The sequence below is a fragment of the Lycium barbarum genome, chromosome 9 (assembly GCF_019175385.1).
Source record: "Lycium barbarum isolate Lr01 chromosome 9, ASM1917538v2, whole genome shotgun sequence".
NCBI lineage: Eukaryota > Viridiplantae > Streptophyta > Magnoliopsida > Solanales > Solanaceae > Lycium > Lycium barbarum.
The window spans coordinates 114,698,462-114,761,578 of record NC_083345.1 but is presented as its reverse complement, the minus strand read 5'-3'; the positions used below and the strand labels follow the sequence as shown (position 1 = coordinate 114,761,578).

Genomic DNA, 63,117 nt, shown 5'->3' with positions numbered 1-63,117 from the left:
TTTATACACCCCGAATCTGACGTTATAGACTTGGTTGAGACTTGAGACTCCCTTAATGAGCGACCCAAATTGGAATAAGTCTGAATCAGTCAATTCTGAATTTTCGATGGTCAAACAGAAAAATAGATATATGATTTTTATGGGTTTTTTTTTTTTAAATTGTTTGATTAACAAATTATTGACTAATTGAAATAAGACGTTCAGTTTTTTTTTTTTTTTTTCAAATCATGATAACTGAGATGTCTTGCAAGGTGTTTTTGCCTTATTTTTGTGCCGACATAGGAATTCAATTACAATATTAACAAATATGACGTATAGATATGGTTCTTAGTTTTTTTTTTTTTTTTTTTTTTTTTTCAAAATGCGTTGAAAGTTTTTCTTTTGAGTAAAGGGTGAAAATCATTCTCACCCTCCAATTTTGCTATAAAAATCAAACTCTCCCCTTAACAATAAACAATAGTCACTCCCCCCCACCCCCACAACCTTACCCTATGCAATGTCTGTTATTAAACTGTATTGCAAAAACGTTAAAACAGTAACAAATAATTTCTGAAAACAGAAAACAGAAAGTGAACAGATTCTGAAAAAACCAGTAGAAAACGAAAACAGAAACTGGAAAAATAAAAACAGTGTCTGAAAAATGTTTAAGAATAAAAATCGAGCCCACTGAATGCACAGTGTGTTCTTAAGGAAATTATTCCCCTCAAGTACCCGAGGTTAATGGAATATATCCTCCCAGGATAGAACGATCTTACTCACCGGTGTATCGATACCTAAAACAACGGTGTCAGCGAGCCACTCAACGATCTTATTAGGGGGTTTTATTTAAATTAAGATGTTTGATGAACAAACTATAGAGAAATAAGATATTCAGTCTGTTTTTTTCTTCAAATCATAATAATTGAGATATCTTGCAAGTTGCAAGGTTTTTCGCCTTTTTTGTTTGTTTGTTTGTTTGTGCTAAGTGCTGAGCAGGGAGTTCAATTACAATATTAATGAATATCCAGATGTATAGATATTGTTTTTAGGACTTTTCTCTTTTATTCAAAACGCATGATTAGTGTATATTCTTGCTAATAACTCTTGAAAGTTTTTCTTTTGAGTAAATTGCGCTAAAAACCATTAGCCTTTTTGTTTTGGAAAATAATAATTTCCCTCAAGCTTAAATCAACGAACAAAAAAGGGGAAAATTTTAGGAATATACAAGTTGGTCACTTACATTGTAAAAAAATTGTCCAAAACTTACATTACAAAAAATAGCCCAAAATATACAAACATATACTGGCATATACAAATATATACAGACACTTATACCAACATATAAAAAGGCAAAGAGACACAGTGTTACACCCCACACTTTCAGAGCATGAGCATGCCACGTACTTCACCGTACTAATAGATTATCGGAGACGTCCCATGATATTTTGGAAGGTACAAGCCATGGGAAGTATGTAACAATGAAGTAAAGGATGAATTACGATCTCGTAAGTCGTAATCGGGAAATACTATTTTGAAACACAAGAACATGGTCATTATCAAGTATAATAAATGATAAATATCATGTATGGAGAATTCCGGAAGATTTCGAGATCAAGCAAATTGAAGAAAATAAGTTTGACGAAAATTTGAGAAATGTTGGGTAGATTTTTAGTCAACTTTGGAGGGGCATATCTCCTAGTATATTAGGAGTTTTAAGGTGTTTCAAAAGCTTAAGATGAATTTCGTCGAGTCTAGTTTATAATGCAACAAACCTCTCGTTAATAGGACGTCGGAGTAGAGAATTATGAACGTTACAAACTGAGCTGTCAACGCAGAAACATGGCTGCTACAGTACCGCTACAGTACTGTTACAGTGCAGCCGACCCAACTCACTATAAAAGGGATTAAAATCCCATTTTCTTCATCAAAAACCTCTCAAAATTTCCAGAAAATTCAGCAGCAAAAAGGGCTCTTAAATCTCACATAAAAGTGAGAATTTTGAGTAAAATTCAAGTTACGGAATACTAATCGAAGTCCGGACAACGTGTAGACGCGATTATGATTTCATTTTGTGTTGGAGTAGCTTGGGAACAAGTAAATATTGAAGATCTTGCCACTTTAGTAAATATAAGGTATGAATCATTGAATCTTTCTCTTTATCAACCTTGATTAAGGAATATTTGCAAGAAATAAAAGTTGTAGTTGTTGTGTTGTTGTTGTTGGCTTATGAATTGAGGGTTGAATAGAATTTTGGATGGAAATACATATATTTATCTTGTATGATGTTGGTATTATTGTTGTTGATTGGTTGTTGATACTATGATTTCGGGCTAGGCATATAAACAAGGGAGATGCTGCCCGAATTTCGACAGAATCTAAAAGGATTTTAATTAAGGGCTTAAGACGAGCATATGACGATGATCCTAACAATAGTATGAATGGTTGTATATGTAGATTACGAGGCTACGAATAATCTTAAGTGAATCGCAAGACAGGAAGTAAGTTGGAAGTCGAGAAATTATCTTCCAGATATGTTAAGGCTCGTCCCTTTCTTTCAAAGGCATGATTCCGAGGTTATGGCTTAATAAATGTTTCCATATCTTCCTTGTTTTCAAAAGTTAGATGTTTATGACTCCAAGGCATAATCCCTTTCCTAATAATTCATAAATGTTTTCCAAAATGTTCGTATTTTCTAAATAAGAGATTTATGGCTCCGTGAGCTCTTGTAATAACAACGATGAACCTGTTTTCATAATGATAATGATGATGTCAAAGATGAGAATGTTTTTCCTACGATGATTATGATGATGATGATTCCGTGTTTAGAGGTTCCAAGTTATGATTTCAATGACGATATAAGAATGTTGAGCTATTTCTTGAGAAGATTTCTCAATTTTATTCATGGATGATGACTACTTTTTTAAGATTCCAAAAGTACATGAATTAACGCCTTATGAGATTTATGATCTTATTCTATGTTTTCTCTTAATGTTATTCTTCATTGATATGCGAAAGTGGACAAATAAAAGTGAAAATCTATTTATAAAATAGTGGACAAGTAAAAGTGAACGGAGGGATTACTATGAAAATTTGCTCCTTTTATGGTTGTGGTTGACAATTCTGCGTGTAAATAATTAAAATCAACTGGACTAAGTATGATTGCAAAAAGCAATATGGCATTTACATGTTCTACAAAAGTCAAACAAAATTTAATGTAAATGCTTTGCATCAAACCACAAAAAATTCTGAATAATCGAGAAAACCTAAAAGTCAGATTCTTATTAGCTTAGTTTGATTTAGGTTATAAATATAAAAGATGAATACAATTAATTTGATTAATAGTAAATGAAAGATCCCAAACCAACGAGATATTTATACACCCCGAATCTGACGTTATAGACTTGGTTGAGACTTGAGACTCCCTTAATGAGCGACCCAAATTGGAATAAGTCTGAATCAGTCAATTCTGAATTTTCGATGGTCAAACAGAAAAATAGATATATGATTTTTATGGGTTTTTTTTTTTTAAATTGTTTGATTAACAAATTATTGACTAATTGAAATAAGACGTTCAGTTTTTTTTTTTTTCAAATCATGATAACTGAGATGTCTTGCAAGGTGTTTTTGCCTTATTTTTGTGCCGACATAGGAATTCAATTACAAATTAACAAATATGACGTATAGATATGGTTCTTAGTTTTTTTTTTTTTTTTTTTCAAAATGCGTTGAAAGTTTTTCTTTTGAGTAAAGGGTGAAAATCATTCTCACCCCCCAATTTTGCTATAAAAATCAAACTCTCCCCTTAACTATAAACAATAGTCACTCCCCCCACCCCCACAACCTTACCCTATGCAATGTCTATTTTACCCTTGTCATTTTCAATCCTTCATCTATGTAATACATTTTTATATTATATAAAATTTATTTTTTAACCTAGATATTTATAATTTTCCATAATTAGTTGGGTTTTGTATTAATTGAAAAAAGGTCAAATCGATATCAAACCAACTAGTAGATGTTTACATACAGAGTTTCGAAATTAGTTTGCGCGTAAAAATAATAATTCTTTAATATTTTCATAATATTTTGTTTAACATTTTAACATTATGTTTGGCCTGTAATTGTAAATATCTCACTATTCATATAAGTAACTTAAATAAAGTCGGAACCAAAATCAAATGTTTTTTCCTCTGTTCATATATATTAACTTAAATACAATTGTTACACTTTTAATGTTTTTCTTGTTTCCTACAACAATTCATCCATTTTAATGAAAAAAAATTCGAGTTGCTAAAGCTAGAAAGAGTTTAACTTTTAAGTGTTGAAGTTGTCGATGTATACTGTATGAAAATTTTCTCCTTTTATGGTTGACAGTTTTATGTGTAAGATAATTAGAATCAAATGGACTAGGTATGACGGTAAAAGCAGTGGCATTTACAATACATCATGTTGTACAAAATTCAAACAAAATTAGTGTAAAATGCTTCACATTGATCAAACCACAAAAAGAATTCTGAAAAAGTTGAGAAAGCCTAAAAATTATTCTTTTATTGATTTAAGTTGATTTAGTTTATAAATATAAAAAATCAACGAAAAGTCCAAACCAACAAGATCTTTACACACCTTGAATTTTGACGTTATAGCATTGGGTGAGACTCTCTTAATGTGTCATAAATGAGTCACCCAAATTGGAATAAGTCTGAATCAGTCAATTCTGAATTTTCAATGGTCTTTACTCTTTAGGGTATTTTATTTTAAATTAAAATGTTTGATTAACAAACTATTGACTGAGAAATAAGATACTCAGGAGCCGTTTGGACATGATTTCATCTCATGAGATGAAATCATGTGATGAAATCATGAGATGAAATCATGTTTGGACATACAATTTGAATTTCTTAAGTTACAGTTTTTTTTATAAACATAAAAACCCACAAGTTGTGAAAACCATAAAAAAAAAAAATCTTATACAATCTTACCAAATGAGTAAATCATAGTTCATAATAAAATTAATACGCTGCTAGAAGGCCTTTCTAAAAAATACAACATCAATTGATCAAACTTTAGTTCAATAAAAAGGAAAATTTAACATGAATAATAATGTAATTACTCTTTAATATAATCCTCCCACATGGTAAACATAATTGGTAAATATATTTTACCAATTTGCAGATTAATATTTAATACAAATTGTTGGTAAACATGATTGGTAAATATATCTACCAACTTATGGGTCTTTTTTTATAAAATATAAACATATGAGTCAAATTTTACATTTATATTTTTTGAAATCATGATTTCAATCCCAAATCATGCCTTTTTGGATGATTTGGAGTTCCATTTCATGAGATAAAATCAGAAATGAAATCGCATGTCCAAACGCCTGCTTAGTGTGTTTTTGCTTCAAATCATAATAATTGAGATATCTTGTAAGGCTTTTTGCCCTTCTTTCTTCTTCTTCTTTTTTTTTTTTTTTTTTTTTTTTTTTTTTTTGTGCTGACCAAGGAGTTACAATTACCATATTAATGAATATGCAGACGTAGAGGTGTTCATGGTCCGGTTTGACTCGGTTTTTGGCTAAAACCAAACCAAACCAATCAAGGCGGTTTTTTTTAATATTCAGACCAAACCAAACCATTATAGTATAAATTCTATCGGTTTCGATTTTATCGGTTTTGTCGGTTTTATCGGTTTGGTTTGGTTTTTCCGGGTTGTAATAATATATTTTATAATGCAAAAAAATTGACAAACTTATTTACAAACTTGCACTTTTGAGTAGTTGTAGTTTCCATCTGAAAAAAAGTATCCAAAAATCTAAATAAATAGAGAAATTCAAAATCATTAGATAAAAACTAAATCAACAGAAAAAATCTAAATCAGTGGAGAAAATCTAAAATAACAGAGAAATAAAATAAAAAACACATACAAGATGAAAGACTAGAAAAGCAATTCATTCAAGTAAAACTTCAAAGACACAAAAATAATTACACAAACAAAGAGTAGGGAACATACAAAAAGTAACCAAAAAATAAAAGGGAAGAAAAAGTTACAGACTTACAGGGATTAAAGCTTCTTGTACTATCGCGGTGCACACAGAATAATTGTGGTTTATGATGTAACCGATCAAGAGAGCTTCAATAATGTCAAGCAATGGTTGAGTGAAATAGACCGATATGCAAGTGATAATGTGAACAAACTTCTTGTTGGAAATAAGTGTGATCTCACAGCACAGAAGGTAGTTTCCACAGAGACAGCTCAGGCTTTTGCTGATGAAATTGGCATACCTTTCATGGAAACAAGTGCAAAAAGTGCCACTAATGTAGAACAGGCTTTCATGGCTATGGCTGCTTCAATCAAGAACAGAATGGCAAGCCAACCGGCAAGAGCGGTTGCTGTTCATCTTGAAAGGACGAAGCTCTGTTGCCTTGATGATGATTCTGATGTGGAGTTGTGGTGAAGCTGGCACGCAACAACACAAAGTACCACTTAACAAGCCTAGCCACAACAGACAAGAATGGACATCATGAAAAAGAGAAAAAAGGAACAAAAGATAGTGCATGGTGCACTCACAAAACACAACTTCTTTTTAGAATATTTAGCATGTGTTTGTATTAAAAAAAAAAAAGATTACCAAAAAGTAGAATAAGAAAATTCAGCAGAGAAACCTCTTAACAGGCAAATGTAATCATGGAGAGTTTATTTATGTTAACTATTCAGTAAGAGATTTTTATTTTACTTTAACTGTAAATGGGCTTGGGGAACATGGGCTAGACTTTTCTCTTGGAATGGTCCTAAATTATGAAGAAGTTAAAAAATAGATAAAGTTTAATTAACATATATAAATATTAACATATATAAATATATATAATATTTTAAATATGTACATATTTATCGGTTCGGTTCGGTTTAGTTCGGTTTTTTTTATGAGTAACACCAAACCAAACCAAATGTTATCGGTTTTTAAAAATCTAAAACCAAACCAAACCAAACCGAGCCGGTTTTCGGTTTATTAAATCGGTTTGACTTGGTTTATCGGTTCGGATCGGTTTTTCGGTCTCGTTTGAACACCCCTATGCAGACGTATAGATATTGTTATTAGGATTTTTTTTCTTTTATTCAAAATGCACGATTAGTGTATATTCTTGCTAAAAACTCTTGAAAGTTTTTCTGTTGAGTAAATTGCGCTTAAAACCCTTAGCATTTTTGTTTTGGAAAATAGTACTTTCCCTTAATCTTAAGTCAACAATAAAAAAATAAAAAATAATAAAAAAGAATCGATCAGTGTCTAAAATGGCCAAACATGACCTTTAATGAATAAGAATTAAAATAGCTATTTTTTCAACAATTAAAACTTAAGCAACAGTATTGTATACAAATTAAAATTTGTCATTTCTCTTTTTTATTCTTTTTTTTTTTTTTTTTTGAGGTCAAAGATTACTACTAAGTCATAACTCATAATTGAGGAACGTAAGTTTACTATTGTTAAAATATTTTTGAGAACATGATCTAAAATTTAAATTACCCGAGCTACAGAGCTAGTTTTATTAATAGAGTTTCAATAAAAGTTCTCTTAAAATTAGGGTGTATGATAATAGGGCGGTTTTTATAAATTTCAGCAAGGAAGAAGATTGTAAAATATATACATATTCAAAAGATTAATCGAAATTGAAGGTGTTCAAACGTGATTTCAAATATAGTCTCCTAATTTTGGACTTGGCCACGATTTTCCAATTGCTCCAATGTGAAAATTCCAAATTGTTAGTACTTAATGGAGAGACACCGATGTGAAAGTCTTACATGAATGCAATGTAGTTCTGATTTATTTATTTTTTGGTTAGTTTTGAGAATTGCTGTTGTGGATTTCGCTATTTTGTTCTAGAGCTGCATTGCATGAGAATGATGTGGATCTTATAAAATTTATCGAGTTCAAAAATCAGGTTTTCATAAAATGACATTCAGCATTATAATTCAAGGATTATAATCAGAATTATTTATCCCTCCTTTTATCATATGGATAGATAATTTTAGGAAAAATTATGTGACGTGATAAATAGTTAGAATGTATTTATAAAACATAGCTATATTTTGAATTTTGTAGCAAATACATGACACACATGCGTAACCAGATATAAAATAAATTTACTTTAACCACAATTGTTTTGACTTTTGAGAGTGACTTCAGAATATTTATTACTTGGGAAATACGGGAAAATTTCAATAATGTACAATCCAGCACAAAAAATTACATTCACGTAGCCATATGTTTAATTTACATTCGCATAGCCACTTTTTACGGTATACGACATTATACAGCAATATACAATTTTATACACCTATTGTGGACAATGAATTAATCTTGTTTAAAAGGGTATAATACTCCCTCCATTCCATAATAAGTGATTTTTTAGGCTTTTTATTTTGTTTCAAAATAAGCCGTGTTTTAGGATTTCAAGAAGAAATTGATTTTCTTCTCCAAAATTACCCTTATTTATATAATCAAGAATTATTAAAAAAAATTTACTAGGCATTTAATTAGGGGTAAGTTAGTAAATACATTCTTAATTTTCTAAGAGTGAACACTTTCTTAGGGGATGTGCATAAGCCTAAAAAGACACTTATTATGGAATGAATGGAATAATGTATAAGACTAGTATACAAACTTACAAAAAGTTTTTTCACGGCCAAACGCCTACTTAATAAACAAGAAGTCCAAACCAACGATATATCTTTACTCTTTAGGGGATTTTATTTAAATTAAGATGTTTGATGAACAAACTATAGAGAAATAAGATATTCAGTCTGTTTTTTTCTTCAAATCATAATAATTGAGATATCTTGCAAGTTGCAAGGTTTTTCGCCCTTTTTTTTTTGTTTGTTTGTTTGTTTGTGCTGAGTGCTGACCAGGGAGTTCAATTACAATATTAATGAATATCCAGATGTATAGATATTGTTTTTCGGATTTTTCTCTTTTATTCAAAAGACATGATTAGTGTATATTCTTGCTAATAACTCTTGAAAGTTTTTCTTTTGAGTAAATTGCGCTAAAAACCATTAGCCTTTTTGTTTTGGAAAATAATAATTTCCCTCAAGCTTAAATCAACGAACAAAAAAGGGGAAAATTTTAGAAATATACAAGTTGGTCACTTACATTGCAAAAAAATAGCCCAAAACTTACATTATAAAAAATAGCCCAAAACATACAAACATATACTGGCATATACAAATATATACAGACACTTATACCAACATATAAAAAGGCAAAGAGACGGAGAGAGAGAGAGAGAGGAAAAAGTTTGGGTCATTTTTTGTAAAAATTAAAAAAAAAAATGGGTCAATTTTGATAGCATTGTTTGCCTCAATTAACATACAGTGTAATTTTGTCAAAAAAAAAAATCGATCAGGGTCTAAAATGGCCAAACATGACTTTAATGAATAAGAATTAAAATAGCTATTTTTTCAATAATTAAACAGTATTGTATACAAATTAAAAATTCTCATTTCTGTTTTGCTTCTTCTTCTTCTTCTTCTTTTTTTTTTTTTTTTTTTTTTTTTTTTGGTCAAAGATTACTACTAAGTCATAATTGAGGAATGTAAGTTTACTATTGTTAAAATATTTTTGAGAACATGATCTAAAATTTAAATTACCCGAGCTACGGAGCTAGCTTTATTAAAAGAGTTTCAATAAAAGTTCTGTTAAAATTAGGTGTATGATAACAGGACGGTTTTTATAAATTTCAGCAATGAAGAAGATTGAAAATATACCTATTTAAAAGATTAATTGAAATTGAAGGTGTTCAAATATGGTCTCCTAATTTTGGATTTGAGCACGATTTTGCAGTTGCTCCAATGTGGAAATTCCAAATTCTTTGTACTTAATGGAGAGACACCGAGGTGGACGTTTTACATGATTGCAATATAGTTTTGATTTCCATTTTTTTTTTTTTTAAGGTTTTGAGATTTGCTGTTATGGATTTCGCTATTTTGTTCTAGAGTTGCATTGCATGAGAGTGATGTGGATCTTATTACATTTCTCAAGTTCAAAAATCAGGTTATCATAGAATTACTATCAGGATTATAATTCAAGGATCAGAATTCTTTATCCCTCCTTTTATTATATGGATAGATAATTTTAGGAAAAATTACGCGATGTGATAAATATCTATATTGTATTTATGAAACATAGTTATATTTTGAATTTTGTAGCAAATACATGACACACGTGCGTAAGCAGATATAAAATAAATTTACTTTTTTTTTCTTTACGTGGATTGTCCTTCATTTGGGGTGGTCTTTAATTTCTGCCCTTCAAATTGGTGGTCTTTAAGTTTTGCCCTTCGCCTAATATCCCGAGGTTATAGGTTCGAACCTTAGCTTAGTAAAAATAAAAAATAAAAAAAATTGCAAGGCAGAAGTTGCAAAAATCTGCCTAAAATTCTGCCTTAAGACAAATTTTGCAAATTCTGCCTATTCTGCTTGAATGACAAAAGTTAAAGACTACCATTTTGAGGGCCAAAAATTAAAGACCACCTCCAACGAAGGACAATCCTGCAAATTGCCCAATTTACTTTAACCACAATTGTTTTGACTTTTGAGAGTGACTTCGGAATATTTATTACTTGGGAAATACGGAAAAATTTCAATAATGTACAATCAACACAAGAAATAAAATTCGCATAGCCATATTTTTAATTTACATTCACATAGCCACTTTTTTACGGTATACAACATTGTACAGCAATATACAGTTTTATACATCTATTGTGGACAATGTATCAACCTTGTTTAAAAGTGTATAATAATGTATAAGACTAGTAACAAACTTATACAAGAGGTGTTTATACATACGAGGGGGTTTATACAAAATGTATAAGAGGTGTTATACACGCTTCTCGTAGAAGTGTATAATAATGTATAAGAGGTATTTAAAAATTATTTACCAAAACCCTAGATTTGTTCCGCCGGCGCAGCCACCGGCAACGGTGACAGCAAGGTTCCTCAGAAGCGATGATGACGACAACAGACTTCAAACAAACCCTAGATCCGGTAGCCGGCGCAGCCATCGACGATGGTGGCGACAAGGTTCCTCAGAAGCGACGGTGCAATAGAATTGAAAGAAACCCTAGATTTTGTAGCCAGCACAGCCGACGGCAATTGCTACGACAACAATTCCCTATCCAACGACGGCGATGGGGAATATATCGACGACGACGCTTCTCTTTTGATAGGTAAAAGCAGCGGCTAGAGCGAGTTAAAAAAAACATTAGCTAATTCGGGTAAATATTTTCTTCAAATTATCATACAGTTTTATTTCCCAAATACTTTTACTCTCTTCAATTTTGTAAGGAACAAACTAAAAACCAGCTCATTTGAAGGGCAAAGTGTGTGATTTCTTCTTTTGAACTCCCTGATATAGTTTGGGGGCCAATTCGCAGGAATGTCCTTATTTTGGGTTGATTTTTATTTTTTAGCCATTAAATTGGTGGTCTTTATTTTTGTCCTTCGCTAAAACCCCTTGGTTTCGGATTCTAACCCCTCTCAGTCAAAAATAAAATAAAAAATTCGCAAGGTAGAGTTTGGATTTGCAACGATTTTCCTACAAAACTCTGCCTCAGGCAGAGTTTGTATAGGTAGAATTTCGAGACAAACTCTACCTTAAGACAAAATTTTATCTTCGGGCATGCCAAAACTCTGCCTTAAGGCTCAATTTTGGCCCGAACAGGCCTAACTTTGCTATAAAACTCTGTCTTATTATTATTTTTTTTAACTGAATCAGGATTCGAACCCAAACCTTGTGGTATTAGGCGAAAGGGCCAAAAATTAAAGACCACCGAATTGAGGGCCAAAAATTAAAGACCAGTGCATTTGAAGAGACACTCTGCACAAAAAAATGTAGTTTCGGCACGAAGCTTCTGGGCTTCGAATTAGCCCAATATCAATTACATTGGCCCAAAACCTTTTAGCGGCAAGATTCAGCCCTTCTATTTTGGCGCCAAGACGGCAACTCCAATGGCCGCAATTGTATCTGCGAGATTACATAAAATGACAAGGGTTGAGTCACAAAATTCAGTAAGAGACCGTTTGAATTGGCTTATAAGTTGCTTATAAGCTTTTTTAAGTGTTTGACTGGGTAGTTTAAAGTCATTTTGTGCTTAAAATAAGTTCAAAAAATTAATTAGGCCCGTTTGGCTTAGCTTATCTAAAGCAGCTTATAAGCTGTTTAAAAAAAATTAAAATTACTCAAACTTTTTTTTTAGCTTATAAGCTATTTTTTTTAAGTTCATCGAAACAGGCTCTAAGTCTCATACATCGATTCCTAAAACAACTCATGTCCAAAACCTTTTTTTTTTGGTAGAATAGATGATAATAATATGAGATCAATTGCCAGATTGAAGTGCACCATTAATGCTTTTATTCAGTACTTCCTTCATTCACTTTTAATTAACTTTTTTTTTACTTTTATTTATTCACTTTAGCATATTAAAAAAAAATAATTTTTTTATTTTATTTTACCTTAACATTAATTATTCATTTTCAAATCATTCTTCAAATCTAATGAAACTATATACCAATTAATATAGATATTATAGTAAAATACATACTTCATTTATTAATTATTTAAGGGTACTCTTTGTAAAGTTACCTTATATTAATTTATCTTCTTTTTTGATAATATAATAATTAACCCATTTATAGTAATAAAATTTCTACCTTATGGATAATAGGTCTGAAGATTTTGGATACATTACTATTTATCACAAAGAATATTATATAAATATAAATTTCCATATTTCCCTCATTCGTACAAATTGTAATTTTATGCATTTTTTTGCCATAGAGCAGCCAAAGAAATTAAATGTCAAATTCATTCCTAATCTTTTTTAATTCTTTCATTTCAATCTAACGAAAAACAAATTCATGATTTTCCATGGAAATCCGACCAAAGAAACCTCACTTCTTTAAACCCATTCTGCCAGGTTTCAAGAACAGCCTTGTAAGTAATGCTTAAATTATTTCATTCTTCTTTATATATATATCTGCTATATGAACTGATATATAAAAGATGCTAATGACCATAAGCATAATTTAAATGAACATTCTCTTGTTGATTAATTGGATAGACAATGTAGTACATTACTAAAAAATATTTAGTGGCTATTCCTACTGAATCTCGGCGTGAAAAACTTAAATAGTAGCATTTTTACGTGTATGTAAAAATTAGAGAGCTTGCTAGCCTTTCAATAAGAACCTGTTTTCTAATGAGATGGAAAAATCATATTTTATAGCACAAATTTCCTGCTAAATGTAGGTGGGAAAAATCTCTATTTTCAGTAGTGGTACTCCCCCGGTCTCAATTTTTGTGGCACCTTTCGGATCTTGAAATTCAAATGAGTTTTTCTTTGATAGTGATTTTTTGGTATGTCTGTTAAGTATTTTAAATTGTCAATTATTGTTAGTTTTCACTACTAGAAATAGAGGCTTTTCCCACCGAAGAATCAGTGGGAAATTCTTGTGAAAAACGTGATATTCCTACCTCATTCCTACCGAACCAGCTCACTGGGAAAATTCATAGTAGGAAGCAGGTTTCCATTGAAACGCTAGGTAAATTCTTGATTTTTTCGTGTGAAAAGACTACTATTTTTTCTTTTCTCACTGATTCAATCAAACTATCTGTGCGAATAGCCATGAATATTTTTCAGTGGGAAATTTCAGCGGAAAAACGATGATTTTCTAGTAGCGCTAATAGTATTTTTTACGTAGTTTTCAAATATGTAAATTTTATCTCAAAAAACTTAAAGATTCTTTGTCCGAATACACGGTCAAAATTAACAGTTTTGACTCTCGAAATCCCCGTGTCACATAAATTGGGACTGAGGGAGTAGTATTTTAAATTATACACATTGTTGTATTGCAGAAGATTCCTGTAGGTTTCTTGAAGTATTTGAAGGGACATGATCAGCATGAACATGCAATACTGAAGAGGGCTGGTAAAAAATGGCTGGTGAAACTGAATGACCATCGATTCGAAGAGGGTTGGGGAAAATTTGCAGAGGAGTTTGATTTGCAATTGCGAGATATATTGGTGTTCAGACATGAAGGAGATATGGAATTTGAAGTTTCCATCTTTGATTCAAGTCATTGTGACAGAGAATATGCAGAGTATATGCAAGAAGAAAAAAACAATAATGTTGACAGAAAATGTGCAGAGTATTTGCAAATAGAAGAGGAGGACTGGGATGAGGACGAGGAGGAAGATGAAGAGAAAGGTGAAGAAGCAGCTGCTCATGACAAGCCTTTTGGTCAATCTCATTTTGAATGCACTATTAGACCATATTGCCTTTCGAAAGGTTTCTTGGTAAATCTCTAAACTTATTTTGCGCAAACTCTTCACCAACAAGTAGTGCACCATTTTTCTTATTTTTATCTTTTTTAAGTGAATATATGAAGAAATATGATCTGTTTAATGATGTGTGTAAATGGTTATACACCATGTCAGTGCCTTCCTAGAAATTTTGTGTTTGCAAACGGTCTCACCAACAAGAAATGCTGTTTGATTGTAAGAGATGAAAGGCAAAGATCGTGGAATTTAAGGATAACTTCTAATAAAACTCAAGTTTGTATTGGAGATGGATGGCGTAAATTCATTGCTGATAATTGTTTAAAGGAGGGAGATCGTATTAAGTTTGAGGTTGTTACTGATGGAGAGACACCAATATGGAAATTTCAAGTTGTTAGTGAAGCAGAAGCTCCATTGCAGAAGTTTCAAGGCAAGTTTCTCATCTTATAGTTGTCATATGCAATATGCCATACTATGATTGTTTTCTTTACGATTGTAATGTTTCTTCTTTGTTCTTTCCTTGGTTAATTTAAAGCAGTAACAGATCTTAGGACCTCGAGCGTGACTACTCCGAATTCACAAGTAGCTGCTTCAACTTCTGCACATGGCAATCCTCGTTTGAGTCATTGTAACACGGAACATGCGGAGTATCTTCAAGAGGAAGATGAAGAAGAAGAGGAAGACGAGTTTGAGGAGGACGAGTACAAGGAGAAGGAAGAGGACGAGGAGGAAGAAGACGGAGAGAAAGGTGAAGAAGGTGCTATTCATGACAAACCTTTTGGTCAATCTCATTTTGAATGCACTGTTAGACCATATTGCCTTTCTAAAGGTTTCTTGGTAAGTCTCAAAACTTATTCCGCGCAAACTCTTCATCAACAAGAAGTGCACCATTTTTCTTATTTTTATCTTTGTTAAGTGAAACTATGAAGAAAATAAACTGTTTAATGATATGTGTAAATGGTTATACACCATGTCAGTGCCTCCCTAAACATTTTGTGTTTGCAAACGGTCTCACCGACAAGAAATGCGCTTTGATTATAAGAGATGAAAGGCAAAGATCGTGGAATTTAAGGATAATTTCTAGTAAAACTCAAGTCTGTATTGGAGACGGATGGCGTAAATTCGTTGCTGACAATTGCTTAAAGGAGGGAGATCGTATAAAGTTTGAGGTTGTTACTAATGGAGAGGCACCAATATGGAAATTTCATGTTGTTACTGATGCAGAAACTCCATTGCAGAAGTTTCATGGCAAGTTTCTCATCTTATAATTGTCATATGCAATACCATGCTTGTTTTATTTATGATTGTAATGTTTCTTCTTTCTTCTTTCCTTGGTTACTTTAAAGCAGTAACAGATCCTAGGCTTAAGACCTCGAATGTGACTACTCCGAATTCACAAGTAGCCGCTTCAACCTCTGCAGATGCCAATCCTCATTTGAGTCATTGTAACACAGAATATGCGGAGTATCTTCAAGAGGAAGAGGAAGATGAAGAAGTAGAGGAAGATGAGTTTGACATGGAGGACGAATACGAGGAGGAGGAAGACAAAGAGAAAGGTGAAGAAGTAGCTACTCATAACAAGCCTTTTGGTCAATCTCATTTTGAATGCACTATTAGACCATATTGCCTTTCGAAAAGTTTCTTGGTAAGTCTCAAAAATTATTTCGAGCAAACTCTTCACCAACAAGTAGTGCACCATTTTTCTTATTTATATCATTGTTAAGTGAATATATGAAGAGATACGAACTGTTTAATGATGTGTGAAATGGTTATACACCATGTCAGTGCCTTCCTAAACCTTTTGTGTTTGCAAACGGTCTCACCAACATTAAGTGCGGTTTGGTTATAAGAGATGAAAGGCAAAGATCCTGGAATTTAAGGATAATTTCTTCTAAATCTCAAGTCCTTATTGGAGACGGATGGCGTAAATTCATTGCTGATAATCACTTAAAGGAGGGAGATCGTATTAAGTTTGAGGTTGTTACTGATGGAGAGACACCAATATGGAAATTTCAAGTTGTTACTGATGCAAAAACTCCATTGCAGAAGTTTCTAGGCAAGTTTCTCATCTTATAATTGTCATATACAATACCATATTTGTTTTATTTATGATTGTAATGTTTCTTCTTTCTTCTTTCCTTGGTTATTTTAAAGAAGTAACATATCTTAGGCATAAGACCTCGAGCGTGACTACTCCTAATTCACAAGTAGCTGCTTCAAATTCTGCAGATGCCAATCCTCATTCGAGTCATTGTAACAGAGAATATGTAGACTATCTTCAAGAGGAAGAAGCAGCTACCCATGACAAGCCTTTTGGTCATGTTAGAATAGGAATAGGAATAGGATTTGTATATAGTATCCTACATGAAAAAGGATTAGGATATATAGTGTCTATAAATAGGGCTCAATGTAATAATGTAGATACACAATTCAATGATAATACTTTCTCCCATATTTTCTCACAGGTCAATCTCATTTTGAATGCACTATTGGACGATATTGCCTTTCGAGAGGTTATTTGGTATGTCTCAAAACTCATTTCACACAAACTCTTCAAGAATCTTAGGCTAAAGCAATACCATATGCATTATTTTGTGTAAGTAGTATTGAATTATTGTTAATTTTAGGTTAACATACTAGTTAATTAGCTTTAACTTGGGGCAATGGGGGTTCTAATGCATCTGATTGGAAGTCAGGGGCAGAGGTAGAAGCCCAGATACGGGTTCGGCCGAACCCAATATTTTTGCTCAAACAGTGTATTTGTGTTAAACAATTATTAAATATAAAAATCTTAGCTCCGCCTCTGTCTCTGCCACTGGTCAAAGGAAGCATTGCGCAATTTTTATTTTTATTTTCTTTGTTAATTGGTGTTACAAATTTGGTGAAAATTTTGAAGAATATGAACCTTGTAATGATGTGTTCAAATGATTATACACCATGTCAGTTTCTGCCTCAACAATTTGCAATTGCAAATGGTCTCATCAACAAGAATTGGTTGATTGTAAGAGATAAAAGAAAAAGGTCGTGGAAATTAAAGCTAAGTCATTCCAACAATCCTCGACCTCGAGTCTACATTGGAGGTGGATGGAGTAAATTCATCGCTGAAAATTGTTTAAAGGAGGGAGGCCGTATTATGTTTGAGGTTGTCACTAATGGAGAGACACCAATATGGAAATTACATGTTGTTACTATTGGAGAAACTCCAATGAAGAAGTTTCAAGGCAAGTTTCTCATATTATAATCAGCCTCTTATTGTTCTGATGATTTTTTATGATTATCGGTATATTAGAATTTTTCCTTGTGTCAAGTAGATTCAACAGTTATATGATAAAAACATATTCATTTTTATCCCATCTGCATAATATAATATTTTCAGCGAAGGAATTTTATTGAATCCCCTTTCATGAACCTAGATCTGCCCCTCCTAGCTAGAAATGATTATTAATTAAATGAATTGCTCTGTAAAACATTTTTCATGAAATTAAATATTTTTCACACAAACATTTTAGATCAAACAAAGCATAGTTACAAATTAAGAAAATAAATTTACACTTTTTGTTTCCTCTAGAGATGGTGTAATCGAAGTGTTATATAGAAGCATCATTTTCTTGATTGAGTGCGCAACCTGTAATGAGAAACAATACATAAACCAAATGATGCTTACTTTATAAGAAAAACTAATGTTGAATTGGTCAAAATGTAAGGGTGGATATTTAAATTCTGCTCATCTTTTTAAGGATCATTTGTCATATTTAATTTCTAGAAAATGTAACAGAAAAACCGAGACCCAGCATCAAGTTGTCAGATGAGACTTCTTCCCATGCAGAAGCTGCTACTAACGAGCCTTATGTTCAATCTTATTTTGAATGCACTATTAGACAATATTGTCTTTCAAGAGGTCTCTTGGTAAGTCTCAAGACTCATTGAACTTAACTTATTGAGAGTTATTTATAGCATTAGTGTGTTGTACTTGTTAGCTGTAGCTGAGGTACCTTCATTAGTTAGCTAGTTAGAGTATTAGTCAGTTAGCACACGTGGGTCTGCCAGCTGTTACAAGCTGTTAGTTCGTTAGCAGTTAGTTAGATTAGCTAGATTATTTCTTTGCTTAATCGCTTGTATATAATCTGCTTGATTACAACTAATAGAGTTTGAACTTTCATTTTCATTTCACATATGTTACGTTCTTCCTTCCTTCTTTCACGAGCTTCATCTCTGTAGAAGTCGCCATAGGAGCTCTCATCTCGGACCTCAGTTATCCACCAAACTTCGACATGGTATCGGAGCCTTGCTCTATCTGGAAGACCCAAGTTCATTCTTTGCGGATTCGCAATTCGTTCTTTCGCAAATCAGCAATTGGCCGCGTTTGATACCGAGTTAGCACAAGCGATTACAGATGTGTGTGAGTTTCTGTGAACGAAGCTCGATTTCTTCCACTTCAATTTCTGAATTTTTCCTTGAAAATCATCGATTGATGATCTCCATGGTTGTTACTGACAAAGAGGATCAGTCTGCCATTGACTCGACTAGCCCTTTGTAGTTTGTACATGCATCCGTCTGACAATCCAGGTGCAATGCTTGTACCAGCTCCCTTTAGTGGAATATGATATAGATCTTGGAGAAGAGGCGTATTGCGATCTCCTTCAGTGAAGAATAAACTTGGATTCATCAATGAAGAATGCAAAAAGCCAGATTTGAAGTCTCCAAACTATCGTTTGTACAAGAGGTATGATGATATGGTTACATCGTTGATTTTGTACTCCTCAGGCAAGGAGATTGTGATATAGTAGAGTACATGAATGATGCAGTTGAGTTTTGGAATGAATTGGAGGACTGTCATGATTAGAAAAATGGTGCAAAACGCTATCAGATTCAGAAGGAAAAACGACCTATCACAAGGGACCTTAGATACCACCAGCTATTATACGAGAATGAAGAAACTACAGGAAGAATTAAACCAATTTGAGTGCTAAAACTCAGTGCAACTACCAATGTACATGCGGTGCCAAGGAAAAATATTCACAAAGCAGAACATGACACGAGGCTAATCCAGTTTTTGATGGGATTAAATGAATTGTACGCTGCAGTTAGGGAAAGTATTCTAATGTTGAATCCTTTACCATCCTTAGCACAAGTGATAAAAAACAAAGAGAAATCAGGCCTGGTAATCAATTACGAATTGGTTCAACATCTTTGAATGCCAATACATCTGGGGGGAGCAATGGAAATAGTTTCAGAACCAATTATTCTTCTCAAACTAATCACTCTGCAAGCAGCTACAGACTTAGAATTGTATGTGAATATCGCAGGAAACCAGTTCAGTATAAAGGACAAATGCTATACGTTGCATGGTTATCCCCATAACCCTCAGAATTTTCACTATTCTCAGAACCAAAATTTGAGGTTTAACAAAGGTAATCCTGATTGGAAGGGAAAGAGAAAAGTAGCAAATGTACACGGAACTCCTACAAATATGTTGTCTGTAAAGGGAGGAAAAGCAGGATGCGAGTCTTATCAAGGAGAAATATGGAAATTGATCAATTTACTGCAACATTTTCATGCTGGGAACATGGGAAATCTCAAAAAACATCACTAGTGGAGCTGTGAACTTCATAGGCATTTTGGTCTGCTCAGTTAATATTACTTCAATTGATTTTGGTAAAATTTTATGCAAATGTTTGAAAACAAAGGCTGACACCGGGATCATAGACTCAGGTGCATCAAATCACATGAGCTTTAACAAATCTCAATTGTTCAAAATTAAAAGTAAAGGTGGCTGAGATTGGTAATGCACCGACTCCTGAAATTATTCCGTGCAAAGTTCTCTTTGTTCCTTCTTTCAAACACAACCTTATTTCTGTAAATTGTTTGACCATAGACCTTTAAGGCATTACTTTCTTTATTGGAAATGATTGTCTTCTGCAGGCCCTTCAATGTTTGACCATAGACCTAGATCTTCTATGCTCTCACTGCTGGAGAAATTCAGCCAATGGGGCTCATAATGAATCCTTTCCATCATCTTCACCAACATTAATACCAATATCCTTTGATCCTTACATATCCCAACCTAATCAAGATTCAAGACACTACACCTGATCCCAGTCCAGAACTCAGACCTGTTTTCACACAGGAGGTGAGAAGATCACACAGGGAGCCCAGAGCTCCCACTCACCTCAAAGACTGTGTCCATTCCCTTCCTACACGGAACCAACTAGCTATCTCGATTCTCATTCCAAGCTTCTCTCAATTCTCTTTGTCAATGAACCACCACACTCCACCTGATCTGCTAGTCCATGAAAGTCGGAACCTTGTTGAAATTGTTTTCGCGATATTGATACAACTTCATATGAAGAGGCACAAGCAATCCTGCTTGGCAATTGATTATGACACAAGAGTTTGAGGCCATATATGCAAACCATACTTTGGACTTGGTTCCCTTACCAACAAATAATCAAGCCATAGAGTGTAAATGGCTGTATAAAGTAAAACATAAAGCCGATGGCAGCATTGAAAAGTTTGAAGCAAGACTTGTAGTGAAGGGTTATACTCAACAGTTGGGAATGATTATGCATAGACCTTTTCCCAGTTATAAAAATAACCATAGTGAGATCCTTGTTGGCTGCTCAGTGAAGAAAAGCTGGAACATCTATCAATTAAATGTCAACAATGGCTTCCTCCAGAAAGATTTACACAAGGAATTGTATATGGAGATCCAACAAGGACTGACTGTTGATAGTTCAAATCTTGTGTGCAAATTGAACAAATCATTGTATGGTTTGAACCAGGCAAGCAGGCAATGGTATGCCAAATTGACGCAGGCCCGTTGGTCAAAAGGTTACAGTCATTCTCTAAATGACTATTCACTGTTTCATAAAAGGACAAGCTCCTCAATTATATTTGTTGCAGTATATCTGGTTTATGTGCTTATCCCTGGAACTGATCTGGATGAGATTGAACGACTAAAGACTTTCTTATAGTAGCTTTAAGATCAAGGATCTGGGTGAACTGCATTTTTTTGGGGATTGGAAATACTTTATAAGGATGATGGTGTCATCATCTCACAGAGGAAGTTTGCTCTTGACCTTGTGAAGGAATATGACTGCTAGGCTACATCAGCTTCTCCTCTCCCCTTGACCCTAATGTGAAACTGAAGGCTAAAGAAGGCACTGCGCTAGAAGATCCAACCTATTTCAGGATATTGATTGGCAAACTAATTTTATGACTAACACCAGATTGGACATAGCTTATGGTGTTCAACACCTCAGTCAGTTCATGCAGGAACATAGAGAGCTTCATTTCAAAGCTGCATTTCACTTGTTGAGATATTTGAAGGGTGATCTCACCTTAGGGATTTTCATGTCCAGAGATCCAGATTGCACAATCAGAGCCTTTTCTGACTATGATTGGGCATCTTGTCCAGATTCAAGGAGATATGTAAATTGCTACTTAGTTCTTTTCGGTAACAGCCCCATTTGTTGGAAGTCAAGGAAACAAGAGACAGTCTCTTTGTCTTCAGCATAGGCAGAATACGGTTCTTTGAGAAAGATGCATTGGCAAACTACTATGGTTAAGCAGATTGCTTCAAGAACTGACTGTGCCATTTTCCACTGCTATTTCAGTATGTTGTGACAGCCAATCAGCTTTGCATATTGCAAGAAATCCTGTTTTCCACGAGAGAACTAAACACATTGAGGTGGATTACCATCTTGTGAGAGACGAGTTACAGGAAGGTTTCATTTCTCTGCATCATATTCATACCAATGATCAATTGGTAGATGTGTTAACCAAGGCCCTCACGGGAGTTAAACATGCAGCTGTTCTGCACAAGTTGACAATTCCACCCTCACTTCCAACTTGAGGGGGGTATTGAGCAGTATTTATAGCATTAGTGTGTTATACTTGTTAGTTGTAGCTGAGGTACTTTCATTATTTAGTTAGAGTATTAGTCAGTTAGTTGGCATACGTGGGGTTTGCCAGCTGTTACCGACGGTTAGTTTGTTAGCAGTTAGATAGATATTTTCTTTTCTTAATCTCTTGTATATAATCTGCTTGATTACAGCTAATAGATTTTGAGCTTTCATTTCACAAATGTTACATTCTTCCTTCCTTCTCTCGAGCTCCATCTCTGTAGAACTCTCTAGAAGTCGCCAAAGGAGCTCTTTATCTCAAAAAAAGGTCACCATAGGAGCTCATCTCAGAGCTCAGTTTTTCCGTTAAACATTGACAGAGCTGAAGGTAGCTGGTAGCATTAGCAAATACTAATCCGCACCGGTTTTTGTACTGAACCAATTCAAGTAATTGTCGTGGTTAAGTGATTTAATGAAGTTAAATTTTATGTTAATTAATTACCGTTAAGTAATAATTGTGTATATTCAAACACATTTCATGCATACATTAGTTTGGTGTAAACACTTGGTGCGAGTAAGTTTTTACCAGCAAGCATATATGCCATGTTTCTTTGATTTTTAGGCTTTATACTCCGATAGTGTAATTTTCAGATTACTTATTAGGTAATTGCAAGTAAATATTTATGGTAAGCATTAATTTAGGAACCCAAAAAAATTATAAACCTGCTACCACATAATGTAATAAAAAATTACATTGTCAGTATATATGACATAAATCCTTTTTATTATCTTTCTCTTTGCTAATTGTAGTTATTTTTAGTGCAAATGTGAATTAACAATATGAACAGCTTAATATTGATGTGCGCAAATGTTTATACACCATTTCAGTATCTTCCTCAACAGTTTGCATTTGCGAACGGTCTCATCGACAAGAACTGCGATTTGATTATAAGAGATGAAAGACAAAGGTCGTGGAATCTAAAGCTCCGTTATTGGGAACCGATAGTCTATATAACAGATGAATGGCGTAAGTTCATTGCTGATAATTGCTTAAAGGAGGGAGATCGTATTAAGTTTGAGGTTGTTACTAATGGAGAGACGCCAATATGGAAATTTCAAGTTGTTAGTGAAGCAGAAACTCCATTGCAGAAGTTTCAAGGCAAGTTTCTCATCTTGGAAAAAATCTTCTTCTTGTATTTTTTATTTTGTTTGGTTCGAAAATTAAATTGTATAGAACATATTTTTACATTTTTCACTTAATAGAAGCAAGAAATTGTAGCCTAATTCCATTGAGAAAGTGAGCCCCTGCTAAGTTTTAAACATATCCATAAGTGTTTTTTTTTTTTTTTTTTTTTTGAGAATGGTAACAATTCATATCCATAAGTTTTATCTTCCTCTTTTTCCTAATTGTTACACTTTCTTATTATGTTTTTTCTTTTTTTGCTATGTTTTTTTTTTTTTAATAAACAGACATTATGAAAATGCCCTCAAACGTGGGTCCTCTCGAAGCACAAGGATCTACTTCAGCTTCTGTTGATGATGATCATCCTTTTTTTATTTCTACCATTAAACCTTATTGCATCAGCAAGACAGAATTTGTAAGTTATCTGAACTGATTTTTGTTAGTGTTTAAGTTAATTATTCCCACTAACCCTGCAAAGATTTTTACACTACAAGTGTAATTTAACTTGTTATAGTAGGTTGCTGACTCGGTTTTCTTGGTTGCAACATTTATCTTTTATCGTAGCCAACTTAACTTGATAGCGTGAAAAGTTGTACACTGACACCTGGTGTTTACATCAAGCCATGCAATTTAACCTTAGAAATCTTGCATATCACCTAACCATGGTTAACTGATAAACGTGTGTGTAAAAGACACATGTCTTGCATCTATTGGCTTGTTATAAACACTGGGTGTGTGTGTAAGGTTTACCATCAGCATACAAAAGTATACAAAACTTGAACTGGATGTTTGTTTTATGGTAGTGTCTTCCAACGGATTTTGTAAAGTCAAATGGATTGATAAATAGAAAGTGTGAGATGATTCTTCAAGATGAAGCACAGAGATGCTGGTCAGTGTGGCTAGGGAGAATTGGAAACCGTTTTGGAATTACACGTGGATGGACAGTATTCAGAGCAGCAAATGGACTCCAAATAGGAGATGCTTACAAGTTTGAACTCATCAAGAATGGGGAAGTACCTATTGCACACTTCCACTGTAAGTGTTCTTTCACTTCTAATGTATTCTTGTCGAGTTTAAGTTTATGCTCTGACGGTACACAGAAGTATCACTACTAAAAAAACATGATTCTTTTATGGATGTTTCCTTCGGAATGTCTTCGGAAATATGGATTTCCGACGGACTTTCCTTTGGAAACGTTAATGACGAGCAAAATTAGCGATGTTTTTAGTAATGTATCTACACAATTATATTAGTTATATAAGGTACAAAACAACATACCCAGTGTAATCCCACAAGTGGGGTTTGAGGAGGGTAGGATATACGCAGACCTTTCCTCTACCTTTGTGGGGGCAGAGAGGCTATTTCTGAAAGACCCTTAGCTCCAACAGAAAGAAAAGATAAGAAAAGAAAGGAAAGTAAAGAAAAGGAAAATAAAGGAAAAGGAACTAGAAAAGGCAAATAAAGGAAAAGGAACTCGATGCAGACACAAATATTAAAGCATAATAGCAAGATACAAAGCTAAAGCGCAATATTAGTTATAAGGTAATTACAAATAAATATCTTCAGTTTTATGGTATGTCACATTTCTCATAATTGAGTAATTATTCTTGCAAATATAGTTCATTTCAATGGTCTTTACTTGTTTTGTTATATTTTTCAAGTTATATAACATCACTAAGAATGTCTATTTGAACACACTACACATTGGGTTATCCAGCAGATTTTGTAACTATCATATAAAATAATGTATTTTGCAGGCAGATATTCTAAAAAGGTTGCAAAGAGAAAGAAACGGTGAAGCAACTTGACTTTTCTTTTTCTAATTTGGTTTATCCAATATACGATGTACAACCTCAAAAACTATGTATGGTGTTGGTATATACTATGTTTGATATTGGTAAGTTGATGTAAATATCGGGTACTGGTAAGTATTTACATATGATGTTTTATGAGATAAAATTAGGCTAAGAATAATTTTGTAGAGAGATTTTTTGAAAAGGGATGGAAATAATGGGCAACTGCCTAGAATTCAGCTTGAAATTGGATCCCTCAATTTTAGCCCAAAATTGTGGGTCTGTGTATGACTCAAATCTTGTATGTTTTGTAATTAACTTGTTATGTTTCATAAATAAACATAGTATAGTCGCCCATCAAAATAATAGCCAACAAATGTATATTTCTTGTATATGAATTATTATAAGGAAAAGGGTCGAAAATGCCACTCTGGGAAAAGGGCTAAAAATATCCCCCGTTACAAATTTTGGATAAAAAATTTCCCTTCCGTAATTAAAGTTTTCAAATTATATCCCTATCTTAATGGAAATTCCAAAATCTTCAAAATAACCCGATTTTATTTTTAAATCCGATCTATTTAAATTTGACCTAACTACATAAAAAATACAAAACTCATATGCGACTAACTTTTTTTTGAGTTCTACATCTGGAGCCTCTAGGCACGTGAGGGGTAACCCATATGCTTTTTTTATTTAGTTGGGTCGGGTTTAAATGGAACGGGTTTAAAAATAAAATCGGGTTATGTTTGGAATTTCCGTTAAGATAGGAATATAATTGAAAACTTTAATGACGGGAGGGGTATTTTTTACCCGAATTCGTAATGGAGGATATTTTTAGCCCTTATCCCAAAGTAGAGGGGCATTTTTGACCCTTTTCCCATTATTATATACATAATTAATGTTTTTTTTTTTTTTTGTATATTGGCTAGTGGTTGTAGTTATTTTTGTACGAAACGCCATATGTGTAAAAAACCCTTTTTCAAATTCTGTCACTATTAATTATTTCTATGTGCTAAATTTCCACTCATAATTTCGGAATGTGATTATTAGATGAGCCAAATCATGTCTGCTATTCTGTAATCTTTTTCAAATAATTCTACAACCGACACCTTTTGGTCCTTTCTCCATGAGTTAATGGTCAAAAATATACCTGAACTATCGTTTTTTCGTGAGTTTCGTACCTAAATTATCAGTGCGCGAGTTACCTACTTGAACTATCACCAATTAATCAAAACACACATCATTTGTTCCCTGTTCCCTCACGAAAAAAGTGATAGTTCAGGTGTGTTTTTGACCATTATCTGAAATAATTACTATTAAATGCTTAATTGTCACGTCACCAAATTATGGTTCTTTTGAAAGAATTCAGTCTGCCGTTTGTACAATTTTGTTATAAATTTTGGTGTGAGCATGTTTGTATGCTTGTTTTACTGTTGGTTACTTGTTGGAATGGAGTGGTTTGGGTTGAGTTTGAGAGAATTGGAAATATTTGCTATAACGAAATATTATTGTCGAGAAAAATGCTACTTGTGATCTCATAAGAGATTTGGGACTCTAAGCTACGTGTTGGTAATCTTTATGTTAAGCAAGGATCGTAACATAGGTTTGAGGTAAAGATTCTAAACTTGTTTTTGAGTTGAATACTTAAACATATATGAATTTTTACTCTTAAAATCGGATCAAATATGAAAATATGGAATTGAGTCCTAAACCCCAAAATTAGAAAATTAAGGATGTAATGAACTTTTAAGAACCTGATTGAAAAATTAATGGTAATATGTTTGGACTCACTGGATTATGATCAACTAAAAAATATATGGTATACAGGGTCTCTGGGTTTGACCCTGTTGATAGAGGGTTGACTTTGGCTAAGGCTCCATTTAAAGGGACGAGGCAAATGAGTGTAGTTAATGTCTAATTGAGATTTTGCATATATTAGAGGTTTTCAACTAATGGTGCATGTTTATGTCTCTGTGTGTGTGTCAGTAAATTATAGATTTCATAGATGCATATCATTTACATTAATTTAAAGAAAGTGTCAAGTTTAAAATGATTTCTTTTTGAGGTCACATGATGAATGAAAAAGAAAGCAAATTCCATTTGTCGTACTAGATGCAACTTAATTATACTATTGGCTATACTGAAATTCGCTTGTGTAAAATTCTGAATTTGTTACCTGATGATTGCCTGTGTTGCATGCATTGCGATTCTTGGCCTTGGTTAATATCATTAATTAGACAGATTGGAGGTATTATGGGGTACGTAGATTGTTCAAAGAAAAAACATTCGGTGATTTTTTTTTTAATCTAAAATCATTAGTGGACATATACATTTATCTGATACTTGTATAGTACCTGTTGAATAGTCGAAATTAGGCAAATTAGCCTAAACACCGCTGTCATAAAAAAGAAACACGAGTTGTTCAAAGCATCCGTTCACTCTCACAACTGGTGCAGTATAATTTGACCTCTTTCATTGCATTCCGGAAGTAAAAAAATTGATGGATTGGCCAAAATTGCTGCTGATGAAGGTGGAAGTTTCACTTATTTTGGAAGTCTTATTTGAGTGTCACTAGGAATTTAAAAATGATGTATTTAAACGCATTCGAGAAAATCATAGAGAGAAAAAAAAATTGACTCTCAAGAATGAATCAAGTTATATAATACGGAAAAGGCTCAAATATGCCATCGAACTATCGGAAATGGCTCATTTATGCCACTCGTCAATAGTTTGGCTCATTTATGCCACTCGTCAATAGTTTGACTCATTTATGTCACTCATCAATAGTTTGATTCATTTATGTCATTACTTGTTATCACAATGACTCATCCATGTCATTTTTCATTAACGTCGGTTTTATAATACAAGATATGACACGTGGCCTCCAACTAGATTATGGTTGTGGGTGGGCAGGGTGTATGGGTCGGATTTTTTCTTAATTTGATATTTAAAATTGGGCTGGTTTAATTAAATATCGTAGACCTCTAATTGAAGACCACGTGTCATATCTTGTATTATAAAACCGACGTTAATGAAAAATGGCATGGATGAGTCATTTTGGTAACGAGTAATGAAATAAATGAATCAAACTATTGATGAATGACCTAAATGAGCCATTTCCTATAGGTCGATGACATAAATGAGCTATTCCCTATAGTTCGATGGCATAAATGAGCCAAACTATTGATGAGTGGCATAAATGAACCATTTCCGATAGTTCGATGGCATATTTGAGCGTTTTCCGTATATAATATAACTAAAAGAAAAAGAGGAACCACAACTTTGATTAGATTCATGGTCAAGAGGATAGCATCCCTAAATTGAAGATCTCAAGTTCAATTCCTTCAAATGTGGAACAAAATGTGTAGTTGGAGAAGATATATTGGCTTTTTAGAATTAGCACGCTATAAGTAATAATATAAATTTCTAATTTTTGGAGCTTTGCATAAATAAAAGAAATGGAGCAGCTAATTTGAAAATTTTGTATTCCATGTATCAACTAATAGCATATATGCTTTCGAATTCCTCTTTCGGTAAAATATGTGTGGCTCATAGGAAACAACCTGAAATAAAAATTCTCACGAACTCTACTTTTTTCTATAATTGAAAAATTCTCGAGCGTCAGTAACACATGATTTAAAGCTTAATAAATAACAAGTTTGGCCATCTACCTTCTACATTTAGAAACACAACTTTAATATGCGGCATGATTCTAACCTCTGATGTGCACCTATTGTATTCTTACCACTAGATAAAAGCTCTAAGTCACGGAAACTCTATTCCTTTTCCTTTTTTTTCCCTTTCTTTTTCTGGTTTGATACACGAAATGTAATTACTACTGAAACATGAAAGGATATATTCAATACAGAAGTAGAACACATAATACAGCGGAAAGTAGTTTTTTCTTAGCAAAATGTAATAAGGATCCAAAAACATTACATCCACTTGCGTCACCAACTGCTTCATATTATCTTGTGATGCTAGGTATCCTTCCCAGAATATTTACCTACAATTTTCGGAACAAAACATAACCAGTTTTGAATCTAAACTTTAGAGATTGAATTGTATAAGGCATTACATAATCATAGAGGTCTAAGATAGACCTTTCATATAGAAAATTTCACAAAGCAATTGTTTGGACATTTTATACATACTCAAATATCAAAATACTATGGACACAATAAAATGAGATTTTTGTTTTGTACATTTTTCGCAAATAATAAGAAATTGACTGCATGTCCCACAAAAATGTTTCATCGGAAGACAAATATAGTCTTTTCACCATCTCAATAGTCGTAAGTTAACAAAGAATTTTAACCATTAACTGTACAATCGACAGAAGAGCTTCAACATTTCGGGTACGTAACTTCAAAAGTTAACATAACATTCAAAAATCTCAGTAAAAATTGTTTCTGGTTCCACAACAGCTCCCATATTCTAACAACACAAGTGACAAAGAGGAAAAACTAACAACACATAGTATGGTCATGAAACTGAAAGAAGATAAAATAAAAGAATTACTCACAATGGAGGTGCACTGTAGGTATTGTGCCATTGTTGGTGAGTTCAAACTTGTATGGATCTCCTACTTGAATACCATTTGCTTTTATGAACTGTCGCCATCCCCTTTTAATTCCAAAGTGAGGGTCCATTCGCCCTAGCCACACTGACCATGATCTCTTTTTTCCATCGACAAGAATCATCTCACATTTATCCATCAAGCCATTTGATTTCACAAAATTCATTGGAAGATACTGCTCAAATTTATAACAATACATAGATTAATACCGCATTATCAAAAAAATGAATACTATTAGTTAAGTTTTGAACTAAAATTTGTTCAAATCACTTACCAAAACAGAGCTTCTGATGGTGTAAGGTTTAATAGTAGATATAAAATGAGGGTTGACATCAGCAGATGTTGAAGCAGCTACTTGTGATTTCGGTGTAGTTGTGCCCGAGGTCTTAAGCCTAAGATCTATTTCTTTAAAGTAAGCAAGAAAAGAAGAATGATACACTGCAATCATAAATAAAATGAATATGTATGCATATGCCAATTATAAGATGAGAAAACTTGCCTTGAAACTTCCTCATGGGAGTTTCTGCATCGGTAACAACATGAAATTTCCATATTGGTGTCTCTCCACTAGTAACAACCTCAAATGTAATATGATCTCCCTCCTTTAAGCAATTATCAGAACTGAATTTGCGCCATCCATCTCCAATATAGACTTGAGTTTTGCAAGAATTTAACCTTAAATTCCACGACCTAATTTGTCTTTCATCTCTTATAATCAAACCGTACTTCTTGTTGGTGATGAGACCGTTTTCATTTGCAAAATGTTTAGGAACGCACTGACATGGTGCATAACCGTTTCCACGCATCATTAAACAGTTCAAATACTTCATATATTCACTTAAAAAAGATAAAATAAGAAAAATGCATGCTTCCTTATGAATATTCGTGAAGAGTTTGGGCGAAATAAGTTTTGAGACTTACCAAGAAGCCTTTCGAAAGGCAATATCGTCTAATGGTGCATTCGAAATGAGATTGACCAAAAAGCTTGTCATGAGTAACACTTTCTTCTTCTTCTTCTTCTTCCTCCTCGTCGTCGTCTTTGTCCTCGTCTTCCTCCTCTTCTTGTGTTTGCATATGCTCTGCATATTCTCTATCACATTGAGTTGAATCAAAGATGGAAACATCAAATTCCATGTCTCCTTCATGTTTGAACACTAAAATATCTCCTATTTGCAAATTAAGCTCCTCTACAAACTCATTCCATTTATCCTCTTCTAATCGACTGCCGTTCAGCTTCACCAGCCACTTTCTATCAGCCCTTCTCAGTATTGCATGTTCAATATGGTCATGTCCCTTCAGATACTTCAAAAAACCTATTGGTATATTCTGCAATACATCATAAAGTAATCAGAGTAGCTAATGACTTCTAATAATCTGCTTACTACCCAATGTAGGATGGAACATTACATGGCACAGATATATTCATGAAAATTTACTAGTAAACTATCAACAAATATCATATTCTGAACTCATCATTGCAAAAGCGCAATGAGTTCAATATGGTAAAAACTTTGGAAGTTGAACCTGTCAAGTTTAAATCCTTTCTTCAAAATGAATCAATATTTTTTCCTGTGATAAATTCCCCATTCACCCTCCTGTACCTTTAGGGGTCATTTGTTGTTGTTTGGTTGTAAATTTAAGTCTAGTACAACTATACTAGTTTTACTTATACACCCTATTCAGTACTACTCTTATACATAGTAAACCGTGACATTAACAATACAAGTACTATTCCTATACTTGTACATCCTGTTCAGTACTATTTAGAAATTATCCGATGCATGTTATTTTTAATACAATAAACCAAACAGTCCATAAGAAATAATGCCAGCATTACTAATCACAACATTACTAATCCCATCATAACTTGTCTTCGAACCAAACGACTCTTGCAATTTACATACATATACACACCATAATGTAAAAGAAAAATTACAGATCACGTCACCTAATGATAAAGGAGAACTGATAGTGTGATAATCTTTATACTATTAGTGTATGTAAATTAAACTCAAGAATATGTAAAAAACTTTATACTATCAGTGTATTCAAGTAAAACTCAAGAATATGTAAAAAATTTATACTATCAGTGTATGCAACTTAAATTCAAGAATATGTTAAAAAAAAATTATAATACCAGTGTATGTAAGTAAAACTCAAGAATATGTTTTAAAAAAAAAATTATTCGTATGTAAGTAAAACTCAAGAATATGTTTTAAAAAAAAAATTATTCGTATGTAAGTAAAAAAAAAATTATTCGTATGTAAGTAAAACTCAAGAATATGTTTTAAAAAAAAAATTATTCGTATGTAAGTAAAACTCAAGAATATGTAAAAAAATAAATAAATATACTATCAGTGTGTGTAAGTAAAATTCAAGAATATGTAAAAACTTTTTACTGTCAATGTATGCAAGTTAAATTCAAGAATATGTAAAAAAAATTATACTATCAGTGTATGCAAGTTAAACTCAAGAATATGCAAAAAAAATTATACTATCAGTGTATTTAAGTAAAACTCAAGAATATGTAAAAGCTTTTTTCTATCAGTGTATGCAAGTTAAGCTCAAGAATATGTAAAAAAATAAATAAATTAATATTAACAGTGTATGTAAGTTAAACTCACCAGTCCATGCTTGAAGCCAGGTAAAATGGGTTTGAAGAAGTGAGGTTTCTTAGGAGGGACTTTCATGGCGGACAAAAAATAAGTACTACTACTATTAGTGTTGAAAAAAGTAGTAGTTTGGCTTGTGCTTTGATATGTATAATAATTGAAGGTTTGAAGTTTATGTAGTTAAAAATTTAATGCTAAATTCTAAATAGCGACGATTCATATGTCTAATACTCTTGACATTTAATTGTGCACTTCAAATCAGCCAATTCTAAGAGTGGGATTATGTCATTAATGTTACATATTTGCACCATTCACATCACCTAAAATATGCACGGCCATGTAAAACTATTCATTACTGGTTAACGTTTTATCTTCCTTCATGTGATGTTCCCAAAGCAATGCTATTCTTTATTTGCTTTCTTCTTGTTTTGAACTTTGAATTGTTTGATCTCTATAATTTCACATGTGAAGGGTTGTTTCTTGATTTCATCCGGTAATTATAACTTAATTATTTTTAAATAAGAGTAGTAGATAAATAATTTTTTTCCGTTATACCCATAGTATTAATTACTCATTTTCAAAATATATTTTTCAAATCCATTAAAACATGCACCAATTAATATGGGTATCATGGTAAATTCTGCACTTCATTTATTATTTCTTAATTGGTGTGCAAAGTCCATAGTGGACAAGTAAAACTGAACTAAGGGAGTAACTTGTAAGGAATCTGCTAAAAGTTAAAACTAAAAAAATAGGTAATGACACATAAAAAATAATTATAAATAATTTTATTTAATTAGTACTGCCGATGTTCAATTTATGTTAACACATTTGACCGGGCATAGAGTTTAAGAAAGGAGAAGACTTTTAAACTTATGGTGTTAAATGAGTCACATATATTTTGTGTGGCTATAAATAATTGCATAAAGGCAAATAGTTTCTAAATATAGAAAGGGGTCATTCTTTTTGGCACGGACTAATAAGGAAATATGTTCACATAAATTGATACGGAGGGATTATTAATTAACAATCTAGAATAAATAACAAATAACCTATTATGACATGTTAAATAATACTAATGGGATATAAAAAAATAAACCACCTAGAAGAATGCATTTCAACCACTAGTTTAAGTTAAAAAGAACATTAATATTCGTTCGGTTTCATTAATGTGGCGGAATTCGAAATACGAAAGTTAAAATACTTATTTTTTTGTGAATTTCAGATATAAATATTTTCAAGTGGTTTGATTTGGTTTTTACATATGTCATCAGGAGCATTGATGTTACATATTTACATACACCAGTCCGTTCACCTAAAATAGGCAAGGCAATATAATGTAAAAATTACCGTTTGTCGTATCCGATGCAACTTATATTAGACTGAATTCGCTACTGTGAAATTCTGGATTTGTCACTTATGATCAGAGTAGTGCATGTGTTGCATGCATTGCAATTCTTTGGCTTTGGTTAATATCATTAATTAGACATGAGAGGGTACTATGGGGTACGTAGATTGTTCAAAATAAAAGGTGTGGCCAAAATTGCTCCTACTGAAGGTAGAAGTTTCACTTATTAATTTTGATAGTTTTATTTGTGTGTCATTAGGAATTTAAAATTGGATTATTTAAACGAATTCGAGAAAATCATAGAGAGAGAGAAAAAATGTTTGACTCTCAAGAATGAATGATGTCATATAACAAAAAAAAAAAAAAAAGAGGAACTGCAACTTTTATTAGATTCATGGTCAAGAGGATAGCAATATCCCTAATTAAATTGAAGATCTCAAGTTCAGTTCCTTCAATGATGGAACAGTATGAATAGTTGTAATCGATATATTGGCCTTCAATGATGGAACAGTATGAATGGTGCATTCAATCTCGTTTTGAATGCACCATTAGAAAATATTGCCTTCCCAGAGGCTTCTCGGTAAGTCTCAAAACTTATATCGCCCCAACTCTTCATGAATATTCATGAGGAAGCTTGTGCACCATTTTTCTCTATCACATTGAGTTGAATCAAAGATGGAAACATCAAATTCCATGTCTCCTTCATGTTTGAGCACTACAATATCTCCCATTTCCAAATTAAGCTCCTCTACAAACTCTTTCCAATTAGATGGCCGTTCACCTTCACCAGCCACTTTTTATCAGCCCTTCTCAGTATTGCATGTTCATACTGATCATGTCCCTTCAGATACTTCAAGAAACCTATTGGAATTTTCTGCAATACAACAATATGTATAGTTTAAAAATAGTCTTGTCCCAGATATAAATACTTAGTGGAGTACTATTTTCTACCAATTAATCAATAAGAGAATATTCATCTAGATTATGCTTTTGATCTTCAGCTACTTCTCTAGATCTATATCAGTACATATAGCAGATACATAAAGAAGGATGAAATAATTTAAGCATTACTTACAAGGCCATTCTTGAAACCTGGCAGAATGGGTTTGAAAAAGTGAGATTTCTTTGGTGGGATTTCCATAGAAACCAAGAAGAAGTATTTACTGGAGAAAATGTCTTCCTTCTTTTTGGTTGATATAAATGAAAGAATCCAGGGTAAACTATATATAGTTGCAAGGAAACTTAGAAAGTTACTAATGATGGAATTAGAATGTAGGTGGCTTTTCATATTCAGGGACTGTAATCCAATACTAATAAATGATGGTGCACTTCCATCTGGCAATTGATCTCATACTTTTGTCACAACCAGATTTAGAATTTTAAATTTGGGAGTTTTGAATTCTAGAAAAGAACATTTATTGAATTTTTGAATAAATTATATATATATTAAGTAGATTTCTTAGTATAAATATAACATTTTGTCAAAGCTGTTGAATTCTACCGAATTCGTAGCTAGAACTGTAGCTCCGCCTCTTATTTACGTAACGTTGCAGATACAACGTACTCCGAGCACAAATGTACAGGGCGTATGATCAGTGATCAGCTTATTTCATCCCGCAATGAGCCAACTACTTCAAGTTCTGTGGTCGCCAAATATTTCTATGTACTTATTTCTATTCAGAATTTTCGAGCTAGGCTTAAATTAACTCTTATATCCTCTTATGATTTTACTGTTTGGATTATACTTGTCACGCTAATTTTGTACCCTAAGTTTGCATTTTCAGTTTATGTTATATTATGTCATGCAGACTACGTTGAACTACCGTTTATATGCTTGGATTTGAATGTGAAAGTCTAAAAGAAATTCATTCGATAAGAGGTTGTCAGGTACCGATCATGAATCTTGAGGTCGTGAATCATGATATGCTTGAATTTGCATACAAGTGGCGCTTGAAAAACTAGTGAAAACCATATTCTTACAAAAATAATAAAAGGTGTTAGGATCGAAATAACCAAATATCATGTGAAAGTTAATAAAGTAAATATTTGAAGACAAATAAATAAGACAAAGATAATCTAATAAAAGCGACATAATAAATAAACATGGTTTAGTAAATTGATCTTACATATGAGCGAAAAAATTTCATTGATATAAGCAAGGTAAATAACTTGACTCCCAAAAGTTTATCTACGGAGAATAATCAAACTTTAATGATAAACTGAATGTAACGTAACCTCAGTAACAACACGTGTGATTCAATAAACAGTACAATCCGAGGACTTTAGTAATTCATTAGGGTTAGAGTGTTATTCAAAGATGAATTCAAAATTTAAAGTTTATAGATTTTTAAAATATTTTAAACTAATAGTATATAATTATAACTTGATTTATAAATATTTAAATTTTTAATATATGTTACGGTTCATGTGAACTTATAATTATAAGCTTGCTCCGCCCCCCCGATAAGAGACTTTGATTAAATTATAAGGGATAATTTCAGAGACCTTCCCTCAGGTTTTGCTTCGTTTCACTGACATCCCCTGAAGTTTGTCTTCGTTTCACTGACCTCCCTTGTGATTTATGATATTACAGTGCTACCTCCCATAGCTTAACTTTTTTTGTAACGATTCTCTTAATCTATTTTATTATTAATGTAAAAAAAATTAGAAACTGACTGATTTTCCCTTTCCTAACATTAAATTTTTGATTAATTAATTTTAAATCTCCTTTAACAAAAAATTTAAGAGTAGAAACCTAATTTTCTTCTTTTTGGAAATCCTCCTCATTTTTTTCCGCAAACAAATGCTTGCATCATCCATGTTCTTCTTCTCTTTTAGTCTTCTACATAAACCACTTTTAAGGGAATCGAATTGGTTGATAACCAAGTCAAAATATTACTCCATAAAGTTTAATTTTACCGGCACTACTAATTAAAAGAAGAAACCACATCGGTTCCTGCAGAAATAACAAATTAAAATCTAACCTCACCTTCAACAAGAAAAAAATTAACAAAAAGAAAAGAAAATATTAGAATGCAAGTCTTCCTCGTTAAAATTCATCCTTCTTCTATGGCAATTAGATCGTTGAAGAAGTTTGAGAGATAATCTTTATAGGCATTTATTTGATTTTGTTTTAATCAGTAATTGGGCTATTTTGACTTAAAAAGAATTAATTACATGATACTTGTTGAAGTTTAACAATATTTTTAAAATAAAATATGTTTACAAGATTAATTAAATAAACGTCTATTAGAAGGGCAAATAAGTCAGTTTGTAATTTTTTATATTATTAATAAATATATTAAGTGAATCGTTTCAAAAAAATTAAAATAAGGAAGATAACTATAATCTCGTAAACCACAAAAGAGATTAGTAAAATGGAGTTAAATTTGAGGGAAGATCTCTGAAATCTATATATAATATAAAGTTAGGCTATAGAAAGATGATGTGACACCTCTCTTTGGCCAAAAATCAAAGTTTTTTTTTTTTTTTTTTTTTTTTTTTTGGGGATTTTTCTCATTTTTTCAATTATTTCATTAATTTTAGAAAGTCATTTTCATAACTCACACCTCTTCACCTTCATAACTTCCACTCTAAATTAAGAATATACATTACTCACATTAAATCACCTTAATTATAAGAAAAGTTACCTCCTTTCCTCTTCTTTGTAGCTATTTAATTTGTAGAAAATGAGCATTGAAAACAGAAAAACTCTCAAGCGAGCAGAGAATTGTCTGATGCCTTTGGTAACATTCTTTTCAGTTTTTTCTAATTTCCTCTTAGTTATCCTTTTTCGGGACTTTCATAGTAGATGTTACATCCCGCGTTTTCACAAGTTGTAAAGCGTACAAGTTCAATGACATTAGTAACGAAATAAGTTTGATGAATTTTGAAACTATTATATATGGTCTTGATATGGTATTTTAATAACAAAAGTTTTGGAAGCTTATGTATTTCAAAGAAATATTAAAATATTAGTATATGAGATTATGTCTTATGATTTTACTTTTTATATTAAAATAATTGGAGGGGTGGCATATCATCCACGTTACCACATGGATTTTGGACATGTATTAGACATCATTACTACCTATTCATTCTTTATAATTAAGAAATTTGGCCAGTAATAATATTTTTTCTGATAAGTTTCCATCTGATCCCATAACATCCCGTATTTTTGGATGAAGAAATTAAACCGTCCAACATGAGCGATTTTATCGAGGCCGTAGGATTTGGTCATACTTAAGCATGAAAATCAAGAACTAGGTGTATACAAGGGATTTAGTCCCGAAATGATTTAAGACGTAGAATTGTGGTGACGGTGATTGGAAATAATATTTTATGTGTGACAAGTGAGGCTATGAATTAGTGATATACCACATGATTACGATAATGAGTATATAAAGGATATCCAAAAATAATTTATTATTTAACTAAATTGAGTGCAAAAATTAATTATGTGTATTTGATTAAATGTTGGATTGTAGTGAGATAAAGAAATAAATTAAGTTAATGACATGGTGGTGAGTGGGACACCAATCCACGCGTGCTCTTGACTAGTGGGGCAGCTGGTACATTAATATATGCATAGGCATGCATGATTAATATTTGGTGGCACCCTTAGATTACGTATAAGTGGATAAAAAAAAAGGTGACATGTGTGATTAATCACAAAAGTGATATGAGGTTCTTTTCCTCAATCAATAAGTACAGACAAAGATATACATACAAAAAAAAAACTAATTTAATTCTTAAGGGATGAGTAATATAAGGGACACATGTCTTCTTATATATCAATTAGACTAAATATTTCCAACACCCATTTTCATTGATTTTGACGACAAGTCATTGAGAGAATTAAACGTTGGCACTTGACAGTAGCTATTTTCTTATGCTGGGAGCAATTTCCAAACGTAACCAGAAAAAAAAAAAATCTCAAGAACTTATGCAGCAACGTTTCATACTTATTTTATGAAAGCAAATATAGTTCTTGTTCAAATATCTAACAGAAGCAAGATTGTTCTTGGCAAGTTCAAGTGAAAAGGGTGGTTGATAGATTCATCAATTAAGGTAATATTTTCTCGTTTTATGACGTAATTTGTTAATTGTATTGTAATGGAATTATTAGAATTGGATTGGACGAAATTGAAATTAAGAAAACGCATGAAATCGGTGTTATAGGATATTATGGGCTGAAATGAATTTAGAGAAGTTGTTGGGTTGTTGGAATTGTTATGGGCTGGATTGTAAGAATTTTATATGTATATCTCGGTTGTTGGTATTTCTGTGTTAACAGAAGAATAATTGAAAATTCGGGTTAGGCGAATATACAGGGGAAATGCTGCCCGATTTTCGTTAAGTCCTTAATAAGAGAAAACCCTTTAACGAGAAAGTATAAGTTAAGAAAAAATGAGTTCTATAAGCGATGGGCTACGAATTTACGAACTAGAAAGTACAGTTACTAACGATAGCATTACTTTTATATTAAATAGGCTAAAGGGGTGACAAAGCGAACGAGATTACGAATAACATTCATCAGGTATGTAAAGTTATCCCATTTCTTCTTTTGGCATGTCCTAGATATACTAGGTTGGATATGAACCTCGGGGACAACTCCATTCTCCGGAATCCGCACCTAAAGTTTCCCCTTTTTCATTCAGTAGAATTGAATTAGAAATTGTGTAAAATATTGGAAAAACTTCCTAAACATCTAGAACTGGCATAAATATGACCCGACTACCTTAAAACCCTCACAAGTGACGTCATGAAATATAATGTACGTAAATTTGGTACGCCGCCTCATTTGACCCGAGGTGGGCCCATTGTTCCCGGATTTTCCCTATTGCTCCGTTTGACTTATTTTGGAGTAGAATCCAAAGGAAACTTTTGATCCTCGTTCCGATTATCAAACGATAAGTACTGTACCATTCTAATGGAAACATGTATATGTATATAAAACATGTATATGTATATAAATATGTATATGTATATAAGATATGTATATGAACATGGGATAGGGGGAAGGGATACATGGGGGAATGGGAAGGGAAACATGTTTCATTGCCACCTGGTCAGCTGGCTTATCATCCTGGACGCGGGATGCCCGGACGCGGGATATATGGGCGAGCCGGTATTTCGGCGCTATGTGGGCGAGCCGACATTGTTCGGTGCTATGCTATGACATGACCTGATATGCTATGATATGATATGCTATGACATGACCTGATATGCTATGATATGATATGCTATGACATGACCTGATATGCTATGATATGATACGCTATGACATGCTATGCTATGATATGATACGCTATGACATGATATGCTATGACATGATACGCTATGACACGCTATGCTATGACATGATACGCTATGACACGCTATGCTATGACATAATATACTATGATATGATATGCTACGACATGATATGATACGACACGCTATGAGATGATAGGATATAATATGATAAAACATGACATGATATAAACCCTATTTTCTATGCCTATGAAAAAGGAACGTTTTAAAAAGGGAAAGACAAGCATGCACGGTATCCGGCCTAAAAGGGGCGTTCCTACGTACAGGTCACTTTCTAGCCTCATTATATGTCCTACGACCTCATGATATTGTTAATCGTACTCTATGTTCCTGCTTGTATTATCTTTTATGCCTTACATACTCGGTACACTATTTGTACTGACGTCCCTTCTTGTAAACGCTGTGTTTCATGCCGCGCAGGTCAGCAGGTAGACGGACCTGATTCCTAGGAGTTCTATCAGCAGTAAGTGGCAGCGCTCCAGTTATCCCGGAGCCTCAGTCCCTTGGTAGTATTTTGTGTATATATTCGGGCACGGCAGTACTCGGCCCTTCCTATGTATATGTGTACTATGTTTAGAGGCTCGTAGACAGATATGTACAGTCAGATGTTTTGTACTTTTGTTGTCCTCGTCGTTGTATAACGTGCTAGCAAAGTTTATAAGTCCATGTTTACAATTATGCCATTAATGTTAGCGTTAAGCAACAAAAAAAAAGAGAAAAAAAAATACGGTATAGTCTATACGGCCCACCTAGTAGTAAAAGTATGATATGAGATAAGGGGTGCTCAGTACAAGTATCGGGTACCCGTCGCGGCCCCTAGTTGAGTCGTGACAGTAGAAACATTCTTTTCCCTTATATTTCTTTTGAGTTTTTTATTTCCATTTTTTCCAATCCTTTAGTCATCCACAATATGAAAGAGAGAGTATGTGTTTTTCTATTTTCTTGGCCATCAAGGATAAAGCTGTCATGCCCCGAATCATGGTCTGGGCGTAACACGACACTCGGTGCCTGACTGCATGTGACCGAGCGAACCACATGACTTGCTGAATCATCATGAGGCATACATGAGCGGAAATACAGCGTGAAGTGCATGATGAGCTTTTATAAAACATAGTAAGTCATAATATTAAACATAAGTACTTGGTTAAGTCATGAATGCGGATAATATCATAAATGAGCCGAACCGGCTAACAAACTCTGGAAGTCTAACATGACACTTGTCCTGTCTATGAAACCTCTAACGTGAGTTTGAAACACGTAACATACTTGCTGGGACAAGGCCCCCAACATACCTTTAGATGCAAAACTAAATAAGGAAAGACAATGTCTAAACCCCGAATGAGATGAGGCTCACCAATAAGCTGGTACGTGCATCTCCTAATGAGCAGAGGCGTCGTCCTGTAAATCCGTACCTGCATCGTGAAATGCAGGCCCTCGGGCAATAAAGGGGAAGTCAGCACATCGAATGTACTGGTATATATGTAAAGCAACTGAAAGATGGTATAATTGGGACATGGAATAACATGATAAGAACTGAAACTGAAAACCTGGACATGAACATGAGCATGAGCATGGGTATATATATAACATAAGTAAAACATGATAAGTAGGGAGAGCATTTCATAAACCGACAACATGATATCACCACATGGATACGTGGAGTCTGGTACCTCGCCGGACCAGCAGAGCCCCCATACCTTGCCAGGGTATAAGGTGGTAACGGTGCCTGATGGATCCATTCAGTGTAAAATTAAGGAATCGACCTAACTGGGCGGAGCGATCCTTGTCCTACGGTGGCTATTTAGTTTCAGGCTATCTGAGCCTTCTCGGTAACTCGTGTAACTCCCAAAAATATGAACATGATATAATTGGCTAAGAAGCCCATGATTTTCGTGAATTAACTTGTACTTGACTTGTAATCATGATTTCACGAAATAACTTGTAAACATGGTTTCATGAAATAGCTTGTATTTAGCATGTATGTATCTTGTATCATGGCATGAAAGTAATTATATAATATAGTTGCATGAAAACTTGTAGACATGTAGGATATTCATGAAATAATCATTCTTAGTTAAAAATATGCATGCAAGAACCCATGGAATACAAGATATGGGTTTTCATGGATTACGGACTGATTCTCAATAATCATATGGAGTTATTAAGAACACAATGATAGAATAATAGAAATTCATACATAATCTATTCATGGACATGGACCTAGGGTTGTCATGAACATGGCGTAGAAACCCTAGTTTTAGTAGAGAATCATAATTTATGGATTATGAGGCGTGGGGAAGAACAATGATGTTCCCACACATAGATAGTAACTCTACATACCTGGTAATGCTCCAAACTTGAATTAAAGATTTTTAACTTTGAAGAAAATTTCCAAAATCTTGAATTCTTGAACCTTGAGATGGGTTTTCTTGAAAACCCTAGTTTAGGAACAATGATTTCTTGCTTAGATTATTAAAATATATGTTAGAATTGAGTTGGAAGGGTTTGGATTGACTTACCTTGATGTTTTCGATTGTTGCTAGGGCTTGGAACTGTGAATCATGAAATAAAAGAACTGAAGGCTTGAATTTATACAAAAGTGAGGCGGAAGTTATATGGACATATTATACGGTCCACATAAAGTTATACGGTCCGTATAATATGACCATATTTTATCATGGCTGAAAACAGAACATCGATTTGAAGTTTCATGAAGTACGGACGAGTTATACGGTCCGTATAAAATTATATGGGCCGTATAACAAGTTCGTATAACATGACCAGTGAACGGACTGCTCTGTAATCCTTCGGTAAAATGGCCATAACTTTTTGTACAGATGTCCCCTTGACCCCCACAATATACCGCTGGAAAGGTATTTCAAAGGGTTACAATTTCATTTAGGAAGTTTTCCCAAATTCCTAATTAATAAAGGGGTTATGGTCGTTGGAAGTAAGACCTTCTACAAACTCACTTGCAAACATGTCCCGTAGAGTGGCTTCCAACTTTGCTTTGCCCAAAGACATTTCTTATGACTTGATTAGTTTTCAAAACACTTCCTATAACCCTCATATTGGTTCCATTATATTATCATCTTATGAGTCAAACCTTCGCCCGAAGCTACGAGGTGTTACAAAAGCCTGGTAACTTTTCAAAGTTGCAATAACTATAGAGGTATCAAGCTGCTAAGTCACACTATGAAAGTGTGGGAAAGGGTGGTAGAGATGAGGGTGAGGAGACGCGTGTCCAATTCAGAGAACCAGTTCGGATTCATGCCGGGGCGCTCGACTACAGAAGCCATTCATCTTGTGAGGCGACTAGTGGAGCAGTGTGATAAGAAGGTGCCACCAAAGCTTAAAGGCAAGTTCTACAAAGTGGTAGTGAGACCGATTTTATTGTACGGGGCGGCGCACGTCCAGAAGATAAAAGTTGCGAAAATGAAAATGTTGCGATGGATGTGTGGGCACACCAGGCAAGATAGGTTAGGAATGAAGATATCCGAGATATGGTGGGAGTGGCATCAGTGGAGGACAAGATGCGGGAAGCGCGACTGAGATGGTTTGGGCATGTGAAGAGGAGAGACACAGATGCCCCAGTGCGGAGGTGTGAAAGGTTGGCTATGGACGGTTTCAGAAGAAGTAGAGGTAGGCCGAAGAAGTATTGGGGAGAAGTGCTTCGATAGGACACGGTGCAGTTCGAGCTTACCGAGGACATGACCTTAGATAGGAGGCTATGGAGGACTCAGATTAGGGTAGAAGGCTAGTAGGTAGTCCCACGTATCCCGTCGTACTAGTAGTCGCAGTTTTGATCTTTATTTTTCTTGTCCTTTGATTCGTGCAACTATATGTTGGTCGTTGTACCACAATTATCCTATTTATCTGCGGTAGCTACTGTTTCTTTTTTCTCATACTGCTTTATCATGGCTTTTTCGCTTTGTTAGTTTCATTTTCGTATTGCTTTGAACTGTTTTTGCTTATCTGACCTTTTCTCATCATGTCTTCTCTTGAGCCGAGGGTCTTCCGGAAACAACCTCTCTATCTTCCGAGATGGGGGTAAGGTCTGCGTACATTTTATCCTCCCCAGACCCCACACTGTGGGATTTCACTGGGTATGTTGTTGTTGAATTCTGTTTAAGAGATTTTATAGTTAAATTTATTGTTGTTATATGGAAAGTGATTTTATTGTTTGCCTTGTGCTAAGAGAGCCAATTTTTGTGGTTTTGATTTTTTTAATAATTTTTTTTCAGGTCCATATTTTAGAGAAAGGTTCACGGCTAGCAAACACGTAATATGTTTTATTTCCTTTTAGTTTTTCCGTCTCATGTCCATGCGTTATGATGTTCTATTCAATGTCTTTGTGTATTTAAATACCATGAGAATTCTCAAGAAATTTGACAAATTTCAAAATCATTTTTTAGTCGTTGGAGAGTGTAGAACTATTTATTTGTGCGACTTTATTTTTTGCTTTTTGTTCTATTAATTGGCATGTAATTTTTATATATTTTTCTTAAATTTCTTAACTTCGTGATTTTGGGTTTTAGTTTTTTTTTTTAATTTCTATTTTGTATTAAGTCGATGCTCTCAGTGAGAGAGGCTGAAAGCTCACAAACATGTGTTTTGTTGTTATTACCTTTTTGTTTCTATTTTTCTTCTTTTCAGTAGATTTATGAATAAATAAAAAAATATATTTACAATTTCTATGCTTACTACATCTTGATTCTTCTTTTTTGCATTTATATTGTAAAATTTATTTCTTTGGAAGAAATAATTATTTTAAAGTAAGCGTCGAATTAATGCCTATACCTACCTATTTTACTTATCATCATTTTTTCATTAAGTCCATAATTTGTATATTTTTAAGAAAAATTTTCATAATTGTGTGAAGCGCGATCAAATACACTAGTTATATCAAATTATAAAGACGTGAACTTTTCAACTTCTCTGAAAAGTTACGTTGGAAAAAGAAAGTCTTCCCCTCTTTACTAAATCAATCATTACACACCACTAATGTCTAATCCAACTTTCAACCACTCAAACCATTGAAGGGCCAAATATCTTGAAATTAAGGAGACACTAAGCCTAGTGTCAGGTCCTTAATATTAAATTAAAGATACTTAGCTCATGTTTTTATACGATTTGCTCACGTTTTTTTGCTATGTCAAGTCATTCTTACTATACTCAAAATTACTAAAGTTAGATAAAAATGACAAGAAATATGTGTTGGAAGAATTTTTGTTATATTATAGATTTGGTTGATGATTTACAAATGAAAGTTCCTCCATTCATAATAATCATTTAGAGTAGTATGTAGATAATAATTATTATACATATTTTTTATATTTACAAGGAAGAGCCTTCTCTAGATTTTTCTACAAGGACTTTCCTAACAAATTCATAAGACTCTATGGTCATTCCGGAAAAATATTCATATTTTTCTAGAACCTTCCCGTAAGTGTTAAGACTTCTTATGTAAGCATCTCACGTAGCAAAAATGTGTGTCAAGTTGTACATAGGTGGCATGATGATGTAGTTTGTCATTATAGATACTTTTTTTAATTAAATGAAGAATGCAAAATAAGACTCACATTCATTCTCCGGTATTAATTGTGCGATGAGAAGGCAACGTAATAATCACCACATTCATTCTCTGAAATTAATCTGAGAATGCAAAGTAAAAATTACCACATTCATTCTCTGAATATGAAAGTGCAGAATTGCAACGTATGGCCTTAATCATAATTATTCAGCCACATAATTGATGGGCTGTCTATATCCTCACCATAACATCAATTTCCTACGGTTATATATTTGGATGTCTTCTTTTATGAGAGATAACACAAAGAAACAATACACCCCCCTTCATTAACTTTTCCTTCATTAATTATTTCCCTCATTGACTTTTTCTCTTCGTGAATTTCTGGAAATTTTTTGCAATTCGAAACTTTCAGCCCCGATTGCATTGTTTGGAAGAGTTGTAGAACCTTGAGAAGTAACCGACCTTAACAATTTGCACCGAAATCAGGGCGAAATCACTTTCAAGATAGTTGCTTGCCACGACATATCAATATTGTAGTATTTTTCCTAACGGTCATCAACTAGGGCTATCAATAAGAGGCTAATTCAAAATTATAGATGCATCATTTATTTTACGGAAAAGGGCCAAAAATACTCTTCAATTATACCAAAAGGATCACATATATCCTTTGTTATACTATTCATTCACCACAACCGCTAACGTAAAATTGGTGCAAAAATATCCCTTCGCCGTTAGAACCGTCCACTATGGCAATGGCATGCCACGTAGTCTGACATTTTGGATGCCATGTGACATACCACCTCATCCCAGCCACATTTTACCCCTTCCCTGACTTCTTTTCCATCACCACCACTACCTCCCTTTTGACCTAACCACTGCCACCATCAGGGGGAGCTAGCTCATCCAGGGGCGGATCTACAGCGCATTGAGGGTGTTCCGAGCACCCTGGGAAAAAAATTACACTCTATATATAAGGTATTTTTATATGTTTTATGTATATATATAGATTTTGAACACCTTGAACACAAGAGTAGGGGTTAGTTCAGTGGTTTAAGGTGTCAAAATTCACGTTGAGGTTCCAAGTTCAAGCCTTGGGCACTACATTTTTATTTTTCGAGCCCCCCTCAGAGAATATCCTAGATCCGCCACTGAGCTTATCGAGTGCGAGTTCCATCAAATTCAGTAGTTTTGGTCCAAACCTTATATCTTTATTAAAAAGTTCATTGAACATATGCAAATTATTAATTTAGAATCCAGTAACTTTAAAATACTGAAATCCCGAACCTATAGATGCCAAATCCTGGCTCTGCCTGTGACCACCACTTAGATCAAGACTAAGAGAATTTTTCATCGAAGAGGTAAGAGGATTTTTTTTTAGGTCACTTTTAATATGAGAGCATTACGAGCCTATGCCCGTAATCAACATGGTTCAATGATCTCCTCATTTGAAGTTCCTCTCATTCTCAAGTCTTAAAGACGACTAGAGCAATGCCACATGCATATTAATAATTCATCTAGCGGATAGTGACTTGTTGGGTACGAATGTTGCAAAGCCTGATTCTTGTGTCATGCAAATGTTACTCTTTGCACCATTATATACTTGAACAAGAATCAAGAAATTTACCTTGTGAAGAAAACTTTAGAAACCTCTCTCCTTATTTCTTGGGGGTGAAATAATTAAGAATCTAGATAGATCACAGCTATTTTGACGTCAGAAGTAGCATTAAATGGATAAAATCAACTCCAAAACACCCTTTAGTTAATATTCCCTCCTCCATATTAGTAATCCCATTTTCCTTTTACACGCTCTTTAAAAAATCATAAATAAAGAGTATATCTTACTAATTCATCCTTATCTCTTTTTAATAAGAATGCATTCTAATTATTTTTAAAGAACACTTAATACTAAGGGCAAAATGAAACAAAATTAATTAATTTATTTCATTTTGATTTTATTGACAAATATTTTGAGATGAATATTTTTAGTAATATCGACAATTAATATGGACGGAAGGAGTACTTCTGAGTGCCTTTGACTAAAGTCCCATCCCTAAAGCTCTCAAAATTGCTTCCAAAATAAATTTTGCTACTAGAAAAATATAAAATTTCTCGCCGATTTTTTATTGTAAGATTTATCACAGAATTTCTAACGGCATTCGTGGAAAAAAATATTCCCTCCCTTCTTTTTTGTTTTTCCTAAATTATATGTCGACTTTTTTGTAATTGAAGTGTACACTTATTTCTAAACGCAAGTATTCCACTCGGTAAAAATACTCCTATTAGCATAGTGATTAAAGTGCACTATTAATGCTTTAGTTAATCGTACTCCTTCCGTTCTATATTACTTAGCCACATTATTAAAAATATATGTCTCAAATTATTTGTTTATTTTTAAAATCAAGATAAAATTAATTAAATTTTTCTCATTTTACCTTTAGTATTAAATGTTCTTGAAAATAGTCACTATTGATTAGAATATATTTATTAGAGAGAGATAGAGATAAAGTAATAAAATATGTTTTTTATTTATGATTTTTTAAGAGACGTGTAAAAGAAAAAGTGATCAAATAATATGGGACGGAAAGAGTAAAGCCACCTGCATATTTAATTCCATTAGTGACTTTCTAACTAGGTTTCGTTGCAACTCTTTAGTTTCCCCTGAATCCTTTTATTTTTATTTAACGGAAAACATCTTTCTCCATTATAATAAAAGTACATATTCTTGGCAGCCATGAAAGTCCCACCAAAGAAACCTCACTTTTTCAAACCCATTCTACCAGGTTTCAAGAATGGCCTTGTGAGTAATATGTACTTTAGTTACTAATTAATCTCTTTTTATATATGTGTGTGTGTATATGTATCGTTATATATTGCTATATCTGTGATATAGAGGTGAAGAAGGGGGGATGCAGGGGAGTTTATCATAGTAAAAGAAGCTGAAGATTATAGCATAATCTAAATGAATATTATATTGATATATTGGGTAGGAAATAGTATTATATGAGCCTGTTTGGATGGGCTTATGCCAGAAGCTGCAACAGCTTATAAGCTAAAAAAAAAAAAAGTTGGGTAGTCTAACTTTTTTTTTTGGCTTATAAGCTGCTTTAGATAAGTTAAGTCAAATGGGCCCAATTATTTTTTTGAGCTTATTTTAAGCACAAAATAATTTTAAGCTGGCCAGCCAAACACTCAAAAAAGCTGAACAGCTTATAAACAACTTATAAGCAACTTATAAGCCAATCCAAACGGGCTCTATATGGGACAAGACTATCTTAATTAGTAGAAGTTTGACCATAGATTCCAAATATTTTTCACTTATTAGAGTTTATGGAGTCTGAGTTATGTTTGGTTATGCTTTTTGAAAATTATATTTGGAACAATGTTCATGTTTAAATGTACTTATGTACAACTTCAAAAGTGAAAACTGAGTTGGAAAACATGTTAAGCTGTTTTTCAAATTTGAAATAACTTAAAGTTGGATTTGGAAGTTTCATGGTCATACACTAATTTTCAAATAGAGTGAGATTATTTTGAAAAAAATGATTACTTTTTATGGCCAAATGGGTACTTAAATTGTCACATATTGTTGTACTGCAGAAAATTCCTATAGGATTCTTCAAGTATCTGAAGGGACACGATCAGTATAAACATGCAATACTGAGAAGGGCTGGTAAAAAGTGGTTGGTGAAAGTGAATGGCCAGCGATTGGAAGATGGTAATTGGAAAGAGTTTGTAGAACAGCATGATTTGCAATTGGGAGATATTTTAGTGTTCAAACATGAAGGAGACATGGAATTTAAGGTTTCTATCTTCCATTCGAGTCATTGTGAAAGAGAATATGCAGAGCATCTTCAAGAGGAAAAGGACGAGGACAAGGAAGCTGTTACTCATGACAAGTCTTTTGGTCAATCTCACTGTGAATGCATTATTCGACAATATTCCCTTTTACGAGGTTTTATGGTAAGTCTCAAAAATCATTTCGCACAAACTCTTCAAGAAACTTAGGCTAAAGCAATACCGTATGCATTAGTTTGTGTGAGTATTATTACGATGTTATCCCCCAAAAGTGTTTTCCTTCTTGCGCGAAAGAAAAAAGATGTTTATACTCTCTGGCCTCTTTCACACTGTGGGTCCCATGTCTTCATCCCCGATTCTTCAGGATAGATTCCATTTTCTTCATAAAAACAACTTGTTTTCTGTCCGTCACCTTGCAGCTAACCATCTTCGTGTCATCTTTTCTTCTTTTAGATGTCTTATCCACAATCAGTGCATGGAAAAGATTGTTAGCCGGTTGGTAAAGCTTTATTATACAGATATTCTTCTTTACAAATTAAAATTAGGCTTGCATACGGTTATTATACGGAAGTGTCTGCCACTCGGCTCAAAGGAAGCATGTGAACAATTTTTATAATTTTTCTTCTTGTTAGTTGGTGTTATAAATTTGGTGAAAATTTGAACAATATTTTGAACTGTTTAATGATGTGTTCCAATGGTTATGCATTTATACATCATGTCAGTGTTTGCCTCAACAATTTATAAAGATGAATGGTCTCACCAACAAGAAGTGTGGGTTGATTGTAAGAGATGAAAGACAAAGGTCGTGGAATTTAAAGCTAAGTTCCAACAATACTCGAGCCTATATTGGAGATGGATGGTGTAAATTCATTGCTGAAAATTGTTTAAAGGAGGGAGACCGTATAATCTTTGAGATTGTTCCTAATGGAGAGACACCAATATGGAAATTTCAAGTTATTACTGATGGAGAACCACCAGTGAGGAAGTTTCAAGGTAAGTTTATCGTCTTTGAGGTTGATGATTTCATTTATCATCGCTATGTTAGAATCTTTCCTTGTGTCAATGAGATTCAACAGATATATATAATAAAAAACATATTCAATTCTATCCTATTTGCACAGTATAATTTTTCATGAAATTAAGTATTTTTCACACAAACATTTTAGATCATACAACGCATAGTTACAAATTAAGAAAACAAACTTACACATTCTGATTCCTCTAGAAATGGTGTAATTGAAGTGTTATTATATACTTTTTAGCTGCTTCTTGTAATAACTGGCTTTAGATAAAGGTCTAATTGAAGTGCAATATGCTGTATGTGAATTCACTCAAGTTTATAGATGAAAAACTTTAAAGGCCAGTTCCAGTCCTCAACTTAATTTTTTCTGTTATTTATGGAAATGATTATATTTATTAATTATGCAAGCTGTGAATGGAGACAATACATTACCTAAATGATGCTTATTTATATGAGAAACTAATGTTAAATTAGTCAAAAGGTGGGGTGGATATTTAAATTATGTTCATCTTTTTTAAGTATCATTTGTTATATTTAATTTATTGGCAATGTAACAGAAAAACCGAGCCCCAACATCGAGTTGTCAAATAAGACTTCTTCCCGTGTAGAAGTTGCTACTCATGACAAGCCTTTTGTTCAATCTCATTTTGAATGCACCATTAGACCATATTGCCTTTCAAGAAGATTCATGGTAAGTCTCCAAAATCATATGTCCCTCAAACTCTTCTAGAATCTTATTCTAAAGCAAATACCATATGCATTATTTTGCGCGAGTATTATTACGCGTTAGTCCCCAAAAGTGCTTTCCTTCTCGAGTGAAATAAAAAGATGTTTAGCTTTTTCGATTGCCTCCTATACCTATCAAAGATCTTGTTAACCTTGTAGATGACACTCTCATACCTCTTTCACACTGCGAGTCCTATGTCTTCATCCCGGATTCTTCATGATAGATTCCATTTTCATCGTAAAAACGATTTGTTTTTTGTCAGCCACCTTGCAGCTGACCATCTTCATGTTATCTTTTCTTCTCTGAGTGTCTTATCCACAATCAGTGTAGGTGAAACATCATTAGTGACCGGTTGGGAAAACTTTATTAATTTAATTATACAGATATTCTCTTTGCAAATTAAATTAGGCTTGCATACTGGTTATTATACAGAAGTGTGTCAACCACTGGGCTAAAAGGAAGCAGGTGCACAATTTTTATTATTTTTCGTCTTGTTAATTGGTGTTACAAATTCGGTGAAAATTTAAAGAATATCATGAACTGTTTAATGTTATACACTTATACTCCATGTCAGTTTCTGCCTCAACAATTTGCAATTGCAAATGGTCTCACCAACAAAAAGTGCATGTTGATTCTAACAGATGAAAGACAAAGGTCCTGGAATTTAAAGCTAAGTTCCAACAATACTCGAGCCTATATTATTGGAGATGGATGGCGCAAATTCATTGCTGAAAATTGTTTAAAGGAGGGAGACTGTATAATGTTTGAGATTGTTACTAATGGAAAGACACCAATATGGAAATTTCGCGTCGTTACTGATGGAGAAACAGCAGTGAGGATGTCTCAAGGCAAGTTTATCATATTATAATTAACCAGCCTCTTTTTTATGATTTTTTTTTCTTCTAACTGTATTTAATTTCTTGACAATGTAGCAGAAAAACCGAGCCCCAGCATCGAGTTGTCAAATAAGGCTTCTTCCCATGCAGAAGCTGCTACTAACACGCCTTTTGTTCAATCTCATTTTGAATGCAGTATTACACCATATTGGCTTTCAAGAGATCTGGTAAGTCTCTAGACTGATTGAAATGAAGGAAGCATGTGTGCCATGTTTCTTAGGCTGTTTTTGGTATTTATGAAAATATTTTTTTTGGAGAATGTTTTCCTGGAAAATAAGTGAGCTTTTTTAAATTATTTATTGGTGTTTGATAAGTAAGCAAAATATATTGTTTTAAAAGCATTTTACATAATTTAGGCAAATATATTGCTAATTGGAGTTATTTTTAGTGGAAATATGAAGAATATGAACTGTTTAATATTGATATGTCCAAATGGCTATGCACCATTTCAGCATCTCCCTAAACAATTTGTATTCGCAAACGGTCTCATCGACAAGAAGTGTGATTTGATTATAAGAGATGAAAGACAAAGGTCATGGAGTTTAAAGCTCCGTTATTGGAGAACTGAAATCTATATTAGAAACGGATCATGGCGTAAATTCAGTGCTGATAATAGCTTAAAAGAGGGAGATCGTATTAAGTTTGAGGTTGTTAGTAATGGAGACACACCAATATGGAAATATCAAGTAGCTGATGCAGAAACTCCATTGCAGAAGTTTCAAGGCAAGTTTTCTCTTCTTGGAATTATAAAAAAAAATTCAAGAAAGGTCCTCATTAGAAAGTGACCCCTGCTAATTTTTAACATATCCACATGTTCTCTTCCTTTTATCCCAATTGTTACACTTTCTTATTAAATTTTCTCTTTCTTTTGCTATGTTTTTATTTTTATAATAAACAGACATTATGAAAAAGCCCTCAGACATGAATCCTCTCAATGCACAAGTATCTACTTCAACTCCTGGTGATGATGATCATCCTTATTTTGTTTCCACAATTAAACCTTATTGCTTCAGCAAGCCAGTTCTGGTAAGTTATTTAAACTGTTTTTATTGGGGTTAAGTTAATTATGTACACTCAGTACAAAATAAAATAAAATTACACTATCAGTGTAATTTAACCTGTTATAGCAGATCATTTACTCAATTTTCTTGATTGCAACAGTTGCCTATTATTATAGGCAACTTAACCTGGTGGTGTAAAAAGTTACACACTATCAGCGTACACTCGCACCTGACCAAGCCATGCAATTTAACCTTAATAATAATATAAATTAATTTGATAATGCATATCACTTAACCGTGGTTAACTGATAAATGTGTGTGAAAGACATATATCTTGCTTCTAGTGACTTGTCATAAGCCTCGGATCCATGTAAGTTTTATGTCAGGTGTGCGAACAAAGTCTCATATTGGTACCTGAAGATTGGGATCCAACATATAAGGCTTAGGGATCTCTTAATGGTGTGAGGCTTTTTGGGGAAAACCGTGCAGGCTTGGCCTAAGCGGACAATATCACACTATGTAATGAGTATCTACGGGCTGGTTCAACCCAACATTTTACTATCAGTATACAAAACTTGAACTCTTTTTGTTGTAGTCCTCTTCTTTGCTACGTTTCCTTGGTTACAACTGAAACATTATCTAAAAATGGAATAAATTTTATGGCTGTATCTTCCACTGGATTTTGCAAAGTCAAATGGATTGATAGATAGAAAGTGTGAGATGATTCTGAAAGATGAAGCACAGAGATGCTGGTCAGTGTGGCTTGGGAGACTTTCACATCATTTTGGAATTATAAGTGGATGGACAAAATTCAGAGTAGCAAATGGACTCCAAGTAGGAGATTCTTACAAGTTTGAACTCATCAAGAATGGGGAAATACCTATAGCACACTTCCATTGTAAGTTTTCTTTCACTTCTAATGTTTGCCGAGTTTAGTTCTATGCTTTGATGGTATACAAAAGCATTACTACTAAAATAACATAATTTTTTACGGATGCTTCCTTCGGGACACCGTTAGAAATATGGCATTTGGAACGGAAACCTTCCCGACGAGCCAAATTAGCAATTTTTTAGTAATGTATTTAGACAATTATATTAGTTATAAGGTAACTATACATAATGGTATGTAACATTTCACATAATTATGCAATTATTCTTGCAAATACTTCATTTCAATGGTTTTGCCATGTTTTGTTGTAGGTCTGGAAATTATATAACATCACTAATTGAGGTTGTCATTTTGAACAACACAATGGGGCTCCCTACAAGATTTTGTAACTACTTTTATATAAAATAATGCATCTTTGCAGGCAAATATTCTGGAATGGTTGCAAAGAGAGGGGAAAGTTGAAGCAACTTGGCTGTTTTTTTAAAGTTTGGTTGATCCAATATATGGTGTACAATCTCAAAAACTATGTATGATGTTTTCTTCTACAAATATTTATGTAATGACTGCCTAGCCAGCTTTTGTCAAGGCCCCAATTACTCAGTATGGCTTGGGTCTAGTTGTATAAATTAAACTATGTGCATTATTTGCACCATATCACCTTTTCTAAAGTCATTCTTGAATAGTAGAAGTAATTCGATGATTTTTTCTTTTTGTACAGATAAATTTAACCGCCTATAACTAGTGGGGAAGTAGATGGATGGTTAATGACATGTTCTTGATGCTAGATAGGACATATATAGATGAATTTTAATGTATCTAGTATAAAGTGACATGTTCCCTAGACTAGCATTGTCACGATCCCAAATATTCGGTAACTTTTGTTTTTTTTTCTTCATCTGTCTAAGATAGTGAAATCTATCGCCGTCATAAAAAAAAGAATAAGATGAAATATTCAAGGCATCCATTGATTTTATTCACTCTCACAGTAGGTGCAGATTGAGATCTTTCATTGCTTTCGGGAAGTGCAAAGGATGGATAGATTGGCCAAAATTGCTGCTACTGAAGGTAGAAGTTTCATTTGTTTCGAAAGTTTTGTTTGCGTGTCATTAGGAATTTGAAATTGAAGTATTTAAATGCATTCGTAAAAAATCATACAAAAGATAAAAAAGGCTAAACTTATAAACACCTCTCTAAACTTGTCAGACACTTTCACTTTAAGGCATAATTCCAATTAAACACCTGAATTCGAGTCAAACAGTATTTATTAGACACCATTTGGTGAAGTAACATGGGTAAGTTTGGTGACAGGGCCCCAAGCAAGTTTTTATTTCGAATTTGGACCTTAAGTTTTAATTATTAGGTGATAGGATCCCATTTAGGATTAAGGCTAATTAAGTGGAGACAAGTTATTGGGGCGTCAAAATAAGTCCCCAAGTTTTAAAAAAATACATTTTTGTCCAAGGATTTAAAAAATAAAAATAATAAAATAAAAACTATTTTCAAGCTTTCAAACCAAACCCCAAGATTTAAAAAATACCCTTTTGATCCAAAGTAAGAAATAATAAAATAAACCAAAAAAAAATCTATATCTTTTACCTTATAAAAAAAATAAAAAAAATTATATTCCCTCTCTCTATTAATTCTCACATTTTTTTCTCCTACATCTGAAATATACTCCATTGACAGCTGAGCTTCAAACTTGAAAAAATGAGTTTCGAAAGAGTGCTTCATTTCATGTGGGTGTTGTTGGATTTTATTTGGGATCTTTTGATGAGTTTAAATCTCAAAATTTAGATATTTTCAAGAAGATTTAAGGTGGTTTTAGATTATTCGAGCTTGAGGATAGCCATTGTTGAAGCTTGAGCTTCAAACTTGAAAAATTAATTTTATGACGGAGAGATTTATTTCAAGTGGGTGTTATTGGATTTTGTTGGGGATCTTTTGAGGAGTCTAAATCTCAAATTTAAGGGAATTTGGAGAAAATTAAAGGTGGTTTTGCATAAAATTTTATATTTGAGCTTGAGGTAAAAGATTAACACTTTAGATTTATAACTAAACTATAGACGAGACAACGTCTATGCATAGACCACTGAACTATTATAGCATAATGGGGTCCTCAAAAGAGCTGTGTCACCGCACTTGCATACTCTACGAATAGGTCAACTACGTGTTATTAGAATCTATAACCTAACACTTGCTTTTATAACCAAAAAAGATTATTTTTTAATTAGAAGTGAGCTAATTTTAGATTTTAAAACTTATATTTGTAACTAAATAATATGTTATCACCATGAAATTTGTGAAACAACACTATAATAATCTAAAATAATGACAATTAATGAGTAATGTTAATAATGTGTTGAAAAAGTTATAATGATCATAGCTATATGTAACAATGTTACACCCCGCACTTTTAGAGCATGAGCATGACACATACATCACCGTAGTAATGGAGTATCGGAGACATCCCATGATGTTTTGGAAGGTACAAGCCATGGGAAGTATGTAACAATGGAGTAAAGGATGAATTACGATCTCGTAAGTCGTAATCGGGAAAGACTATTTTGAAACACAAGAACATGACCATTATCACGTATAATAAATGATAAATATCACGTATGGGGAGTTTCAGAAGATTTCGAGATCAAGAAATTGAAGAAAATAAGTTTGACGAAAATTTGAGAAATGTTGGGCATATTTTTAGTCAACTTTGGAGGGGTATATCTCCTAGTATATTAGGAGTTTTAAGGTGTTTCAAAATCTTAAAATGAAGTTCGCCGAGTCTAGTTTCTAACGCAACAAACCGCTCATCGATAGGACATCAGAGTAGAGAATTATGAATGTTACAAGTTAGGCTGACAGAGCAGAAACAACACTGCTACAGTGCTGCTACAGTGCTGATACAGTACTGCCGACTTTACCCACTTATAAAAGGGTTAAAATCCCTCTTTTTGGTCATAAAAACCTCTCAAATACTCCTGAAAAATCAGCAAGCATAAGATCAAATATACATCACAAAAGTGAGAATTTTGAGTAATTTCAAGTGACGGAGTATTAATCGAGGTCCAAGTAACGTGCGCTTGTGATTATAGTATTGTCTTGCGGCGGAATTGGCTTGGATTCAAAGTAAATATTGAACATATTGCTGCTCTAGAAAGAATAAGGTATGAATCTCTCCTTATTAATATTAATTTCAGTTTATTTACGGGGATAAAATTATTACATAGTCGTATAATAAGTTGGATAGTTGAGAAATTTAGAAAAAATCGTGTGGGATGTTTTAGGAAATATATTGGTATGGATAATGGTGTTGATGATGTTGGTATTGTTGTTGTTGATATTATGATTTCGGGCTAGGCATATAAACAGGGGAAATTAATGCGACTCTCTCTCTTGCTCTCTCTCTCTCTCTCTCTAGAAAAACCAACCAAACCTAACGGTCTTCTTCCCATCCCCCAACTCCCTCGCCTACCCCCACCCCACCCCCCAACTCCGGCCAGCAACCTCCCGGTGGCCTCCCCAGGTAAGTTTTCTCCCTCCTAGGGTTTGTGACAGCCCTATACCCCCCTCCACCCCTACTCCTATTCTTCTCCTATCTTCCTTCTCTTCTTTTCTCTTCTCTCCTCTCCTTCCTTCTCTCCTTCTCTCTGGTCCGACAGATTCGAGCTTCCCGCCGTGAACAGTGATTCCGGCGTGAACAGTGTTTCCGGCGTGAACAGTGATTCCGACGTGAGCAGGTTCTGTCTAACTGGAGTTGGTACCTCCGTTTTTTTTTTGTTTTTTTTAATTCTCTGTCTTTTATCCTTGCAGCTAATTTGCATTCTTGCATTACTTGTTTCGTTCTTGTCGTAGTAGTTACACTTTCATCTAGATTATTGCTAACTTGTGTTTTAGTATTGATTCCTGCCTGGTCGAGTAGTTTATATTTGTTTTACTGGCTTTGGTAGACGATGGTGGACTAGGTTCATGCTCTCGGACGGGGGTGAGGGTTAGAGTGGGTAGGTGGGTTAAGGGAGTCTCTAGTCTGCGAGTAGGGTCTTGGAATATTGGGACTCTAACGGGGAAGTCCATCGAACTAGTTAAGATTCTTAAGAAGAGGAGGATTAATATAGCTTGTGTCCAGGACCCTAAATGGGTAGGATCCAGGGCTAAAGATGTGGATGAGTATAAGTTATAGTTCTCAGGTAGGTCGAGGGATAGGAATGGGGTAGGCATTTTAGTAGATAATGACTTACGAGAACAGGTGGTAGGGGTTAAGAGGGTCAGTGATAGGTTGATGACGATTAAGCTGGTCGTTGGAGGGTTTATTTTGCACATTATTAGTGCTTACGCGCCGCAAGCGGGCTTGGGCGAGGAGGAGAAAAGACGTTTTTTGGAGGATTTGGACGAGATGATGGGAGGTATACCGTCCACTGATAAGCTATTCATCGGAGGAGATTTCAATGGGCACATTGGGTCAATTTCAGGAGGATATGACGATGTGCATGGAGGTTGTGGTTTCGGGGACAGGAATGGAGGAGGAGTTGCACTGTTGGATTTTGCAAAAGCCTTTGGGCTGGTGGTAGCCAATACGAGTTTCCCGAAGAAGGAGGAGCACTTGGTAACCTTTCGTAGTTCGGTGGCTAAGACGCAGATAGACTTTTTACTCCTTAGGAAGGACGATAAAGGTCTTTGTAAAGACTGCAAGGTGATTCCAAGTGAGAATCTAACGACCCAACATAAGCTCTTGGTGATGGATTTGGAAATCAAGATGAGGAAGAGAAAGAGGGTCGTGGACGACAGGCCTAGGATCAAATGGGGGAGTTTGACCATGACGGGTGCCCTGGAGATGGGGGAGAAGTTGAGGGCTATGGGAGCCTGGGAGAGTAGTGGGGAGGCGACCAACATGTGGGATAGAACGGCTAGTTGCATTAGGGAAGTAGCTAGAGAGGTGCTGGGGGTCTCGAAGGGTAGCCGTGGTCGGCACCGAGGGGACTGGTGATAGAATGGAGGAGTTCAAGAGAAGGTGGAAGCAAAAAATGTGGCGTATGCGAAGTTGGTAGACAGCAAGGATGATGAGGAGAGGCGAACGAATAGGGAATTGTACAAGATGGCGAGAAAGGAGGCAAAGTTAGCGGTTACGGCGGCAAAGACAGCAGCTTTTGAACGCCTGTATGCAGAACTAGAGGACAAAGGCGGGGATAAGAAGTTGTACAGACTAGCTAAGGCGAGGGAGAGGAGGGCGCGTGACTTGGATCAGGTGAAGTGCATCAAGGACGAGGATGGCAGGGTACTAGTGGAGGACGCTCTCATTAGACGGAGATGGAAGTCATACTTCCACAAACTCTTGAACGACGGAGGGGACAGAGATATTGTGTTGGGAGATTTGGAGTACTCTGAGAGGTGTCGTGATTTTGGATATTGTAGAAGTATAAAGGTTGAGGAAGTTAAGGGTGCTGTTTGTAGGATGAGTAGGGGAAGAGCGACCGGGCCCGATGAGATCCCTGGGGAATTTTGGAAAACTGCAGGCAGGGCAGGTTTAGAGTGGTTGACTCGACTCTTTAATGTCATCTTTAAGACGACTAAGATGCCCGAAGAATGGCGATGCAGTACAATGATTCCATTGTACAAAAACAAGGGCGACATTCAAAGTTGCAATAACTACAGAGGGATCAAACTGCTAAGCCACACTATGAAAGGGTGGGAAAGGGTGGTGGAGATGAGGGTGAGGAGAGGCGTGTCTATCTCAGAGAACCAGTTCGGATTCATGCCGGGGCGCTCAACTACAGAAGCTATTCATCTTGTACGGAGACTGGTGGAGCAATATAAGGAGAGGAAGAGGGACTTGCACATGATATTCATCGACCTAGAAAAGGCATACGACAAAGTGTCGAGAGAGGTTCTATGGAGATGCTTGGAGGCTAGAGGTGTACCTGTGGCGTACATTAGGGCGATCAAGGACATGTATGATAGGGCCAAGACCAGGGTAAGGACTATAGGAGGAGACTCAGAGCACTTCCTAGTGGTGATGGGGTTGCACCAGGGATCAGCTCTTAGCCCATTTTTATTCTCCTTGGTGATCGATGGATTGACACGGCAAATTCAAGGTGAGGTGCCATGGTGTATGTTATTTGCGGATGACATAGTCCTGATTGACGAGTCTCGCAGCGGGGTTAATGCTAAGCTGGAGGTTTGGAGACAAACTCTGGAGTCTAAAGGATTCAAGTTGAGTAGGACCAAGACAGAGTACTTGGAGTGTAAGTTCAGTGATATAGTGCATGAGGCTGACGTGGAAGTAAGGCTTGGCACCCAGGTCATACAGAAGAAAGATAGTTTCAAGTATCTTGGGTCTATTATACAAAGAAATGGGGAGATTGATGATGACGTCACACACCGTATTGGTGCAGGGTGGATGAAATGGAGGCTTGCCTCCGGAGTGTTGTGTGACAAGAAGATGCCACCAAAACTTAAAGGCAAGTTCTACAAAGTGGTGGTTAGACCAACTATGTTGTATGGGGCGGAGTGTTGGCCAGTCAAGAAATCTCATGTTCAGAAGATGAAAGTGGCGGAAATGAGAATGCTGCGATGGATGTGTGGGCACACTAGGAGCGATAGGATTAGGAATGAAGTCATCCGAGACAAGGTTGGAATAGCCTCAGTGGAAGACAAGATGCGGGAAGCGAGGCTGAGATGGTTTTGGCATGTGATGCAGAGAGATGCAAATGCCCCAGTTCGGAGGTGCGAGAGGTTGGCCAGCGATGGTTTCAGAAGAGGTAGAGGTAGGCCGAAGAAGTATTGTGTTATATCCCGTATTTTGCACGATCGGATATTTTGAGAAAATTGCGACAAGTTGAGGACAAGGCTACATTTTGATCTTGTTTGGTACATAAGTTGTTTATGAAGATTTTGATGTGGAAATATGAGGAAAGGCTAGGGGTAAAAAGGAAAATTCACAAGGTGGTTCAAGGAAATATTGGGGAAGGCTAAGGGCAAATTTGGAATTAGAAAATTATGTGTTCATGAACAAAAAAAAAAAAAAACAAGGGGGCATGTGCCATGCACATGGGTGTGGTCCATGTCCCACATGATCTTTTAATATATGGCACATGGATGAATTCATCACATTTGCCTTAGGAACATTCAAGAAATTAGGAGAAAGAGAAAACAAAGAAGAGAAGGAGAAAAATAAGGCCATATTCGGCCATGGAAGGAAAAAAAGAACCCTTGAAATCTTGTCCAAAAAAATTATTTCTTTTAGTATTCCTACTAATTCAAGGGTCCTCTTCAACGTGGTATAGTTGTTTGGGTTCCTAAACCGTCCGTTTCATCGTTTCCGCATCCTAGTCAAGTGAAGAAGTTAGGAAGAAAAGGTAAGAATTAATCCCCTATTTATATGTTATAAAGGGTTTGTTTATGTTGTAGTATGTAGAAATGGATAGAATTCATGAAAATATGGAAGTTTGCATGGTGGTTGTGTGTATATGCATGTGGCCGTGTATATGTATATGTTGTGTAGGCAAGATGAATCAATTTTATGAGCATTCTAGTTGTGGTTGTTGTGAACTCTATATTGAAAATGGAAGTTTGATGATTTTGGTTGAAGTTGTGAATGATGGATATGGGCCGTGTGTGTGTTGTGTGTAGGGAGGATGGAACAATTTCTATGTAGTATGTTAGTTGATGTGGTTATGTATTTTGTGATGGGAATGAGAATTTGATAACTTAAATTGATGTTGGAATCGTTACGGGCTGATTTGGAAGCTAATGTGACTCTAGTATCATTTCTTGTATTTATGAAAATAATGTAGTTAACATGATAATTGTTAATGTGGTTCATGAATTTGGAAGACAAAAATGTGTTGGGATTGTCATTGTTGGGAATTGGAGGACTCGGGTGGAGTATGGTTTTGGTGGAAATGTTGGAATATTGTGTAGATTGTTTAAAATATTCTTGAATCATGGTTGAACGATCTTGAATTAGTAAATGAATAAGTAAGCGTTGATATTGGTTTGAATGTACGTAGTTGGATTGAAAGTTGATGTACTATGTAGAAAAGAAGATCACTTATGTTAAAATGCGTTTTAAATTGATTGTTGATGTTGTTGGTACTGTTGTTGGTATAGTTGTTGATGTTTTGGCCGAGTTAAATTCTCAGGGACGTTGAATGTATAGGGGAGATGCTGCCCAAATTTCTGTAGACAAGTGTTACTTAAGATTGATTACCTAAATGCTTATGGTTAATGTTTGGTATTTGTGACCAATTGTAGATTTTGGAAAGTTCGAAACTTGATTTTGGATTAGCGTAAGAAGCGAGTAAGGTATGTAAAGCTCTACCTTTCTTTCTTTTGGCATGTCCTAGTCATAATAGGTTATGATACGAGTCTTGGGGAAAACTCCATTCTTAGAAATCCGAGCATAATTATGACCCTATTCATTTCAATGTAATTGAATTATGAACCCTATGCTTTGATATGTTTTGATGAATAATAGCTTAAACACTTTTTACTTCTAAAAGAGTCTTGTGCCATAAAACGTCCGTAACTTTTACAAATAGAATCGGATTACCTCGAAACGTTCGTAGATGACTTCATAAGGCCTAATGTTTGTAATTTATGTACGCCACCTCGACTTGATCCGAGGTGGGCCCACGATTCCCGAAACCTTCTTATATTGTTCTATTTGACCCATTTCCGTACGATAATTAAAAGAAACCTTGGTTATTGTTCCGACTACTAAACGATAGTTGTTTTAACTATTCCATTGAATCCTATGATATATTTTGATATGTACAAACGATCTCAGAAGTCTTGATTTGACGTAATCCGTCGTAACATCCGAAAGGTACGTACTATGACTACCGTCTGATTTCTTTTCTAAATGACCTATCGTCCGGATTATTCTATCGAGTCTTTCTAAATATTTTATGATGCATATAGTTTCTCACTACTCTACTCTTGGATGCCTCAATGCTTCCTTCACTGAGCCCGGGCCAGGATATGTTATCACGCGTATTCCACTGCATTGTTCGCTGTGCCTCGATGTGAGGGGGCAGGTATGACATGTACATGGGTTGTGGAGTATGCTGTGCCATGTGCATATATTCTGATATTTGATGATATGATATGATATGGCCATCTGATATGTTATGATATGCTATGATATGTTACAGAGCTATTCCCTACTCTGGAGTATGATGTGTTGTGGCGCCAGTGATGGGGTGGCGACCACGTTCTGTTCACCGAGTCCCATAATGGGGCCGGATATGACATATGTTCTGATATGCATTA

At 34.2% G+C, this 63,117-nt stretch overlaps 5 protein-coding genes and 1 long non-coding RNA gene across 10 annotated transcripts; 5 read left to right on the top strand and 1 right to left on the bottom strand.

Moving 5' to 3' along the window:
* Positions 1-3,652: 3,652 nt before the first annotated feature.
* Positions 3,653-6,596, top strand: LOC132612204 (GTP-binding protein YPTM2-like). The gene is made up of 2 exons (XM_060326523.1): positions 3,653-3,657; positions 6,076-6,596. Exons 1-2 carry the CDS (start codon positions 3,653-3,655, stop codon positions 6,434-6,436), a joined length of 366 nt encoding a protein of 121 aa, XP_060182506.1. The 3' UTR covers positions 6,437-6,596.
* Positions 6,597-12,758: 6,162 nt separating this feature from the next.
* LOC132609518 (B3 domain-containing protein REM17-like) lies at positions 12,759-25,381 on the top strand. 5 transcript variants are annotated; one of them, XM_060323541.1, is made up of 14 exons: positions 12,759-12,970; positions 13,892-14,332; positions 14,474-14,744; positions 14,859-15,151; positions 15,292-15,562; positions 15,664-15,959; positions 16,100-16,370; positions 16,780-16,835; positions 17,259-17,535; positions 18,090-18,220; positions 23,047-23,317; positions 23,629-23,756; positions 24,145-24,376; positions 25,099-25,381. In XM_060323541.1, the coding sequence occupies exons 1-14, from the start codon at positions 12,905-12,907 to the stop codon at positions 25,137-25,139; spliced, it is 3,045 nt and encodes a 1,014-aa protein (XP_060179524.1). In that variant the 5' UTR covers positions 12,759-12,904; the 3' UTR covers positions 25,140-25,381. The 5 variants fall into 5 exon arrangements, with proteins under 5 accessions (XP_060179524.1, XP_060179526.1, XP_060179527.1 ...); XM_060323543.1 differs by having other exon boundaries at positions 14,853-15,151; positions 15,337-15,562; XM_060323544.1 differs by having other exon boundaries at positions 14,853-15,151; positions 15,736-15,959.
* Positions 25,382-29,651: 4,270 nt separating this feature from the next.
* Positions 29,652-34,814, bottom strand: LOC132612203 (B3 domain-containing protein REM10-like). Its single transcript, XM_060326522.1, has 5 exons — positions 34,749-34,814; positions 30,635-31,039; positions 30,213-30,537; positions 29,988-30,118; positions 29,652-29,888 (listed from the first exon to the last, which is right to left on the bottom strand). The coding sequence occupies exons 1-5, from the start codon at positions 34,812-34,814 to the stop codon at positions 29,652-29,654; spliced, it is 1,164 nt and encodes a 387-aa protein (XP_060182505.1).
* A 3,607-nt stretch (positions 34,815-38,421) lies between these two features.
* LOC132611512 (uncharacterized) lies at positions 38,422-40,789 on the top strand. Its single transcript, XR_009571702.1, has 3 exons — positions 38,422-38,743; positions 39,166-39,212; positions 40,409-40,789. It is a non-coding gene; the product is annotated as an uncharacterized LOC132611512 (long non-coding RNA).
* Positions 40,790-48,179: 7,390 nt separating this feature from the next.
* Positions 48,180-54,411, top strand: LOC132612202 (B3 domain-containing protein REM10-like). Its single transcript, XM_060326521.1, has 10 exons — positions 48,180-48,318; positions 49,119-49,481; positions 50,039-50,309; positions 50,895-51,028; positions 51,639-51,912; positions 52,000-52,127; positions 52,413-52,683; positions 52,859-53,014; positions 53,620-53,859; positions 54,272-54,411. The coding sequence occupies exons 1-10, from the start codon at positions 48,253-48,255 to the stop codon at positions 54,310-54,312; spliced, it is 1,944 nt and encodes a 647-aa protein (XP_060182504.1). The 5' UTR covers positions 48,180-48,252; the 3' UTR covers positions 54,313-54,411.
* Positions 54,412-54,881: 470 nt separating this feature from the next.
* LOC132612201 (uncharacterized) lies at positions 54,882-60,562 on the top strand (the record flags this gene model as incomplete). Its single annotated transcript, XM_060326520.1, has 2 exons — positions 54,882-54,915; positions 59,907-60,562. Coding segments are annotated over exons 1-2 (690 nt in total), but the record flags the coding sequence as incomplete, so codon positions are not given.
* Positions 60,563-63,117: the final 2,555 nt, after the last annotated feature.

What these genes read in the sequence shown, in the direction of transcription:
- LOC132612202 (XM_060326521.1), top strand. Translation starts at nt 48,253, where the DNA reads ATGAAAGTCCCACCAAAGAAACCTCACTTTTTCAAACCCATTCTACCA. An exon ending in GCCTTTCAAGAAGATTCATG is followed by an intron (nt 51,029 to 51,638) that starts GTAAGTCTCCAA and finishes ACTCCATGTCAG; the next exon opens with TTTCTGCCTCAACAATTTGC. An exon ending in TCCATTGCAGAAGTTTCAAG is followed by an intron (nt 52,684 to 52,858) that starts GCAAGTTTTCTC and finishes TATAATAAACAG; the next exon opens with ACATTATGAAAAAGCCCTCA.
- LOC132612203 (XM_060326522.1), bottom strand. Translation starts at nt 34,814, where the DNA reads ATGGAAATCCCACCAAAGAAATCTCACTTTTTCAAACCCATTCTGCCA. An exon ending in GCCTTTCGAAAGGCTTCTTG is followed by an intron (nt 30,538 to 30,634) that starts GTAAGTCTCAAA and finishes GAATATATGAAG; the next exon opens with TATTTGAACTGTTTAATGAT. An exon ending in TCCCATGAGGAAGTTTCAAG is followed by an intron (nt 30,119 to 30,212) that starts GCAAGTTTTCTC and finishes CTTACTTTAAAG; the next exon opens with AAATAGATCTTAGGCTTAAG.
- LOC132609518 (XM_060323540.1), top strand. Translation starts at nt 12,905, where the DNA reads ATGGAAATCCGACCAAAGAAACCTCACTTCTTTAAACCCATTCTGCCA. An exon ending in CAGGTTTCAAGAACAGCCTT is followed by an intron (nt 12,971 to 13,891) that starts GTAAGTAATGCT and finishes GTTGTATTGCAG; the next exon opens with AAGATTCCTGTAGGTTTCTT. An exon ending in TCCATTGCAGAAGTTTCAAG is followed by an intron (nt 14,745 to 14,852) that starts GCAAGTTTCTCA and finishes AATTTAAAGCAG; the next exon opens with TAACAGATCTTAGGACCTCG.